The sequence below is a fragment of the Rhinolophus sinicus genome, chromosome 4 (genome assembly GCF_057876585.1).
Source record: "Rhinolophus sinicus isolate RSI-liver-muscle chromosome 4, RSI-T2T, whole genome shotgun sequence".
NCBI classification, from domain to species: Eukaryota; Metazoa; Chordata; class Mammalia; order Chiroptera; family Rhinolophidae; genus Rhinolophus; species Rhinolophus sinicus.
In genome coordinates this window covers 102,463,446-102,535,534 of record NC_142504.1, presented here as the reverse complement: position 1 = coordinate 102,535,534, position 72,089 = coordinate 102,463,446, and the positions used below count along the sequence as shown (strand labels likewise).

The 72,089-nt window shown below is 36.3% G+C and overlaps 2 protein-coding genes, 1 non-coding gene and 1 pseudogene across 3 annotated transcripts in view; all 4 read right to left on the bottom strand.

The window, feature by feature from the left end:
• Positions 1-29,425: 29,425 nt before the first annotated feature.
• On the bottom strand, positions 29,426-35,250 carry LOC109440943 (uncharacterized). The gene is made up of 3 exons (XM_019721115.3): positions 34,852-35,250; positions 32,559-32,636; positions 29,426-31,719 (listed from the first exon to the last, which is right to left on the bottom strand). The coding sequence occupies exons 1-3, from the start codon at positions 34,906-34,908 to the stop codon at positions 31,366-31,368; spliced, it is 489 nt and encodes a 162-aa protein (XP_019576674.3). The 5' UTR covers positions 34,909-35,250; the 3' UTR covers positions 29,426-31,365.
• A 6,167-nt stretch (positions 35,251-41,417) lies between these two features.
• TRNAI-UAU (transfer RNA isoleucine (anticodon UAU)) lies at positions 41,418-41,491 on the bottom strand. Its single transcript has one exon. It is a non-coding gene; the product is annotated as a tRNA-Ile (tRNA).
• A 5,428-nt stretch (positions 41,492-46,919) lies between these two features.
• On the bottom strand, positions 46,920-50,197 carry LOC141573115 (proteasome subunit alpha type-2 pseudogene; annotated as a pseudogene).
• Positions 50,198-68,461: 18,264 nt separating this feature from the next.
• The window catches only part of DYNAP (dynactin associated protein), a 10,901-nt gene continuing 7,273 nt past the window's right edge, over positions 68,462-72,089 (bottom strand). Inside the window, exons 3-5 of the mRNA XM_088797618.1 lie at positions 71,838-72,089; positions 70,906-71,319; positions 68,462-70,862 (exon numbers count right to left, since the gene is read on the bottom strand). The exon at positions 71,838-72,089 is cut by the window's right edge and continues 240 nt beyond it. Coding sequence (XP_088653744.1) covers positions 70,338-70,862; positions 70,906-71,319; positions 71,838-72,089 — 1,191 coding nt within the window. The 3' untranslated portion in view covers positions 68,462-70,337. The remainder of the gene's footprint in view (positions 70,863-70,905; positions 71,320-71,837) is intronic.

Below are 72,089 nucleotides of genomic sequence, written 5' to 3'. Positions count from 1 at the left end.
AGTTTTCTTCATGAGTTTCTCTTTCTATCCTTTTCTCATGTTTCCTAATCTCAAGACCTTGTCATTCTTTTCTTATACGTTCAAAAATTATTTCTGAGTGCCTATTTTACATAAGACACTATGACCTGGACTACTAGACTAGAACACCATTGAATCAAACATGAGTTTTGCTCTAAAATGAAGCTCATAGATTAAATAGAGAGATAAAGCTAATAAAAAGCAATGTTAATTGGGAAATTATTCTGTGCCGGATGCTTAATTCTCATTTAATTTTCACAGCTACCCTAAAGGTTACATGTTCTCTTTACCCCCATTTTACAGATGAATAAACAACAGTCAGGAAACATGTTCAAAGTAACATATCCTATAAGTGTCTGAGGAAAGATTCAAACTCAGATGTCTATAAATTCAGAGCCCAAGTTTTTAATCAGGCTTAAGCACAATGTCATATTAAAAGGAAATAATAATATAGTATAATATATCTTGAATGTTATAAGTGAAATGAGAAGTACAGACAGATTTGCAGGGACATTTAGAGGAAGGGCTGACCACATCTGCATACAAGAAAAAGGGAAGGCGCCTTATAGAAGATGTTAGAGATACATCTTTAAAAGCAGTAATGTATTAGTCTATGCTTTGCCAAGGTTATGTTTTTCCTTTCTGTGGAAATGATTTCAAGTGGGGGCCTATGCAATGACAAACCAACATGAGTAAACCACAGCCTTAAAAGTTAAGTGCCCACTGCTGTGAAATAAATGTTCTTGTCTTAGGCCTCCAAATGCCAAGCCTGGGAAGTGGAAATTTTCCACAGAGGAGCAAATGCTATTTCATCCTTGACTAACCATGGGTGGGGGCCAATCTGTGATCTCTCTCAACATTTTTGCTAGTAAGATGGACTATGTATGTGCTGGTAGTGATGTGACAGCCTAGCGACTGTGGGAACAAATACAAGTGTTGCTCTTGGAATCATACAAATAATCTCTTTGAAAGCAGGGTTTCCTATAGAGCATGGAATTATATTATCTATTCCAGAAGATGGAGAAAAACAAGGATTTCTCTAACCACTTATAGACTAATATTTTTGTGAATGAAATGTATCATAAGACTTTATCAACACCATTAAAAACAAACTACTGGCTGTTATTGTTTTTAATGTAATACATTTCAAAGACTAAGTCTTATCAGGCAACTGGTGAGGGAACAACTGGGAAGGGAACTCATTCCAATTCAATCTCTGCCCCTCCCTGAGCTGTGGACTTTCAACAACCAGAAGCCATGCCAGGGCATTCACAGGAAACTGTTTCCACCCATGGTTGCGTCTTGTAGATGTCTCAGCTAGACTTGCTAAAACCTGACTCTTAATAGGCTCCAAGGTGAAAAATAGATAAAACTCTTCTCTATTTGCCTTCCCTCCCATGCCAGAGGCCCTCAATCTTGCTGATTTGAAGCCGACATGTGTAGCTGACCATCTCCCACTTGCCCTATCATCTGACTTCCCTGAAGACCACACATAGGTGTTGGTCTTGCTCAGCCCTGCATCATCATCTTCTGTTTGTTGAATTTTTTTTATTATCTTGGACTCCCACGCTACTGTGGCTGCAGGTCTCAGGAGCATAGATTTCCTGCCCCTGCTTCTGTTTGTCCCTTCGCTCTGCACTGGGGGACAGTTATGAGTGGAGGATCATCTGCTCGCCTATCTGATGTTGAAATCAAAGTGGACTTCAGTACAAATGATGTTATTTCCGACTTCAATGCTTATAACTTCTACTCGTATGTTGTGGCATACAGTACTCATGCAATGGGCATCATTTTGCAAATATAGACTCAGGTGAGCAAGAAGTGTCTTATTATTTTAATTTGCATAAAATAAAATACAATACATAAAATTTTATCGTAGGTCCTTTTAGCACTTCGCTGGTGGGGAATTTAATCACATCACTACTTGCATTTCCCTTATGTTTCTGCAGTCAAAATCTGAAGGGAATTGTGAGAAAACTGTTATTTGTGGTTGAAATAAAACATGTTTGAGCATAGGATATGGTCAATAATATGCAAAAAATCCAAGACCAATATTTTCAGTCTATTGAGAACAATGGACACGAAGACAGGCCCACTGGGAGTGAGAACACAGAACAGAGGGTAAGGGTCTTAGAGGTCAAGCGTGCATATTCAAACTGATCCTGGAGGTCCTACAAGTTAGACCGAGTGTGCTTTTTGGAATGCAGATACCTGAGACCAATGTCCAGGGGTTCTCATTCTGCAGGTCTGAGGTTCCATTCAAGAATCTGCATTATTTACAGGCATCCAGGTGATTTGTTTATGGGCTACAGAGAAATGCTGAAACAATGACAATATTTGAGCACTCCTGCTCTAAAGACATAAGAAAGCTGTATCCTAGGCTATCAATCAAAAGTGTGTTGCAACGACGACCCAAAATCTATGGGATGCTGCGAAAGCAGTCCTAAGAGGGAAATTCATAGCATTGCAGGCCTACCTAAAGAAACTAGAAACATCACTAATCAAGTTTATTTTCACACTTAAGGGATCTGGAAAAACAACAGCAAAATAAGCCCAAAGGGAGTACAAGGAAGGAGATAATAAAGATCAGAGCAGAAAGAAATGAAATAGAAACCAGAAAAACAATACAAAAGATCAATGAATCCAAGAGTTGCTTCTTAGAGAAGATAAACAAAATTGACAAACCTTTAGCCAGACTCATTAAAAAAAAGGGAGAGAGGACCCAAATTAATAAAATCAGAAATGAAAGAGGAGAAGGACAACAGACACTGCAGAAATACAAACAATTTTAAGAAATTACTATGAGCAACTATATGCCAACAAATTTGACCATCTGGAAGAAATGGACAATTTTCTAGACGCGTACAACCTTCCAAGGCTAACTCAAGAAGAAAGAGAAAACCTGAATAGACTGATTACCACCAGGGAAATTGAATCAGTAATCAACAATCTCCCAACAAACAAAAGCCCTGGACCAGATGGCTTTACAAGTGAATTTTACAAAACGTTCAAAAAAAGAATTATCACCTATTCTCCTCAAGCTCTTGCAAAAAATCCAGAAGGCGGGAAGGCTCCCAAACACTTTTTATGAAGCCACTATCACCGTGATCACAAAATCAGACAAAGACACCACAAAAAAAGAAAACTACAGGCCGATATCTCTAATGAACATAGATGCAAAAATCCTCAACAAAATATTAGCGAACAGAATTCAGCAATACAGTAAAAAGATCATATACCATGATCAAGTGGGATTCATCCCTAGTATGCAAGGGTGGTTCAACATCCGCAAATCAATTAATGTGATACACCACATTAACAAAATGAAAAATAAAAATCACATGATCATATCAATAGATGCAGAAAAAGCATTTGATAAAATACAGCAGCCATTTATGATAAAAACCCTTAAGAAAGTGGGAATAGAGGGATCATATCTCAACATAATAAAGACTATATATGATAAACCCACAGCTAACATCATACTCAATGGGGAAAAGCTAAAATCATTTCCCTTAAGATCAGGAACAAGACAAGGTTGCCCACTTTCTCCACTTCTATTCAACATAGTGCTGGAAGTTCTAGCCACAGCAATCAGACAAGAAAAAGAAATAAAAGGCATCTAAATCGGTAAGGAGGAAGTAAAATTGTCATTATATGCACATGACGTGATACTACATATAGAGAACCCTAAAGACTCCACCAAGAAACTATTAGAGCTGATAGATGAATTTAGTAAAGTATCAGGATACAAAATTAATATTCAGAAATCAGTTGCATTTGTATATACCAATAATAAAACATCAGAAGGAGAAATATAAAAAAAAATCCCATTTACAATTGCTCCAAAGACTATAAAATACCTGAGAATAAATTTAACCAAAGAAGTAAAAGATCTGTACTCAGAAAATTATAAGACACTGAAGAAAGAAATGAAAGAAGATACAAATAGATGGAAACACATACCATGTTCATGGATAGGAAGAATTAATATAGTTAAAATGTCCATACTGCCTAAGGCAATATACATATTCAATGCAATTCCTATCCAACTACCAACGACATTTTTCACAGAAATAGAACATATAATTCTAAAATTTATATGGGACCATAAAAGACCCCAGATAGCCTCAGCAATCTTGAGAAATAAGAACAAAGTGGGAGGTATAACAATACCTGACATCAAATTATACTACAAGGCCACAGTAATCAAAACAGCATGGTACTGGCATAAAAACAGACACATAGATAAATGGAACAGAATAGAGTCCAGAAATAAATACATACCTATATGGACATTTAATCTACGACAATGGAAGCAAGAATGTAAGGTGGGGTAAAGACAGTCTATTCAATAAATGGTGCTGGGAAACCTGTACAGACACATGCAAAAAAATGAAGCTGGACCACCTCCTTAAACCATATACAAAATAAATTCAAAATGGCTTAAAGACTTAAATGTAAGATCTGAAACCATAAAATTCCTAGAAGAAAATATAGGAAGAAACTTCACAGACATTACCCAGAGTAAGATTTTTACTGATATATCCCCTCGGGCAAGGGAAGTAAGAGAAAAAATAAACATGTGGGATTACATCAAACTAAAAAGTTTTTTCACAGCAAAGGAAACCATCAATAAAACAAAAATGGATCCTACTGAATGGGAAAAGATATTTGCCAATGATATATCTGATAAGGGGTTAATATCACAAATTTATTTAAAAAACTCACTCAACTCAACTCCAAAAAAACAAACAACCCAATTAAAAAATGGGCAGAGGACATGAAGAGACATTTTTCTAAAAAGGACATACAGATGGCAAACAGACTTATGAAGAAATGTTCAACCTCACTAACCATCAGAGAAATGCAAATAAAAACCACAATGAGATACCACCTCACCCCAGTCAAAATGGCTATCATCAATAAATCAACAAACAACAAGTGCTGGCATGGATGTGGAGAAAAGGGAACCCTTGTGCACTGTTGGTGGGATTGCAGATTGGTGCAGCCACTATGGAAAACAGTATGGAGGTATCTCAAAAATCTGAAAATGGAACTACCTTACGATCCAGCAATTCCACTCCTAGGTATCTATCCGGAGAAATCCAAAACTCTAATTCAAAAATCGTTATGCACTCCTATATTTATTGCAGCACTATACACAATAGCCAAGACATGGAAACAACCGAAATGCCCATCGGTAGATGACTGGATTAAGGAACTGTGGTACATTTATACTATGGAGTATTACGCAGCCATAATGAAGAAAGAAATCTTATCTGCAACATCATGGATGGACCTAGAGAACATTATGTTAAGTGAAATAAGTCAGACAGAGAAAGACAAATACCATATGATCTCACTTATATGTGGACTCTAAAGAAAAGAATAAGTGAATGAACTAACCAGAAACAGTTTTGGAGACATAGAGGAAAAACTGAGGGTTGCTAGATGGGGGGGGGGGGGATAAGGGGGAAGGTGAGGGGATTAGAAAACAGTCAGTAACCACAAGATGGCCATGGGGTTTTGAAAATTAATTTGGGGAATGTAACCAATAATGTTGTAAAGATTTTGTAGGGTATCTGATGGACACTTGTCCCATTTGGGCGACCACCTCAGGGATGATGTAGATGCCTGAACACTGCACTGTACACCTGAAGCTGAAGCTGAACAATAATCAATGCCAACTATAACTATATATATATATATATATATATATATATATATATATATATATATATATATATATATGTATGTATGCATATACTTACAAGAAGCAGAGTACAGCATTAGGAATAGAGACAGTGGAAATATAATAGCTCTGTGCGATGTCAGAGGGATAGTTGATAGGAGTAGGGGTGTTCACACAGTGTGAGTGATATAAATTATAAACGTCTAAGTATTACTTTGTCTTGTGCACCTGAAACTAATAAAAGAAAAATGCATCCCTCCCCCCCCAAAAAAAAAGTGTGTTGCAAGAAGAGTCAGAGCTAGAAATAGAAGAGACCAACTAAACACAATAAAAAGAATTTAGATTAAAGGTAATGGTGGGAAGGTCTGGATGAGGATGGCAGCAAAAGTTTAAAATTATGTTTTAGACTAACATGATCTAGATCCTGTGTTTCCCCAAAAATAAGATCTAGCTGGACCATCAGCTCTAATGAGTCTTTTGGAGCAAAAATTAATATAAGACCCAATCTTATTTTGCTATAAGACCAGGTCTAATATAATATAATATAATGCCCAGTCTCATAAAATAATATAATAAGACCTGGTATTATATAGTATAATGTAATATAATAGAATACCAGGTCTTATATTAATTTTTGCTCCAAAAGACGCATTAGAGCTGATGGTCCAGCTAGCTCTTATTTTCAGGAAAACACGATCTTTCTACCTGTCACCATTCTGCTACTGCTCTATTGTCAAATATGTGGTAAACCCTTCATTCAGTGTTTATGGGCAGACGAACTTCAGAGTTTTTATACTAAAATTTTATGGAAAATTTTATGTAAAAATCTTTTACATCTTTTTATTCCAAGTCGTCACTTTTTTCAGCAAGTTTCTTTAAAGGGAAAAATAAAGCATTACAGGTATTTTTACTCTTCTAAACTTTTAGTCTTTTTTTGTACTTAAAAATGACTTTTTATTCTGAACTAATTCTAGACTTATAGGAAAGTTGCATAAAATAGTACAGAGAACCTCCCTTAACCAGCTTGGGGAAAAACTGGTGAAGTTCCAATAAGGTCTTTACTTAAGAATATCATACTAATATTAAATCTGGTTTGACACTTGTACACTTTCAGTCTATCTTACACTAATTACTGTAAACAAATGCTATTGAGAGGCTATAGAGATAAATTTATGAAGTTTACTCCTTCCTTAACAGAAACAAATAATTATTTCAATGCATTAGGTTTACGCCTTAAGTGTATGCATTCATTGTTTCTGTATCCCAGGTGTTGATGGAAAATTATGAGAATTTTGACTCCTTAAATTACTTAGATATAAGATCATTAAAATAATCTCTGTGATTATCACCATTTTAAAATTAGAGAAATGGAGGCATAGAGAAGTTAAAGTAACTTGCCTAAGATTACACATGATAATTCGAGCAGAGATTCATTAAAACCCAAGATGTCTGACTCCAGATACTACAATTTATGCTGTAATACCATCATATTTTACTGCCTCCCATACCTATATAAAAATCCATAAAATATAGCAATGAAAATTATTGTATTCTCTTAAATCCACAGTCTAATATCACAGGGAGAAGAAAAACATCTTGGATTTCACTTGTATATCTGAATCTCACACTGTAATAGAGAAAACAATTATAATCATCCTGCAATGAAGGAAAATTATAATATCTATTCAAAGTTGCATTGAACAATTATAGCATAGTTATGATAACATCTCTAGTCTGAAATGTCAGGTCAGAACATTTCTCATGAAAGTTCTTTCTATTACACTAGAAAGTCATAATCAATTGTACTTATATTTTTTTAACATGATTTATTGGAGACAGCACCAAACTAATCTCTGATGTCAGAAAATACCAGTAGTTTAGCAATCTCTGTCTTGGTGTTCGAAGTGGGATTAGAAGTCAAGGTTTTAGCTGCAAGCAACAAAACTAACTGATTATCTTAGGCAGAAACAGGATTTATTGGAAGCATGTTAGGGGCTCACAGAATTGATATCAGGCTGCTGAACCAGGCTGGTAAAGTATAAGAGGGCCAAGGAGCAGAAAGGATATCAACTTTTAGCAGAACTAGTCTGCACAGACCTCCTTCTCTGGCAACTGCCTCTAGGCATCACCACCTTTGTGGATGGTTAGTTGTCTCTTCCTCCTTTTATCATTTTTCCATGATTCAGAGTCCCAGGTGAGAGTATCTAATTGACTGAGCTTTGGTTAGTTGCCCAGTGCCTGTTTGAGTAATGGAGCCCAGACTTACAAAAAGGGGTCTCCAGGATTAGGAACAGTGTTTAGTTTCCTAGAAACCCAGATGATAACGGTGTCAACTATAATATGTGATAGTCAAGTTTTATGCCATTTCTAATCTGTATGTGGAATTCTATATTGATTTCTTAAAGATTAAAAGAATGAACAGATGCAATATTTCTTTTGTCAAATATGAAAAAATCTTTTCGTGGAAACATACAATTTTAGAATTTCGAGAGTATTTTGGGGGCCTTCTAATTCAAACACACACATAACATCAGAAATTCATTTATAATCGAATGCAATGAAATAAATGAATAAAATTGAAACTCATGTGTAATTGTTGCAATTAGCAATAGAGCAAAACTAAAAGTGTGGGTTCTGGATATCGACAGACCTGGGTTCAAATCCTTCCAACACCCCTTCCTAATTGTATGACCTCCAACAGGTTACTTAACCACACTGTACCTTTTTTCACTATTTTAATATAATTCATGAAAATCAATGAGAACACTTCTTGGTACATAAGAAGCTTTCAATGATAGTTTCTTTACAGTGTTATAATATGTCATCACCATCACCATCATCATCATCATCACTCAGCTACTGTTTGAGTATACCTAGTGAAGAATACATATCTCATAAGGCAATGCCTTCCATTGTTGCATAGCTCTCATTATTATGAAGCTCTTGTCAGTTAAGAGAAAACTTCACATTTACAATACATATGAACTCTCGTTCTCTGCATCCTTCCATATTTTCAAGTGAGCTCATGCACTAACATCCTTGACAAAAATATATTTTCCATCTACGGCAGCTGCTATTTAATAAATGATGCTGAAATGACGCTGAACAATATGTACACACATATATTCTATGTTGAGCTACACAACGTGATCATTTAAAAAGGAATTTTGCTTAATAATGACAGAATATACATTAGTATACTGTTTGTGAAACTACTGAAGAGCAAAATTTTACGTAATTAACATCATGAATGTTATGCTAAAATATGCTTATTTCACTAAAATATTTATTTGTAGTAAATCATATGCTCTCCAAACGAAGCAATTTTGTAAGAAATTACATTTTTGTTATTAACACTTGTACACTTAATAGCACTATCAACTCACTTCTGAATAACATAATTAAAATTTTTTGAAAAGAAATACGTGTTGTGGAGTTTTAAATTAGGTTTGAGAACTTTAATTTTTATTTTATTTATTTTAACTTTAATTTTAATTTCAATAAAAGGGAATGACTGTAAACTCTTTAGACAATCTTAAGTCTATTTCCTAGTGAATCAGAAAACTAATTATTTAATGCAATAGTAAACAATTTTAAAATTTGATGGCTATATCCTAATTTATCCTAATTTATAAAACTTGAAATTAAAATTATGTACATCCAATGGTGTTATAAAAAATTAATAAAACACAAGCATGTTTGTTGAACACGGTTCTTACAGTTTTTGTTCGCAACAAACTTCCCACTAGATGGCGCTAAACAACTGCCAAAATTTTCCTAACTATGACATACCAGGTCAAGAAAATAAACCAAGAATCCCAACAGTTGTTTTAGACAGACAGACTTGGTATCAGTCTCTAAACTTCATGTAAGGTGGTATTTAAAACACAATTGGGAGCTATTTACTCAAGAAATATTGCTTATGTGAGTCATTTCTTATAGACAGTGGGATACATTCCAAAACCCCCACTGGATACCTGAAAACGTGGCTAATACCAAACCCATGTTTTTTTCTATATTATATTCACACCTATAATAAAGCTTAATTTACCAATTAGGCGCAGTAACATTAACAACTAACTAATAATAAAATAGCACAATACGCTGTAATAAAAGTTATGTGACTGTGGTCTCTCGAAATACTTTGTTGTATTGTACTCACTCTTCTTGTGGTGATGTGAGATGATAAAATGCCTATTTGATGAGATTTATTTGCAGGTTGAGATGCAAAAGCAAAACTAGCACAAATTTCTTTTTCCTTCTCCATAATTTCAAGGATAGAAGATTTGTTCTTACCGTAGATCTTAGCAACCTCAGCATAGGATGTTTTTCTTTCCTTAAGTCGAGAACTTCCATTTTCTCACTTAAAGAAAGCACTTTACTGCTTCTCCTTAGCATATCCAAATTGCTAGCATCACTGTTCTTTCACTTTGGGGTCATTATGAAGTAAAATAAGGGTTACTCAAACACAAGCGCTGTGATACCACGACAGCTGGTCTAATAACCAAGAGGGCTACTGAGTAGTTACCAGGTGGGGAGCATCTACAATGTGGAGACGCTGAGCAAAGGGATGAGTCACATTCGGTGCCTCGCGAGATTTCATCATGCTACTTAGCACAGTATGCAATTTAAAACTTATGAATTGTTTGTTTCTGGAATTTTCCATTTAAAATTTTTGAACCCTGGTTGACTGTGAGTATCTAAAACTGAGGAAAGTGAAACAACAGAGGAGGAGGGACTACTGTGCAGGGCAAATAACTAGATACTAACAATTCAATGCGCATGGTAACATGCGATTCTTATGATTAAATTGCACTCACTTGAATTCTACCACATAACATCCCACTAACTTTCTAACTGGATTTCCTCAGTGATATGAGGAAATAGAGTTCACTAAACAACAATAACAAAAGAATAATGTAAAGAATTCCATGAGCAACAATTTGAACTGTTAATTATAATTCCTTTAGACCAAGGTCTGGTGGGTGAATACAGAACATTGCACTTCTTTAGGATATCCTATCCTATTTTCCCATTCATCGGTTGATGGACATTTGGGCTGATTCCATTTGGGGTCTATTATGAAAAATACTGCTTTGAATGACATGTGCAGGTTTTTGTGTAGACGTGTGTTTTCCTTTCTCTTGGGTATACACCTAAGAGAAAAAATTCAAGTCATATGGTTACCTCTTTGTTTAACCTTTTCAGGAACTTCCAGACTGTTTTTCAGAGCATCTGCATCATTTCACATTCCCGCTAGCAGTGTAAAAGTGCTCCAATTTCAACATTGTCTTTTAATGAAGAAAAGAAATGGAGATGCTGCAGGTGTATTTATTAACTGCTGTAAATGAGGGAAGCCTTTTCTATTTGCAATGAGAAAAATACTGGAATTCTCTCAGTTCATCAGGAAAAAGACTGCACCATCCTAAACTTCCTAAATTGCTATGAGGGAACAGTTTAGGTCCTAAAACAATCTGGCTCAGATGCAGGGGAAAAAAATGAACACTTTCACCTGTCTTCATTTGTAATTTAATTTTAACTTTTATGCAGCAGTTTTGGTTAAATAAGGACAGGCAAACTATTTTTATGTGGCTACAATTATCATTTAATTTTGCAGGATGGAGAAGATAGCAGACTATCAGAAGATGTGCCTTTCATTTGAAGATTGGAGGACAATATTTGAGTCTTAAAGTATCAGTATCCATTGGGTCTAATTCCGAACGGGTCCTTATGCCACTGAAAATGAGCTTCATCTTGTGTTGGTAATGATTCTACATTCTTTAAAAGGGGAAATCAAATATGGCATCCTTTGTGCCAGGACATTAGAAATCAATATAAAAGAAGATATCTGTGTATTGTATAAATGGATAAGAAAATGATAAGTTCATTTATCAAAAAAGATTACCTGTTCTCGCGTCTTAACGAGAGACCCCATTTGGTAAGCATTTGGCTAATAACTCAGCAGCTGCAGAGCGTTATTACTTAATCTAATTATGTTCAAGGAGATGTGATCTATGTGTTTGAAACAAAAATGCATGCAGAGCAAAGAAATAGGTCTCTGTGTTTCTAACTATTCCAAATGAACCATCGAATGTAGAAAAACAATATTTACCTATGGGCCACCTGTATTCCCAATATAATACTCAGTCCACATCATCAGTGGCAACGCATCTTGGAGAATTAAAGCAATCATGCAGAAAATGAAAGGGAAAGCAATCATTTGCCCTCCCTTTTTCCTCTTTATCCCTCCAATTATCAGAAAATTAGCAGGAAATACTTTTTCTTTTAAAAAGGGAACTATATGAGTGATTGTTTTAATATTGTGCTTGATTTTTCTAGAAAGTCCTATCAAATAAGAATTCAATTATGAGGATTTGTTACCCAAAACGGTTAATTTAAGGATTGATGAAGCACCTATCATTCCATGCGGAGAAAATTATATCAAGAGTTTTTACCATCCTGGGAATCAAATGGAACTGGAGATACAATTCTGCTAACAACCAAATGTTTATTTATTGATTGCTTCCTGAACCAAAAATAAAAGCTATGAACACCAGTTTTGTGACAATTAAGAAAATTTGAATCTGAATTATGTACTACATGATATTATAGCAATATTTTTAAATATTCTTGGGTAAAATAATGACATTGTAATTATCTCTTTGGATACGCATGCTGAAATACCAAGGGGGAAGCGTCAGATGTCTACATTTTATTTTCAAATGGTTCAGCCCAAAAAAATCTGACGATAAAGCAAATGTAATAAAAACGATCACAATGGGGGAATCTAGGGCAAGAATAAATAGGTGTTGCTTTTGTCTGTGTTTTTGCAGGTTTATAATTTTTTACAATAAAATGTAATTTGGGGGAAGGGATGAGAAGGAGACACACTTGCTTTCCATGGGAAATATTCTTAAAATCTTGGCTTAAAGGCTAAGTGTGTGTTTGTGTGTATGTGTGTGTGAAATCTTAATATCTACCCCACTGTGAACTATCCCTTCCTAAGTTACTGTAATACTTTCTGGTTATCCACTGAATTAGCAATTATCATGTCCTGCTTTCAGTATATATTGCTTAATTTGATTGATTGACCTAAGTTTGAAGTTCACGTACTCAGTCTCTGACAAAGATTTTGTAAGAGCTGATAATAATAACAAGATGACAACGTCAGCTGCCATTTATCACATGTTCATTGTGTGCCTGCATAGTGATAAATATGTCACATAAAGCGCATCATATTATTTCATTTACTTTTGATGTAGCATCCTGGATTTTCTGACAATTCATAAAACAAAACCCTGGTGTGGGGACAGAGCCAGGAGTGCAGTTTCCAGGCTCTCGGCCTCACATGGAAAGGTGCTGGCTCAGGTAGTAAATGGCCATCAACTGTGATTGGATGGCCATCAGCTGTGGCCAGTTGGCCATCAGCTCTAACCAGTGAGGCATTGCCCACTAATATAACTGCTGTGGCTACGCTAGCAGAAAATGGGGGGGTTGCAAGAAGATGGTGGCTGAGTTGGCAAGAGCAGATTGCAGTTAGCACAGAGGAGTGCGGGTTGTGGATTGCAGAGAAGTGGACGACAGGTTGCAGACAGTGTGGCTTCTGCTTCCTTTGTCTCCAACCCAGCTGCCAGCGAGAATATAGACTCCCCTATCTATACCTCCGTGGGTGTTCCTTTTTGGCCTCACCATATCCTGCATTCTTTTGTGGGGAGCGGGACCAGAGACCCTGCAGGCCATCCCGCGTGACACCTGGTTTACTTCAGTACAGCAGTTCTCTGCAAGCCATGATATTAAAAATAAATGAAATCCAGGATGCTTCTTTTCCTGTGGTGTCACACAAATGGGAGGTGTTTAATGGAGTTTGTGTAACTCTAAAACCCAAGGAATAAGTCACTGCCAGAGCAAAATGAGTGAGAAACTATTTGTGGAGCCCAAAGCGGTGGTTCTCTGTGTATGTGGTGATTTCATCTTCAGGGCAAGCTGCAATGAAATAACCCTAAAGCAGTGAACACATCAGTCCATCATGGGGCTGGGCCCAAAGCTCTGTGTTTGCTCAGCAACCTGCTGAAGGCTTTTTCAAACTATCCCTGTCATTGGGTAACATCAATTAAGAGAAAGAAGCCCAGGGTCTATTTCCAAGACTGAAGATTGTCTTTTCCATTTACATAAAGCTGGTTAAATGATATCTCATGGCTTTTGTATTAGGGGTCCTTAACTTATGCCATTCGATGAAGAATCCTTTAAGCAAAACATTGTGCATAAAACTGTGAGTAATCTATGGAGATAGTTACATATGTAGCTACTGGCAAGATAATTCGTCGCAGCAGAAGTGAGATGAACCTGAGGTTGGACATGGTTGTTACAAAAATCACTGACATGGATGCTGTAAAAATGGGAAGTTATTGGTGCATTTAAGAGAAGTATAAAGCCTCAATATCTCAGCTGTATGATGTTATCTTTGGTAATTAAATAATAGGAACAGTAAAGTAATTAAAAATGAGTAATAATTTTCTATCAATAGATTATAATGATGTACTGTTGAGTGAGCTAACTCACGAGACAATGTTTATTCATATCTTTAAATGACCAACTTGAATCAGTAAAGTTTATGCGTATGATTATGCATAAAACAGAGTAAAAAATAGTTTTCAGAGAATTTCTTGTCTGTTTTATAAAATTCATTTAGTAACCCAAGTGGCCCTTGATTTTTTAAAAATGTAGAATCAAAAACATTGGGCCACTTTGACTTTTGGCCCTGTGTTTGCCCCTCAGTGACACCTGTCTACATAGGACAAAATAATCGGGTAAAGCAAACAGAAGATGTGAATATCCTTGTCGCCAGCTAGTCCAACAGATTTATGGATGAGGAGCCATAATGTTGCGTGCGTTTACCTGGATGGAAACTACTCTGGAATTTAGCTTTGCTTCAGTCAACGTCATCTCTCACTTCACGTGCCACGCTGGCCCTTTTCAGTGCTCAAACTTGCTAAGTTATTTCCCACGCTACCACCTCTGCCCGGAATGATTATAACTCATCTCCACATAGATGGATCCTTCTCATCCTTCAGGTCTTGGCTTCAATGTCATCTTCTCAGAGAGGTCTTTCCTGAACCTCCACCCACAGAAAATCCTCCATGTGCAACATCTTTTATTTTCTATCTTCATAGGCTGTTTGTTTCTTTCATGGCACTTACCATAGCTTAAAAATATTTGAGTTTGATTTGCTTATGGTTTGCTTATTTGTTGATTGTCTGCTTTGCCACTACTCTGTATGGGCCAAGGAGGCAGGATGCACGCGCTTCTTGTTCACTGCTGTACCTTCAGCATACAGCAGACAATGTGGCAGATGGTGAGTACTCAGCTGATACTGACTCATTGAATGAATGGATGGATGGATCCCTGGACATTCATCTCTAATTTGGCCTGAATTAGGAAAGAGGACAAGATCATCTAGACTAGGTCAATTCCCTCTTTGACCGGTATAATAGGGCAGTAAAAAATAGATGCAAGCATATTTTGGCTCAATACAAGTTTATTTCTCAGTCATGAAGCAGCAGATGATTCTAAGTCAATGGGGGTGGGGGCAGAGTAGCTGCACTTGGCAGCCAGCAGCTCTGCCACCACACATGGCTTTCAAGCCCACAGTGGGAGATGACAGCTTAATTAGCCAGAAGGGAAACGAGCACCAAAGAACACACATGGGAGGTTTCTAGGGGCTTAACCTGCCATGGGTACACATCATTCCTGCTTGCTCAGTCACATGTCTACTCCAGTTGCAAAGGATGCTGGGAAACACAGTGTAGTTGTGTTTTTATTAAAAGATTTTGGATCAGCATAAGGAAAAATTTTTATTCTTTTATTCATCCACCTAATAAGTGCCTGTTAGAGGTCTGGGTTTATAAACATTAATAGACCCTCCCCCAGAAGACCTTACAGACCAACAGGAAATGTATACGTAGATAACTAATAGTATACGATGACCCATGTCATAATAAAGATATCTATGAATGCCATGTTAGCACGTTAAAATAGGTGAAAGTCTAAAGAAGAGTCTAAATTTGAGTCAGGCCATGAAACATGAACATAGCTTGCTAGATGGAATAAATGATGAGAACAATGTTGAATTACAAACTGAAATGTTACTGGACTGAATAATATTGATTATATTTCAAATAAATACAATTAATATCAACATTAAAACTTTGTATACTGATCACTGTAAATATAATTCTCCATTAACGTATTTGCATAGGTTGTGTTGTCCATTATAAAGTTGGAAATTTGGAAAGCATGAGCTAAAGTGTTTCAAACAAATTAAGCCCAATGGGCAAGGCCAAAACCTATAACCAGAATAATTAAAATTAAGTTTTTGAATAATATTTATTCTACATTACAGGTTCTTTTTAGCATCATTGCGTATGAAATATGTACCAGTTAGATACATTTGTTTTGTTCTCAAATATTTATTACATCAATACTAATTTCTAAGTACTAGGGAAAAATAAAACGGAAGCCAGATAAAAATGGTCCTTGCTGATGGAGAAAAATGTAAATTTTTGTTGTTTTTAGAAATGTATCTGTAAATTCAGCGGTCTAATTACCAATGAGCCTGTTGGGTAAAAACCAAGATAAAATGTCTTTGTACTTTCTGAATAATAAGGACTAATGAGCAACATCACAACACTTAGATGCTACTGAAGCTAAAGAATAAAACCAGCAAAGTCATAGAAAGATAATGAATATAATACGATTGTTGAGTAAAATTAAATTATATGACAAATACATGCTGTTCAGAATTTTGTGGTTTCTATACTGCCAGCAGACTGGAAGAAGTTATAGGTAATTAAATAGAAAAAAACAATACAGATGATAAATGCTCTAAATGAAGGGAGGTACACATGCCAGAGGAGAAAAAGGAGAAAGAAAATGCCAATTTGGCAGGTGAAATAAGACTTCCTAAGGAGAATTACAAGTAACTTTTCTAAAGTTTCCTGTGTCCTGAAGGATAAGCCGGAACTAGGAAGATAAAGGATTGGGGAGAGGGGACATCAGAGTGGAAGAGTGCTTGGGTGAAGGTGCTGTGCAAGCACTTGCAGAGAGTTTGTCATGCTACATCCGAAGAACTGAGATGATTAGTAAGTACCTGTGTTAGTTCGCTGGGGCTGTCACAACAAAGTACCACAGAGTAGGTGGCTCAAACCCCAGACACAGAGGTCTGACAATTAAGTTCTCAAACTTATCCTAGAAAAAGTGCTATATACCTCATTGCTTAATATCACTATGGTCACCTTCAAAGTACTCCCCGTGGGAAGCTATGCACTGACACCAGTGCCTAGTCCACCCTTCAAAGCAATTTTGGAACTCTTTTGCTGGAATGGCCATCAGAGCTGTCATCGTATTACCCTTGATGTCCTGAATGTCATCAAAATGTCTTCCTTTCAATATTTCCTTTCTTTTCAGGTAAAGACAGAAGTCATTGGGGCCAGATCAGATGAGTAGGGAAAGTATTCCAATACAGTTATTTGTTTACTGGCTAAAAACTCCCTCACAGACAGTGTCGTGTGAGCTGGTGCATCGTCGTGATGCAAGAGCCATGAATTGTGGGCGAAAAGTTCAGGTTGTCTAACTTTTTCATGTAGCCTTTTCAGCACTTCCAAATAGTAAACTTGGTTAACTGTTTATCCAAATGGTACAAATTCATAATAAATAATCCCTCTGATATCAAAAAAGGTTAGCCACATCATTGCAACAAGTTCGCGAACTTAATTGTCAGACCTCAGATAGCATAGTACCCATATTATTATTTGTACAACAGTGTATGCATTATCATTGATCACAATGTATACATACTCTTTATGGATACATTTTAATTTTCAGCTATTTAATTCGAATTAGACTATAAGTCTTTCAAGAAAAATTTCTATGTGTGAATACTTCACATCTTTTGGGGAATGAATTAAAAGAAATATGTCAATTTTGCTACTTCAAAATTTCATGGTGATAAAAACACCAAAATCATGAACCTCACACTAATGAATCATCTTCAATCAAAACATAATAAAAGATACCAAAAAGTCTAAAGAAAAATAATCCAAAAATTATAGAGAAAAATGAGAAATCCAAAACCTTTAATTTTTTCTTACTCTTCAAATTTCAAACCAACATTTTGATGAAAAATGTTTTAAGAAAATTCCTTATAGTTTTGAGTCTATTGCACCTAAAATTTTTGCAAAAATTTTGTCAAAAGAATTACTATAGACTTTTAGTTATAAACCCAGATACAATGTTCCATCCAAAGAATGGATTAATTAACTTGTTTTATCCTGAATTAAACTCTGCTGTACAGAAGTTAAATGAGGTGATAAAATGTGTCACTTGGAAATAACCAGTTCTTCAGTATCACAAGTGTGCAGTAAACTGACCGTAAGAGCAACTTAGTTGTGTCAATGATGAGAACTTATTTCACCTCTACAATATTAAACTTCTAATATGCTCCTACTAAAATTTTAATAATAAAAACTTTAGTCATTATTACATTTAATAAAATATCTTTTTTTTTTTATCCCAGAAGTTCATTGTCTTAATGGTGATGTTTGGATTTGGCCTCAGCATTAGCTGGATGTGGATTTTAACACTTGATCATTCATCACTCATTCAATATACGTATTGTGTGAACTTCTAAATAAATATTTGCATATGCACATATCTTTTTTTACATAAATGATTTAATACTATAATACATTCAGGAAATAGCTTAATGATAACATAGATCTATCTCATTCATTGTAACAGTTATGTTTCATTTATTTACATCATCTAATTTATTTAATCACGCCTTTGGAATGGAAATCCAAGTTGTTTCTAGGTTTTTGTTTTTTTGCAAACAATGCTTAATGAATATGGCTTTACATGTATTTTTGTGTACTTTTGTCAGTATATGAGTGGTATATTTTCATAGAAGTAGAATTGCTTTTTCTCTGTGTGCATTTTAAGCTTTGATAGATTGCCATAGCAATACAAAAAAAAAATGGATTGTGAGAAAACTTCTCCCTCATATTCTTGGATAGCTCATAATTATTTTCATTTTCCAAAAAAAAGCAATACTACTTGTATCAGGGTTAAACATGGTATGTTAAAAATTTAGAGGAGCTCACTAGCTAAAGAAAAAATATATATATCTAATTCTTAAAAAATTGAATCTCATTTAAAATAATTTTAACTGTTGCTAACAAAGACAAATTAGAAAGCATTAAGATCTTTAACATACCTTCCTTCTGTCATTTTTTATATATTCATTATTGTCTTATGAAGATGTATTTAAAAACAAACAAACAAACAAAAAAACCCTCTCTAGGGCCTGGTATCTGGTGACACTTGTATTCTGTCCAACTGGCATCCACTAGATGTCTCCCCTTCTCCACTCCACTAAGGTGTACTTTTCAGAAAGCCTGTTGCTTTCAGAAGCATCTATTGGTACAATAAAACTTAAAATATTTCCTCATAGAATTGGTTTTGTATTTTTCAGGATACAACTCATCTCTTTAAAAATAAACATGAAAATTTTCTTTCAGAATTAGCACCCAACATTAGTAAAAATGGCTTGATACTAACAATATTTCCTCCATTTTGGGGGGAAAAAAGGACTGTATCCATAAAAGAAAAATATTTTTTAAAGAAAAACATCATTATACATGTGGGTAGTATGTACTTTAATAACATAAAACTGATTTAATTAAAAAATCTACCAACTGAGCCAATTTGTTCTGCTGTTACAAGGACAAATTCCCTTCTCACTGAAATAGGTTTAACCCTACCTATATTTTTATGAGAGCCCTGATTACTACTTCCAAAGTTTGTCAACGGTGAGCCCTTTCCAATATAGGTAAATTATTTAAATATTAACTATTAAGTATATCTTTTTAAAACTTCATATATCACTTGGAACAGGCTGGTGATTTATTAAAAAAAAAAAAAAAAACACAACAAACCAACATTTATGAAGGAGCTGTGCAAGCAGGAGATGGAATAGAAAAGAGAGAGGAGAGTCTTAAATAGTATAAGAGAATGCTCAATTATTCAATTTGGTGTGATATTTATTGATACTAACAACATTTCCTCGATTTTCCTCCAAAAGAATATATATCTAAATCTTAAAATATTCAGTTTTATTTTCTTTAATCCTCATGGCAACTCTGCAGGCATTATTGCAACTTAGTGAGAGCAGTTCACTTGGGGATTCCTGACATGAGACTAGAACACAGATCTCACAGATCTTTCCACCATTTAGGCCATCTGTTCTATATATGGCATCTTTGCCTTTTACTATCTCCAAGTTCTTAAACTTCTAGCCCTTCAAAAACAAAGATAATTGAGCCTTATCCTATAAAATCCATCAAAATAAATTCTAATAGATTGCAGGTTAAAATTTTTTAAAAGCACATTTAAAGAAGTAGAAACTGTATCCGAATATTTAAATAATCTTCAGTTTTGGCGAAAGAAACTTTAGAGGCATAGTACTAACAGAAGAAAGATTAAGGAATGTATGAGAGATCTGCAAAAAGAACAATTTTATACTTCTGAAATTAAAGAACCACAACAAAATCAAAATATAAATTATAATGTGAGGAATTATTTACAACATTTGTGACAGGCAAAAGATTTATCTTTTCAATGTTTAAAAATCATTTACAAATCAGTAAGACAAGATGACCTGATTAAAATGGAGAAAAGACATGAACATACATGTGATACATAAACATTGAAATAGTGCAAACAAGCATGTCCAATCTCACTAGTAATGAAATAAAGACACTTAGAAAATTGAGGTTTAACTAATCTTCTTGTATCAATTTGGGCAAGATTTAAAAAACAGTACTCTTTAAACTGGCAATTGTGTGAAGAAACAAGACACTCGTAGTTTTGGTGGGGAAGAAAATTTGTATAACTTTTCTGAAGAACAATTGCGTGAAATGTTTTAAAATTCTTAAAAATGTACATACTTTAACCCAGAAATTTTAGCTACAAGGATTAATGTTAAAAATTATTCATGTATTCAAAAATGTTTATTGCAGTATATATTTTAAAGATCATAACAGTTGAAATCAACCTAAACGTCCAACTACAGAGAATTAGTTAAACTACAGTGCATCCTTACAATAGAACATTTTAAAGCTATTTAAAAATATCATGTTGAAGAGATCCAAGATGGTGGCATAGATAAACACTGTGCTTGCTTCCTTCCATAAACACATTAAAATTACATCTAAATAATAGATCGACCTGGAGAATCATCTGAAGTCTAGCTTAACAGTTACAAATAACTAAGAATATAAAGAAAAAGCTATATTCAGACTGGCAGAAGGGGCAGGGCTGGCCCCAAACCTCTGTGCGCTGGTTGAGAATCAGGAAGGATATCTCAGCCATAGAGGTTCTCCTCTACACACCCCCCCCCCCCGGAGGAATGAGGGACCCCAGCCCCACAGCGGGCTCTGCAGCCCAGAGTCCTGGTGCCAAGAAGAGGAGCCTCTACAATATCTGGCTGTAAAAAACAGTGGGGATTCCAACTCTCTGGGTGGGACAGAAGGCTGGGGGAAACCCAGATGTCCACTTAAGGGGCCCATACACAGTCACTCACTTGTTGGCACTCACGCTGGGCTCCATTGGAGGGACAGTGACTCGAGGAAAGGGATATCAAAGGCATATGGGGACAGACTGAAGTGTGTGGCTTTGGGATAGGACTGGAGGACAATCGCCATTTTCCCTGTGAGGGAAAGCTGGCAGGTAGGCACCATCTTTCCTGTGTTGAGCCCTCCCCAACATGGCCAAATCTGAATCTGATTGCTCTGGTGAGCTCCAGTGTTTCACCCTGCTGACTCATTGGGAACCCACCCGACCCAACTTACCCAACACTGGAAGTACTTTCTCCTCAAGCAGCCAGCCCCATCCACATTACACTCTTTCTTGGAAAACTATCAGAGTGCATGGACCCCAGGTAGGTGGCAACTGGTCTTGGTGTGCTCTGAGCTTTTTGCTGAGTAACTCCAGGCTCGGCACTGGCACCAAACCAGAGTCTACATTAACTTGATGACCACAACCCTTCCCACTCTAGTGACTCCCTAAAGCCCTGCCTCACCCAACTTGCATAACCACTCCAGGCTTTATCAGTGGCTGAACTTTAAGCGAGTTGGCAGGTGGCAGCAGGCCTTGGGGTATCCTGTCTTTTTGCAGAGCTACCGCAGGCCCAGTACTGGTAGCAGACAGTTTGCAGCGTGGCCTCTCCCATGCACCTCTAAGTTTAGCACAAACAGTGAACCACTATGAATTGCTTTTAGCACCTACCAGGTAGCCCTGGCCAGTCACAGGCAGTGGATGACCTGGGCCTGCACCAGAGCCCTTCTCAAGAAGTCCCAGAACCAACGTACTTGGAGGTTGGCTTTAGATCACAGCAAAGCAACACCCAATTACACCCTCACAAAGGGCGGTCTCAACAGGCATCAGAGCCTGCTGGGGTGAGTCCCACTTGGTGTAGGGTAAGCCCCTCACACAGCAGCCTGTACGCTGTGGACATGGCCAAACCCTACAGCCAATCAGCCTGAGGGTCAATCCCACCCACTGATGTGCCAATAGCAATCAAGGCTCATCTATAGCAGGAGGGGACACACAACCAGGGAGATTGTGCCTTGGTGCCACTGGGCACCTACTACATAAGGCCTCCCAGCCAAGACTGGGAGACATAGCAGATCTACCAAATACATAGAAACAAACACAGAGAGGCAGCCCAAATAAGAAATACGTCCCAAATAAAAGAATAAGAGAAAACCCCAGAAAAAGAACTAAAGGAAATTGAGTCAAGCAATCTACCAGATACAGAGTTCAAAACTATAGTTACAAGAATTATCAGGAACTTAGCAAAAACTTCAACAAAAAGATTGCAAGCATGAAAAAAAGAGATAGAAATCATTAAAAAAGAACCAGTCATAAGTGAAGAATACAATAACTGAAATGAAGAGTGCACTAGAAGGAATCACCAGCAGACTAGATGAAGCAGAGGATCAAATCAGCAATTTGGGAGACAAGGTAGCAGAAAACATCCAATCGGAACAACAAAAAAGAAAGAAGAATTCATAAAAATGAGGACAGTTTAAGAGACCTCTGGGATAACATCAAGCATAACAATATTTGCATCATAAGAGTACCAGAAGGAGAGGGCAGAAAGCAAGGGATTGAGAACTTATTTGAAGAAATAATGACTGAAAAATTTCCTATCCTGGCAAAAGAAATAGACATACAACTCCAGGAAGCGCAGAGTCCCAAACAAGATGAACCCAAACAAGCCCACACCAAGACACATTATAGTTAGAATGGCAAAGCTTAAAGACAAAGAGAGACTCCTAAAAGCAGCAAGAGAAAGGCAACTAGTAATTTAGAAGGGAGCTCCCATAAGACTGTCAGCTGATTTCTCAACAGAAACTTTGCAGGCCAGAGGGATGAAAAATAAAGACCTACAACCAAGACTACTCTACCCAGCAAAGCTATCATTTAAAATGAAAGGACAGATAAAAAGCTTCCCAGACAAGAGACAGCTGTGTACTGGTGGCCTTTAGAAGTTGGAAACAGCAAACAATAGATTCTCCTCTTTCCTTAGAGACTGTATGTCGCGTCCTGCGCGACGAGAGTTGTGGGGAGCGAGGAGGGCGGTGCAGGGTTAAGAAAAGACAGTAGTCATGAATAGAGTTTAAGCAGACCAAGGGACCCCCAATCTCAAGGACTGGAAGCCCTGAATCGGGCCTGCATCAGCTTTTATTAGTTCGGTGGGGAAGTAAAGGAGATAAAGCTTGTCAATCGCAAGATCTGTGAATCCTATACATCATAATAGGAAACTGATTTAAGTCAATCACCCTTGGCTGCAGGCAGCTGGACCATAAGTCTCAACTTCCCCAAGGGACAAAAACCTATATGCATATGAATAGATGGAGAACACCTCATTGAATTACTCCCCTTGCAGGTTTTGGGAAGGAAGGCAGCCACAGAGGCTGAGGCTTTCCTTAGCCTGAGGAAGGTGGGGGGCTGTGCCCACCTCTGTGAACCCCGTGGGTTCTCCTGTTGGTCTTCACTCGACTGCACCTGGCTTGAGTTGTTCCTTCCATGAAGAATCTTACTCATCATTGACTGTCCAGTCATCTTTCTGGGACCAAACAGAGGCATAAGGTGCAAACACAAAGGTTTAGCAAAGTCCCTGAAAGCATCCGTCTTACAGACTCTCCTTTCTTTGGGGGCAGGTACAAGGGGACAGATGGGTAGGCTGCTGCGTGGCGACACCTATAGAGGCAGACATATAGGCAGATATAGGCCTCCATTCTAACTCCACACAAAAGGACTATATATAAGGACCTCCCTTACGTTATATATAAGGGAGGTCCTTATATACAACAGGCATTTAATAAATATTGAATGTATGTGTGTGTTTAATACTATACTATATCTCTTCATTTATTCTACTTGGAGGAAAGATGTAATATGTTTAAGAAGACACAGAAAGAGAAAATGGCTGCCTAGAGAAAGGAATCTAAAGGTAGTCACATTGGCACAAGACTTTGTATTCAGCTCTACTCCCCCCCCCAAAAAAAAAAAAAATTTAAGTTGGAAGTAACAGAATCTGGGTCTTCCATGGACAAAGGGACAGCATTAACCCACATGTCTTTGCAATATCATTCTCTCCTTTAGTCCCCATTAATATGAAAGACTTCTGAGGAATGTGTCCATCTATCCATTTATGGAGAGAAGGTCACATGGTAGAGTGGTTAAGAGCATTGTTCCTGCTTATTGGACAACATCAAGCAAACCATTATTTACTTTAAAGGAGTCCCAGAAGGAGAGAAACAGAGAGACAGAGAAAGAGCGAGAGAGAGAGTGAGAGAGAGAGAGAGAGAGAGAGAGAGAGAGAGAGAGAGAGAGAGAGAGAGAAAGCTTATTCAAATAAATAATGGCTGAAAACTTCTCTAACCTGGGGAAAGAGACAGGCATGCAGAGCCAGGAAACCTAGACAGTTCCAAATAAGTCAAATCTAAAGAACCGTACTGAGATGCATTATAATTAAATTGTCAAAAAAAAAAAAAAAAAAAAAAAAAGAGAGAGAATTTTAAAAGCAGCAAAACAACTTGTTATATACAAGGGGACACCCATTAAACAATCAGTGGATTTTTTAGCAGAAAATTTGCAAACTATGGGAAGTGCCATGATATGTTCAAAATACTGAGATGGAAAAACTGCCAAATAAGAATAATCTACCCAGCAAAGCTGTCCTTCAGAATTTAAGAAAAGATAGTTTTCCAGGCAAACAAAAACTGGAGGAGTGTATCGCCACTAGACTGACCTTATAAGGAATGTTAAGGGTACTTCTTCAAGTTAAAAATGAAAAGATGCTAATTAGAAACAGGAAAGAAAGCATATGAAAGTATGTTTCACTGATAAAGGTAAATGTATAGTTAAATTCAGAATACTTTCATGTCATAACAACGGTGCATAAATCACTTATAAAACTAGTCTGAGGTTAAATGACAAAAATATTTTAAAAAGTATAATAATTTGTCAATGAATACACATGGTGAAAAGATGTAAATTGTGACATCAAACTTGTAGAGCCAGAGCATTAAAAAGTGGTTTCCAGGAGCTGAGGGGAGTGAAGGAATTAGGGAGAAGGTTGTAAAAGGATTCAAACTTCCAGCTATAAAATGAATAAGCTCTGAGGATACAATGTAAAATATGGTGACTATAGTTGAAATGCTGTACTGTATCACTAAAATTTGCTAAGAGGGTAGAACTAAAATCTTCACATAAAAGAAGAGAAATAAGTGAGTGATGGATGTGTTAATTAACAATGAAATAAAGGAGTCTAAGTCTCTGACAGCCATGTAATTACTTTTTCCAACTCTGGACCAGTTACCTTCAGTCTCTTAATGCGTGTGTGAAAAAAACAAAAAAACTTCTATATATTATTTTTCTATAACTTTCTATAACCTGAGTTTGTTTAGTGATGAGTATATATGTAAAACATCTTCTTTACCCATTCATCCATTGACAGACACTTAGTTGCTTTAATATGTTGGCTATTGTGAATAACACTGCAATGAACACGGTAGTGCAGACATCTCTTCCAGATTCTGTTTTCATTTCCTTCCACTATATACCTAAAAGTGTGATTGCTGGATCATATGATAGTCCTATTTCTAATTTTTTGAGGAACCTCTATAATGCTTTCCACAATGGCTGCACCAATTCCCATTCCCACCAACAGTGCCAAGGGTTTCCTTTTCTTCACATCTTCACCAACATTTGTTATCTCTTGTCTTTTTGATGATAGTCATTCTAACAGCTGTGAGGTGATAGCTCATGGTTTTGATTTGCATTTCCCTGATGATTAGTGATGTTGAGTACCTTTCATGTGCCTGTTAGCATTTTACATGTCTTCTTTGGGAAAATGTTTATTCAGTTCTTCTGGCCATGTTTTAATCAGACTGTTGTTTTTCTGTTTTTTGTTTTTTTCCTATTGAGTTGTATGAATTCTTTATATATTTTGAACATTAATCTCTTATCAGATATATGATTTGCAAATTTATTTTTCCCATTCTGTAGGTTGCCTTTTAATTTTGCTGATGGTTTTTTGCCATACAGCAAATTTTCAGTTTGCTCATGGTCTATGATCCTTTTAATATACTGTTGAATTCAGTTTGTTAATATTTTGTTGAGAATTTTTGTACCAATGGTAATTAAAGATATTGGCCTGTGGTTTTGTTGTCTTGTAATGTCCTTGTCTAGCTTGTAGGAGGAGAGATAAAGATGTCCCCAGACAAACAAAAGCCCAGCAAATTCATCACCACTAGACCTGCCTTACAAGAAATGCCAAAAGGAGTTATTCAAGCAGAAATGAAAAGATTAAGACTCTTTCTTTGTCTTTGATTTTTGACAGATTTATTGTAATGTGTCTTGGAGAGGATCTTTTTAGTTGAGTTTGTTTAGTGACCTATGAGTTTCATGAGCTTTGTTATCTAACTATCTCCTCAGATTTGGGAAGTTCTCAGCCTTTATTTCTTTAAATATACTTTCTGTCATCTATTTCTTCTCTTTTTTTTTTTTTCTGGAGCTCTAATAATTTGCAAACTGGTTATTTTGATGGTATCCCATAAATCACAAAGATTTTCTTCACTCTTCCATTTATTTTTTTCTTTTTTCCTCTGATTGGATAATATCAATTGATCTGTCTTAAAACCTACCAATCCTTTTCTTGTTTGGTCAAGTCTGTTGTTGAAGATCACTATTGAATTCTTTAGTTCAATCATTGCATTCTTCAGTTTCAAAATTTCTGTTTGGTTCTCTTTCATGTTTTCTGCCTCTTTGTTGAGCTGCTCATTTTGTTCTTGTATTGTTTTCCTGGTATTGTTAAATTATTTATCTGTGTTCTCTTGTAGTTCTCTGAGCATCTTCAGAATAGCTATTTGGAATTTATTTGTTGGGTAATCCTTAGAAATCCATTTCTTTCTCAGCTACTGAGAGTTTACGGTATTCCTTTGGTGGACTGACATTTCCCTGATTCTGTATGATCTCTGTAGCCTTGTATAGGTGTCTGTGTATTTAAAGAAGCAGTCACCTCTCCAGACTTTATGGACTGACTTCAGTATGGGAAGACTGTCAACTGTGGGTGGGAGCATATTGCAGCATGTTATGACTGCGGGTCTAGTTGTGTAGGGTGCCAAGCGTGGAAATATATGGCAGCACTGGGTCCACCAGGGCATGCTGTTTGGTTCAGGCCACTGGGACCCACAACATTGACAACCATGTGGTCCTTGACAAGCATTGTGAGGCGTTTGCAGTGGCTGCACGGGATATTGGGGTCTTCAGCATCACCTCTAGGTCCAGTGACTAGGAACCAAGGCAGGCAACAGTGATGGCCAAAATTAGTGGACACCACTGCTGGCTGCCAGTGCAGTTCCCAGGCTCCAGTTGAGGCAGAGATGGAAGGGAGTGGGGAAGGAATCAGATGGCTGGCATCAGCAAACAAATACCTGGGGAGCAAAAGCTGGTGAATTCTGCAGGTGGTTTGCTGCAGTTGGGCTGGCTGATTAATTCCTTCTTTGGTGGCATAAACTGCTGGATTTATCTGTAGAGAAGGTTGCTGTGAACCACAACGACTCTTGCTGCATGGCTGCTATTAGAAGGCCCTGCTTTTTCTTCCTTGTTCTTAGCCATCTTTATATGTCTCAGCTTTGCCAATCTTGGTGGGGCAAAATCAATGAGGGATCTTTGGGCCAAAGGTCTGAGGAAGCTGGTTACTCACCCTGCTCATCTTTTCTTGGCACAGGGAATGATTTCTAGCTGGGAAGTTCCCACTTAGTGTTGAACAATGCCTGCTTGGGAGATGGGGTGAGGCAGGCAAAATGAAGCTGCCTTCCTTCTTTTTTTTATTATTAGATATTTTGTTCTGCTATGTTGGTGAAGTTTCGTAAGTGGACTCCAGTGCTCTCCCAGAGCTCTTCTTGTTCATGGATAGCTGTATAATTGTTGATCTTTGTGGGAGGACAAAGGCTGCTGTCTGGTAAGCCACCATCTTGGTGACAAGATGCACAATTAGTTTCATCTTTTTATTGTTAATCTACCCTGTGTTTGTTTTATTTGTGCTTTGCCTTGGGGTACATAATGGACATTTTTAAACATCCTGTCCGATAAGTGCAAAAGCAATATGAGAAGGAAGCCTCCTCTGAAGTCAATGTAAATGGAGAAAATAATTTAAAAAATCGAAACTGGTGAGAAAAATGATGACTGTTGCTTGTGATTGTTTAGGAAGAAATTGTTTCATGGTAGGGAGCATTTTGAAAGACAAAAAAAAAAAAAAAAAACTTCTACAAAACTTAGAAAATGCTCTCATGATACCTTGACAAAAGTCAGCTGGAGACATGACAAACTAGAAACATGTTTGACTTGATCATAGCACTGATATTATATGCCTATCACAATAATGGCAATTAATAAGAAGCTTAGGAAGTTATTGAAGACTAAGCAGGGGAAAATTCACAAATACTTTGTTACAAAGTTGAGATGCTTCCAAAGTTCAAAAAGCTTTTGAAACTGCACAGTATCAAGGTGAGTGGCTTAAACAGTGTAATTTCTGAAAATGTTCCCTAAAATATTTGTGGACACCATCATGGGGCAGGGCCACCTATTATGGCAGATTTTCATAGATAAACAAAACGCCCAATGGAAATGTTTTTTGTTTGTTTGTTTGTTTTTTAGTAAAGCATCCAAAAAAAGTGAATTATACTCTTATTTGGTGAAATGTATTGAAAACATCATTTTAATCCCACACGAGTTACTTTAAATTTAAGAACAAATGATGGATTCAGATGCTTTAAATAGAGAAGATTCCTGACTGATTTAAAATATATTACTGTCATTCAAGTATGGTGAATAAAATTTTTAAATAATAAATATTAGAACAATGTATGGTTTTGATATTTGCTGAATAAATCATTAAAACTGGGTGATTACTTATTGATTAACTATGCAAATTTCACTTAGTATTTTCATAGTGTTTTCTAAAATTTTTGTTCAAGTTACGTATTTTAACTTGTGAAGATACTTGCCACAACTTTGTTTACTAATTTAACATTTTATTAAACCATAAAAGTCTAAAGCAAAAAAAGAATCCAAGAGCTCATTCACTTCTCTATTTTACAAAGCACAGAACCCTCATGATCTCATATAACCTTAATCACAATATCCTCCAACCAAATATTTGACGTTAGGAAATTCATTGTTAATAGAAGGTGCTTCTTAAACACAAAGAAATTATCCTTTTGGTATTACCATACTGTATTCTGTATTATGTCTAAGAGTAAAGGAGGTAAATAGTAGCTTTTATCACAACATTAAGTCACTTAGGATAGCTTCTAGAATACCAAACTTCAAAAAAAAAATTTTATTAGCAGTAAATTTATTTTAGCTCTTTGTATTAAAAACTCTTCTTTTTTATCACAAAGTTAAATTTAAATCCTATAAAGAAGCACATTTTAACCTAGTGAATTTAATCTTTCTTCTTCACAAGCATTTAAGTCAAAAGTATAGAAATAAATTGATTTAAAACTATACTGGGGAAAAATGCACGCACACTTACACCGTTTTGTTTATTAATCTTATCTAGAGCTTCATGAAATTTGTTTTCTAAAATTTACATAATACGTTTCATCACTCTTAAAGTCTATTGTCAAATAATGTTTGTAGTATAAAAAATTACTCTTCAAAGACACAAATTTTTACATTCCCCAGTGTCTGAGAAATAATACTAGCTGCCCCAAAATAACAATTATCTAAAGAATGACCACATTTCTAATATTTTGTTTGCAGAGCTAAATATTCAGTTAGGCCTCAAGGTCTATGCTAATTTACATGGCTTATTATTGACTGCAGCAAATTAATGTACAATTATACAAAACAAAAATCTTTTGCTTTAGGAAATCTTGAAAAACAAAACAACATATTTAGAACATTTAATGGTATGCAAAATAGAAGCAGAAGTTGTAAGCTGGAGATCCAGGCTCTAGTGACAACTCTTAGGGTCTGAGTCTTTGACTAGAAGCCCCTCTCCCTTCTCTGGGACAGTCTTACCCTTTTGCAGAGTTCAGAAATTGGGTGTAGAGTGGACAGTTTGCTTTAACCCTAAAGGTTTTTCCAGATTGAAATGTGTATGCTTATATTAAGTATCAAACACTCAAAACAAAGTAATATTGAACAACAGTCTTTGTTTCATAGTAAATTATAAGCAATGTGCCCTCAAAGTTACAATACAAAGTATAAAACAGTTCAAAAGTTCAAATTTTATTAGTAGTTTAGAGATTAAGCAAACTATCACATATGGAAAATATTCAGTGAAAAAGTGCAGTTATATAAAATACATCACTTGTTACATTTGAAGTATTTCTCAATGTATTTTTAATTTTAATCTATTAAACCCCCTTAGCCCTCCCATTTTCTACTTTAATTTTCTCTACTTAAATCCAAACATTCACCCTTTTTCAACTTTCAGCTCTTCTCTGAAATCTTCCTTAATCATTCCCAGCCTCCCTGATCTCCCTTCTTTTCTGAATTCACCAATAGGAGAAATACTTTTGTAATGATCAATAGGTATTTAATAATTTGTGCACATCAACCACTTTGAACATTTCCTTTTTCCCTTCTGGGATACAAATGCTGAAAATAGATTGGGAAATAATCAACAATGGATGGTAAATACTGTCTTAAGAACCAGCATGCAGGAAGGGAGGTAAGTAGAGTAGGGTACACGTGGCTACCTGTTCCGCAGTTGGAATCTTCATCAGTGATAACTGAGGTTATTGGTACAGGAAGAGTGAAGAGAAAACTCTGGGCCCCAGCCTAGATGAGTTAATCAGGTTCAGCTGAAATTTTTCTTTTCTAATCATTTGAACATTGACGGGCCCAAGACTGAATCATCACCATATGGCAATCCAGCAAATGATTGAGCAAGAGAGGCAAGATCTCATGAAGTCAAATATTTTGGAACCTCTTGGCAGGGAGGACAGAACAGCTTGGACATGGCTCCTTCAGGGTAAGAGTGTTGATCTGGCTTGAGGAGGGCTGAGGGCTCAAAAATATCCTTCTCCGTCTTCAATGATAACTTCGTGGTCCACTGAGGTGGGTTTAGTTGTCTCCATGGCAGATGGAGGCACTGTGGTAGGGGAGCTTTGGTTGGCCACAGGGATAGAAGGCAAGGTGTTCTGAGACCCAGGTAGGAGTGATGAAGCAGGAGATGGGGCAGAACCAGTGATGCAGGTGACATGACTGGACTTTCCATCTGTCTGAATAATGACGGTGGTACCAATGGTAGGCTTGCCGAAGTGGACAAAATATAAGACCAGAACAACAAGGGCCATAGCAATTAGACAGGCCAAAAGACACACTAGAAATGTTTTCCAGAGTGACCATGGTTTTGCTGTAACCTGCAAAGGATTACAATAAGTGGATATTTCAGCAAATTACATAGTAGCAACTTAGGTAAACGCTTGCAATCAGAATAAGGCTAACCTTCTTCATTACTCCAAATGCTGTAATTCAAAAAACAATGTATCACCTCTCTCTCTCTCTCTCTCTCTCTCTCTCTCTCTCTCTCTCTCTCTCACACACACACACACACACACACACACACACACACACACACACCTTGTCTACAAGTCCATTAGGACAAGTTACCCCTTTGAACTAAATCCATAAGGTGGCATCCCAAATGCAAATGGATTGCCTCAGGGATATATTATGTTTAGTTATTATCAGCTACTAACTTTGCAGTATAAATTAAATTATCTAATTAGTCCCCATGGGTAGAAAATTAATGAATAGATATATCAAAACATTTAGATAGTTATCTTTGGGTGATGGAAAATTGCAGGTATTCTGTTGCTCATCATTATTTCCTGTTTTCACATTACATATTGAGATATTACAATTATAAAATTATTTATTCAATACATTTTAAACTATTAAACATAAATAAAAGGACTTCCGTTGACTTTGGAAAGACATCAAAATAGAAAATCTCTGGTATGGAGGGGATCTTAAAGGAATAGAATATAGCACTAATAAACTGTTGGTGGCTGTAGGTTTAGGTGTTACCTACAGATTGTGGAATAGTAGCTCAGAAGTGTAGAGTATCCAAAGTGCACCGCCAGTGAGGGGTTAAAGGAAAGCAGAGCCCTGCAGAGTGGGGCCTTCCTGTCTCATTTCTCCATTGTTCCAAAGGACTACTGAAGACTCCCCACCTCCCCCAGCCCCCAGACCTTACCCACTGCGGCTGGAAGGTCACAGGCAATCTACAACCACAGTGTGTTCCTTCATTTGAACAGTATGGATTTCTGGGTAACTGCAGAAAAAGAATTTAAAAACAAACAAGCAACCTTGGTTTTTAAAGATGAGGAAAATTTATTTTATCCAGGGATGTAAATATATAAAATATATAAAACTTACATAAACCTAACATGTGTTAAATGAAGAGCTAACCAATTCTAGGAGAATCTGAAACTCTAATTACGCTTTAGGGATATGAATTATATGAATATACTTTTCATATCAAATGATCAGAGAAGAAAAATGAAACGATCATCTCAGTAGATGCTCAAGGATCATTTAACAAATTTCAGCATTTAGTCCGGACAAAAGCAGACAACCAATACAAATCTCAAAGAAATAATAATGAAAGAATAATTCCCAAATGTGACAAGGAATGTTTACCTCAAAATAACAACCAACATCATATTTAACAATGAAACATCAGTCACCTTCCTTTAAAGTCAGAAGTGAAGAATGTCTCCTACTATCAATATTAGGTAATTTTTTAGAGGTTCTCATTAATATGTATGAATAATGGAAATGTGAAATTAAAACTTACATTATTTGCATGTGATATGATTGTGTACAAACAGAATTTCATGTAATCTATCAAAATAATAAGAACTCATTGGCTGATTATAAAAATATGAAAAATATTTATAACACTTGTTTTATGTATATTTGTATATACTAGCAACTGCTATTCACAGTAGTGATAAAGCATATAAAATGCTTACCCATATAAAATGCTGTAGAACTTATATAAAGAAAACCATGCAACTTTACTAAGGAACAAAAAGACAACTTGAATAAAGGTCCTCTTATAAAAAGTTTCAGTAGTATAAGCTCTCAATTCTCTGAATTTTAATGAAGAGCTCTATGGAACTTTCTGGAGGAAATAAATAGGCACATTGACAAAAATTTCATGTGGCAAAATAAATCAACCCAAACAATAAAATGACATTAAATTGGAGTGGGAGAAGACAGGAAGCAAAATATTAGCAGCGATCTTCTCTGGGAGGGATCATGGGTGACCATTTTTTCTTTGTAATTTTCTACATTTTCCAAATGTAAAAAACAAATCTATATAATAAGTGCAAAACGAAAAAACATCTTCTATCCCCTGTTTGAGGGCAGCTAAGAGGTTGTCTGTCAGATTACTAAAAGATGGTAAATTCTAACCATTCCTTTTCATAGTCTCAGAAGTTGGTTTTACTGTTTGGGGATTTTTTTGTTTGTTTTGTTTTGTTTTAGTGTAATTAATTAATTATTTGATTTAATGAAACAAATTGCATAAATGTTTTTGGCATATGGGGACACCGTAACTCATATTTAATATATTATGAAATGGAGGAAATAAAATATGTATGTAAGATATTAAAGCAGTGACATTTTTCAGCTTCCTTGATATATGAAGCACCTATAAATTAAGATTATGGTGTTATAGTTATTGAATCCCCAAACTGATCACAGATACAACTTTCAAGCTGTAAGGCAATTTTTAAGTCAAATCCCATCTTTGTATTTATTTTGTTTGACTTGTCTCTTGGTTCTAAAACCTCAAGTTAATTATAAAATATATTTTTCTTTGTTAAGAAAATAGTAGGCAAGGTTTTTTGAAAAGTAGTTTCTTATAATGAAAAGATTCTATGTGAGAAACTTGAGTTCAATTTCTGGCTTGGTCACTGTCTAGGTAGACTCCTAATGTTTCAATGTCTGTATTTGGAAAATGAAGGGATTTGTTTGAATGGTGAGTGAGACCCTTCATATGGTCTACGAAATAGAATTTTCACATTACGAGAGTAATACATTTCAAACATAATTTCTCAACCATAATATGTTTTTCATGTTATGATTTGAAATACAAGTAAGCCAAGGAAACTAAATATTTTCATTGGATTAAAATATGTAGAAGTATAAATAATATTGTTAATATTTGCTATAAACACATTTCAAATCATCTACTCAAATGTTGTCACCGCTACCTTATTATAGGTTTTTGATATAAATATCAAAATTTAGGCAAAAGTCTAATGCAAAATTCCCAATGATGTGAAAGCACTATTTGGCATACTAAATAACTCCTTCAAGACTTAACGATTACTTATAATAACATACCAGATTGCATTCATCCTGTAATAGCAAACATCAGAAAAAAATGCAATTAAATTTTCTTGAAGAATTAAATGTTAAATGTTGCAAGTAAGGCTCTTAGTCATGAAAGGATTAAAGATATTTACAATACTCACCAGCTCAGCTGCATTTTGTTCAATATCCACAGCATTTTGCCGTTGTTTTCCATTCATTCTGAGGGTGCTGGTTTCTCAAATGCAGCTCCAAAGATGTCTGTACTCACTCTGTGGATTAGAAGTTAGGAAACACTGGGTTTATAGTAAATTAATAACTGTGAATTTATTTAGTCTTGATTACGTAAGCTAGTAGTCATCTATTTTCTGAAAAAATAATGTCCATATTAAATCCCAAAGTACACAATTTATGCTAGTTGTGGAAAAATAAACAGAAAAAGTTGCTCCCTTCAAAAACGACATGTAAAAAATTAACTGTAAGAATGACTCTAGGATTCTGAGCAGATGTAAACACTTGCCCTCATTTCACAAAAATTATTTAAAATCACTGAAACTTGATTTCTCACAGGTTAGGAATTTAGTTTTTGCTTCTAAAAAAGCGCACAAAGCCACGCCTTGATTATAAATATTGCAGAATTCTGTGGCTAAACAAACAGAGGGATTATGGTGATGACTAATGTCAAAACTGTCCAAAAATAAGACAATACTGAGATTACTGGATAGCGATAAATTTAGGTGAATCGTGACTAAAATCTACCACACTAAATGAGTGGCTATAATGAAATGGACAAAGGAAAAAAAAAAACGTATTAAAGTGGCTTCAGCTAAAGTTAAAAACAAAAATAAGAGATAAGTACACTTCAGTGGCTCTTGATTATAAAGCAAGGATTATCCACAGGAACTTTTGTCTGCTTCTTAGGACGTATCTTGCTTTAGGCTATTTAACAATTGTCACTGTTTCAGATGATTCCTAATCTTTTGGATGCGCGAGAACTGGAAAAGAAAGAATGTCTCAGTACTTTTCCACTTCTCCCAAAAAGTGTACTTGATACAGCATGAAAATTGAAGTGGTGTTTCACATCAGTATGAGAGCTGATGCTCTCTGACCCTTTGACAAGGTGGCATGCAGTATAGAATACAGAAAAAATGACTTTAAAGATTCTTTTAAATCACACATTTCCTGTAAGCCAAACAACTTTGGGTAGGGGGTGGTTAGTGACATGAATTTCCAAAATATTAATAGACTTACACATAATTGTTCAGAATCCTTACAAGAACTGAAGAGATTGTGTTTTTGAGTTCCTTTGTAAATATCTCTGATATGAAAATTTTATCCATATGTCACAGTAATGGAGCCAATTGTAAATTCCAGAAATGTCAACTCTTCAAAGCAGTTGATAATGGTATACAAATAAATGAAATATGTTGTCCAGAGAGCATGAATATTGGGACCATTTGCACTTTTTCTTGGCTCTAAAATTCAGTCAGAAATCAAAAGAAAACAAGATCAATTTCTGATTCTCTCCCATTACTATGGTGACTTGCTTATGGAATCCAAAACAGGGAAATGTAGAATTTTGAGAAAGTTATCCAGGAGCTCAATAGAGTAAGAAAATAAATTTTGATGAACTACAATAATAGAAGTTAAAACATCCTAGATAAATGAAGTTTTATTACATACATTTATACTAATATATATATATGCTATGTATATATATGTAAGTATATATATACACTAAAATATTAACAATAATATGTAAACAAATATGTATATATATTAACTACGTATTTTATATATAAACATATAATGCATATGCATGTAAATATCCATATATACAAAACATTAATAATTCTGGCATTAAGTGGAATACCCACACTATAATATTAGTAAGTATGGGTATTCTACTCAATGCCAGAATTAGTATATACTAATATACTTATATATAATACCAGTAAAAATATATTAATAATTCTATATGTAATTAAATGCTTCTTTGTGAAAACACTTATCTCATACTTATAAAAACAAACAATTGTCAGGGACTATAATAGATAAATAAACTACTTTAATGTTTAAAAATGCCCTATGAAAAAATATTATGCCCATTTTACATGTGAGGAAACCAAGATTCAAAGAGTTTAAGAAATGTTCTTCAGGTTGCAAAGTCAATAGTTGCTGCAGAGCAGAAATTCAATCCCTACTCTAAGTCAAAACACATGTAAGAACTAGAAAATTGATTCTTCAGAGAGGTATCTAATAGATAAATCACTTAGCCAGATACTATGATGTAAATAAGATGTGAGGTAACATATGTGAATTGGATTTACCTATGATGTTTTGGATATATTTTGTACCTCAGCTTTAAAACAATATTCTATGACCTCAATTTGAAAATTAAAAGAAAAGCTAGCATAGCATCCACGCAAGAGGCCAGACTCATCATTCGACTTTAAATCCATTAACTTTAGTTTCCACTACTCAATGTCCCCAATTTACTGTCTTGCTTCTCTTATTTTTTCATTGTTATGAAACATTTGACTTCATATACTTTTTTCCAATAGAAAAGTAATTGTATGCATAGTAAGAGCCTATTTTAATGAAAATTCAGAAATTTAAGGAAAATAACTACCTATACACTATTGCAATTTTGCAGATTTCTTCCAGACATTTTTCAACGCATATCTAAGGATATTTACTACTTTTTGTTCATTTTAGAGTATTTTATTGGTTACTACTGTCCTTACATAAAATTAATATAGTTTACTTAACCACACTTCCATGCTTAAGTATTTAGATTGTTCCTATTTTACTGACGTAATATTCAATATGATAATCATTTTTTAAAAACTTTTTATCAGACTTTCTGTTTGCTTCCTTAGGTTGCAATATAAAAGTGGAATTAATTAAATAAAAAAACGAAAATTGCTAAATTGACAAAGAAAATTGTACTAGCCTACACTGTCACTAACAATGCAACAAGACTGTCCTACTCACAGCATTTTCCTTATTTTGACCTTTTTTTTTTTCAGCCTTTGCTAATTGGGCCAGGAAAAAATGTCTGCCTGTGTGTGCGCACGCACACCTGCGCATGTGTTTAATAATTTCCTTTTTTTTACAACTCTGAACTTAAACAATTTAATAACAATTTACATGTTATTCAATATTCATATTTATAAAGTATTTATATATGTGTTTTTTCATGTTCATGCTCATATTTATTCATAATCATATTTATATTTTTGGCAGTTTAATTATTGTGGTTCAGTATTCTTTTTTCTAGCAAACATTTTATGTTTCAAGATACCAATGACTTTTTTCTCTACATGTTACAAATGTTTTTCAGCAGTTTTTTCCTGTGTCTTTTTTTTTTTTTTTAAGAGATTGTTTTGACTTACAGAAGTTTTAAAACTTAGCAGTTTAAACTAATTATCTCTGGTTTTTATGTTTTTATTTTCAACAACTAAATCTTTCGTGGATTTGAAATCAATTTGTTTTACCCCAAATATTTAACCAGTTTTTCCCAGAACATTTATTGTATATTTCCTTCCATTCCAATTTATGAGTTTTTCCATTGTAGATCACTTTGCTCAATTCTTATAAACACTTTAACCTAATTATAAACTTAATTATTGAATCAAAAGCCAAGGACAATTAAAGGTTGTTTGTTGGGCATTTTGGTTACCACATACAGAGCATAAATATTTTGAAAAATATGACAAGAACGTCCAAATTTTGTGCTTTTTTGGGCTTTAGGAAATTGGTCTATGTATGTTATATCTTATGAAGCTTATTAATAATTGGTCATACATTTAGCTGACATTCAGATGACAGCCTGTCATCTATTCTCCACAATCATTCTCCTGATTCTCATCAACTAATATGGACACTACATTTGATGCGTGTCCTTTCTTTTGACACCGCCTTTTTCTGAAAACATTTCCTTCCTTCAATTACCTTACATATTTCTGCATTTTTATCCTGTGACTATAATTCTCTCTTTGCATATATTATAGTCTCAGGTGAGCTCTGCTATGGGACTGAGCACAAGCTATTGTAATTAAATATATTATAATGTTAGTTTCTGGGGGGCAGGGACCAGGCCTAGTTTTTTAAATGAATTTCCTGAGGAGTTAGTACCTACAGCACAATTTACAAGAACTTAATCAATGTTGGGTGGCTGATAAATCACTGGTTCATGCTACAAAATTCTGCAAATAAGTAGTTTATAATAATCACTAAAGAGTCTCTTGCTTGTGAATACATGATGTGCAAGAGACTTTAAAGGTGTGAGTTAATCAGTGCACACAGGCGTTGGGTATCATTTCTTGACTGAGAAGACTATCTACTCTACAAAATGTTTCATTATAATGAAGATTTCCAAGTTCTCATTTCAACCAACCGTATAGAACCTTTCAATCCTGTACCCTCTTGGATGGCTATACCTGAGTTTATCCCCCGATTTGTGTTGATCAGAAGAAAATGGAGACTAAATCCCCATGAAAATGAAACTTAGAACCTTTGTAACAATTGTTACGACTTACCTCCTAAAGCCACTCCCTCCAGAGCGATACAAGCAGCCCATTTTGACACAGTGACAGGAGCTGGGGGAAGTAGAAGAGTGATTGCATTTGTTAACATTTGTTAACATTATGAGATATTTGCAGACATTCACCAAATATATATATATATATATATATATACATATATATAATGACAAAACAGACACTTACCTATATATCTACTGCCTGTCATAACACATAGACATCACTAATATAATTGAAACCCCGTATACACTTCCCAGGTAATATCCTCTGTCTCCAGAAAGAGCCAACACCCTAAATTACATGGCTATCACGCCCTTGTTTTTCTTTGTAGTTAGATTCTATGTCTCCATAGCTTTAGAAACATGAGTGGTAAAGGTATTAAACTCTATGCTCCTGGACTTGCATTTTTTTATTTATGTATGTATGTATGTATGTATTTATTTATTTATATCTTGAAATTTCTACTTCAAACAATGCTGCTATGAATATCTCATCCATGTATCCTGGCATTTCTCTAGTATATATACAGTTGACCCTCGAACAACACAGGAGTTAGGGATGTCAATCTCCCCCATGCAGTCAAAAATTTGAGTATACCTTTTGACTCCCCAAAAACTTAACTACTAATAGCCCACAGTTGGCCAGAAGCAGACCAATAACAGTCAATTAACACATATTTTGTATGTTACATGTCTTACATACTGTATTTTTACAATGAAGTAAGCTTAAGAAAATGTTATTAAGCAAATCATAAGGAAGAGAAAATAGATTTACAATATTTATTGGAAAAAAATCCACATATAAATGACCCATGCAATTCTAATCTGTGTTGTTCAAGGGTCAACCAGATAGATAGATAGATAGATAGATAGATAGATAGATAGATAGATAGATAGATAGATAGATAGATAGATAGAGACAGACAGACAGACAGACAGACAGACAGACAGACAGACAGAATGGAGTTGCTGTATTATAGGGCATGCACATTTCAAATTTACTGGAAAATGCCAAATAATTTTCCTGAGCATTCGTACTAGTCTGCATTCCTCCAAACCATGTATGAGAGTGAGCATTTTTCCAGATTCTTTTCAATGCTTGAGATTTTCAGGCTTTTAAAAAATATTTTCCAATCTAGTGGCTATAAACTATCTCAGTGTGACTTTAATCTGGACTTCTCTGGTAATTAATGAAACTGAACACGTTAGGATGGGATACTTATCGGCCATTTATATTTCTTTAGAACACGAGACAGGAGATGCACAATGGGCAGGAGACCTAGTAGAGGTGGTACTGTTCACTAAGGAGAGGAAAGCAGTGGAAGAATAAATATAGTGAAGAATATAACTCTAAAATATTACCTCCTTCCCAGACCTTTCTCTGAAGGCTGCACATCTGATCCCCACTAGATGCCTTTTCCTGTATATCCCAGACACTTCAACATGCACTGGGTGGATCTGCACTGCACTGGGTCTCATGAACTTAATAACCATGATACGCATGGTCATGTGCTTTTCTCCAAGAACACTTACTGTGGGGGAGGAGAGAAGACATATTATTTGACCAAACCTGAACTGTGGCTTTCTATTAGAACAATGCAAGAGAAGGCAGGGATTCAGTTATGCTTAAAGTGAGGGTGCTGGTCTAAAATAGATAGACAGGGAAGTGATGGTACCTGGAGGAAGATGAGTCATAGGGGAAAACCTGGGCATTAGTGGTCCCAAGCAAGTCCAAGCACAGATATAATGGAAATCAGAAAATGGCACATACAGAAAAGGAGGGGTTTGTGGTCAGAATATGAAATTGAAGTTGAAACTTTTAGTGGGGAGTTGTCCTTGCAGATGACAGGGTTTAGGGCATGGCTATGGGTTAGTGGAGGCTGAATGACCACTAACTACATAAAGCTATGGTCACTGACTGGTATTAAAGCAGTTAAAGGAACCTGCCAGAACTGAGCACAGGAAAGGACTGAACGGGTTTCTTTCTTTCTTCCTTTCTTTCTTTCTTTCTTTCTTTCTTTCTTTCTTTCTTTCTTTCTTTCTTTCTTTCTTTCTTTCTTTCTTTCTTTCTTTCTTTCTTTCTTTCTTTCTTTCTTCTTTTTTAAGTTATTTATTTATTTATTTATTTATTTATTTATTTATTTATTTATTTATTTATATTTTTAAGGAGGGCACAGCTCACAGTGGCCCATGTGGGGATTGAACCGGCAACCTTGGTGTTATAAGCACCACGCTCTAACCAACTGAGCTAACCGGCCACCCCTGAACAGGTTTCAAATGAGAGTGACCAACAGCTGACAAATGACTGCCACAGGGGAAGGTAGGCGGTAGAATAGCCAAATGGCAAGAGCCTCAGATAATATGTTTTAAGTAGTGGTTTGCCAGCAATGATGGAAAATTAGCATGTTCACCTTCTCCTCACCCACCAAGGCCACACTTAACTTCCCCAAACCTGCTACAAACCGAATAATGAAGACAAAGGGAAGCATCAATCCTATGGAAAAAGGCAGCATTCATTAAGGCAAAAAGACAGTAGGATCACTCTTGAAAGAGACTGAAAAGTTAGGAGAGTGTGTTTACTTTGTGATGGGGATTCCATAGGACATGATAGGACAATTTAGGAGGAAGGGAAAGAAATGAAGAGTGAGCTAGGAGAGAGAAAGTAGAGAGCAAGATGGGGGTAAAAGTCAGGTCAAGGATTGGTGACGAGAAGGGTTTACTTCCACTTGAGTCACAGGCCAGATAAAATTTGGAGATCTTTTTGTTCCAAGGAGCACTTTAGTTAAAGCGGTTTAGGTACAACACAAGCCAACGCCTGATGTGTCAGGGTTCCAAATTGTGAGGCATTGACAGAATAAGCCAAGTCTCATTCAACACTTTCAGCAAACATTTCTTAACCATGTACTGTGAGCTTGGCACGAGACTAAGCCCTGGGGATTAAACATTTGTACAGCTGGGCTTTAGAACCGTAGGAGCAACAGCTTGTAGTCCCAACATGCTCAGTGAACACAATTGCTGGCCTCCCTACATTTCATTTTACTCCCAATCTTTAGAAGTTATTCAATTTGCCCAGGGGTGTAATATCTGAAAAACAAATTATAAGTATCTCATTTAAAAAAAAACAAAAGAAAAACCCTCAGACGGTCTCAGCCTGCCTGTTTTGCAGATTGTCTCTGCCCTGTTGGAAATCTAGTTCTCATAAACAGACTGTAGACAAAGGTCCAGGAAAAGAAAAGTTATGGAGCATCCACTGATAAAACATTGAGTGAACTGCTTTTCTCACATCACATTATTTCAGCTGTTAGAGAATAAGACTACTTCAACCTCCACTACAGGATTTTTCTGAAGTGATTTATGTGGGAATTGTAAGTACAAATCCATTCTGCTACTTCTGCAGAGGAAAACCTAGAAAAAGCAGTGGTCTTTTAGCGTATATATTGCATGTGGCACTATTTGTAATAAACTGGTAATAAACCCATTGTTTAACAAGTTTTTTTATTTAGGCTACAAAAACTATGTTCAATTTGAGGCTGGGGTCTAAAAACTTAGCTAAATCCTAAAGAACCGTCTAGAAATTGTTCTCTGAAATCATGTAGTCTATCTTCTATATGGCTGTGTTTGCGCTGTTAACATTGTAGGAAAGTGACATTGAATCTGTATCTGCAGAAATTGCTGTCTCAAATGGTTGAAATGGAAAAACAACTGAATCAACTATCTAAATGATTACCACTTAGTTATACAATGAGAGGTCTGTACATAAAGATGGCTTTTCCTATAAAATTGTTCCTATTTTAATCTTGGCATATGTGAAATAAAAACTGTTGCAAAACATATTAATTTGCCAATCGAAAACTGGATAATTCATGACAGGTAGAAAGCTCAAGTATGAGTTAAATGGAAGAGTTCAAAATAACAATTTCTGCTACTCACTGGATTTGAAGTTGTTCAACATCTGTAGAATGTGTCTTGTGTTTTTCTTCTATTCCATGGCAACCAATTTCACAATCCCAGCTCTAGAAATATTTGCCCTTTATAGTTGAAGATTTCTGGAAATACTGGACTTAATTAACACTAAGTTTAACTATGATACATCTACCTCAGGGGGGATTCAGTTCAATAATTATGATTTCATATTAAAGTCTTCACCTGTGAGGATAGGACATTTGAAACATATACATTCTGTAAAACAATATTGTAACCATGTCACCATTTGGCTGAAAATATATATATAACTGGTTTTTATGAGCCTTCCCAGCAAGACTCTGAAATCCAGTACAAAATTTCTTTCAACATACCAGTATATTAATATCAACATATTAAAATATCCAAAAAGAAATAGATAGACCATTTGTTTTAACAGAAGTCCCAACCCCTTTGTATAAATTATTAGGAAACTCTGTTGGCAACCTCCCAAACCACTTTAAGTTCCAGACTTTAACTCCAAAACATTGCTTGGGTGAAGGTGTCAATTATCTCCTACTGAAAAAAAAAAAGAAAGCAAACTTTTATCTTTTCTGTCATCTCCTACTTAAAACCTATTGTCTTGATTTATGTAATTACTCAAGTGTTTTCTTAACTGAAACACGAAACTTAAGGGACCACAGAACTGATCTAGGCCCATTTCCTCATTTAACAGACTTTTGGCGTTGTGGCAAAGTAGAGGTTGCCTGACAAACAAGTTCACCATTCACGATTTCTCTCCTTTCAGTTTTATTTTAAATGTTCACTAAGGCAGAAATTACAGTTTCTGTGAGAAGTCATAGATAAGTTAACAAGCTGGAAAAAACACACGATCAGAGTGAACTGAGAAGCCAGCTTAGTAAAATGAGGAGAAAGATGGAGCAAGAAGCTCCTCTTCCTAATTGGAAGTAGGCTGGCTTGGAAAGTTCTACCATGTATACTGTATAAATAAACTCTGCAAGGCAAGTTACATTACTGTTTACCTCTTTGTCTGGAAAATCTGAGTTGTTCTTTGAATTGGATATCCTCCTCAAGACCTGCGTTCTCCACTACACTTTGCCTGGTGAGCTGATAAAGAACCTGTAATCAGGACATCATTCCCTGATGACTTCACCTTCCAGTTCATGTTTATAATAGTTGGACTATGAAGAGCTCTGTTTTAACTTGACAACTTGGCATAATACGTTTAGCTTGCTTAACACTTTGTTCTAACACACCTTTCACCAGAGGTGACTTAGTTGACAAAACTTGGTTCATTACTAAAGAATAATCATTCATTCATTCATTCATTCATTCAACCAACACCTATTGACATCAATTTTATGCCAAGTAGAGACCTAAGTTAAGTGCTGTGGGTTCAGAGATAAAGACAGTGAGTTTAGCCAGATAGGGAGACTGATACTCAAGCAGGTGATTATAGTATAACATGGCTTACACTTAGTAAAGGTATTTACTTACCTCTTCGAGCACTCAAAGGATGGTGCCAAACCACAAAACCCAGTTGGTGATATTAGGAAAGTCATGCTGTAGGGTTCAGCAACTAAGCTGAGTATTAAGGGATGGGTAAGAAGTAAGCCAGGCAAAGAAAGAAGAGTGAGAGTTCCAGGAAAAGCCAGCAGCCTAGAAAGAGACTAGAACCAAGGGAAATTAATTGGGGACAGGCTAGGAAGGAAAGAAGGAGGCAGATCTCCCATAGGAAACTAGATTTTATTCGGAAAGCTATTTGAAATCACAGGATTCACTTAAGTATGAGAGCGACGAAATAGAATTTGTATATTTGAAAACTTCTTCTACTTCAGGTAGGGAGAATGAGTTGAAGGGCAAGAAGAGAGAGGGAGCCCAGGCTGGAAGTCGAGAGAAAAGACTGATTTTAATGCACAGCTGAGTGCATTTTATTCCCAGTGCCATTAAGAGGGGCAAAAAGGGTATTTGTTATTTTATTTTGAATTATTTATGTTGAAGACTTTTGATTACTGAATTATCATTCAGCTTCTTCATAGTATTTCTTAATATGCTTTGTACTGTAATTAAAAAGACCTCAGTGATTTTCTGAGAGTGTAATTATCTTTAAGTTTCTTTTTTTAAGTTTTATAATTAGTTTCTCCTCAGGGAAAAGAATGTACCTCAGCCTACTTCAAAGATTATGGGTTGTCCCTCAAATTCCAAAGAATCACAACTCCAGAAAGACAACTCTTTGGAGAATGTCTTATGAATCTTGAAGAAAATGAGGGTAGCAAAGAGGAAATTTTTCTAAAAGGCATAGATAGGGCTTTAAGTGATGGAAGCTCGGAGGTAAGCCCCAATGCTGCTATTATTGCAGGAATAGGTAAATTATTTAAAAATCTAGTTTCCCCAAAAGGAAAATCAGAGTCGCAAGGGACTTCCCTGGTCCTCTTAAAGTCACTTAATCCTAACACAATGGTGAACTGATGAAAATATATCCCCCCAAAGTCTTAAGAGTTGTCATAGTTTTTACTGGGGTGAAATCTGAGCCTGTTGAAAAGAATCTCTTGGCTGTCTTGAGCTGTCTGTATCAAAGCATCTGAAATTCAGCCAGCCTTGGCCATGGCCCAGTAAGTGATTGTTCTTATTTTTACTTGAAACCATTTTCAACATCAACTTTCTGAAAGTCAGCTTTCAATATTAGCTTTGAGACAGAAAGTAGTTCCTGAGCAACCTTTTGTCCTGATATAGATGAAGTCGCTATGACTCAAGTAATGACAACCATAAATAAATTGTATTATATTATTAGCTTCACTGAAAGAGGCCCCACCTTTTCCCTAAAGAGGGAACAGAAGTGCTGATTGAAACAGAATCCTACATTGTCAAGTTTTGAGAGCATTATCCTGCTTCTTCTCAGTCAAATGGCTGAGAAATCATCTTAAATCAGTAAATTTAAGCCATCTTAATTAAGACTTAAGTGGGATTAAGTCTTCTAAATGATGAGGGGGCTTATAACTGAATAAAAATGACGTGGCCCCTGCTTGCGTAAGACGGAGGCCCTGTCATGCATCCCCCGCTGCACCCTCCCCTTTAGATAGCTTTAAGAATGATAAAATGATAAACCAAGGTGATCATTTCCAAATAGTTAAGTAGAGAGAAAATTTCCAAATCATGTTTGTTAAACATATTAATGCTGAGAAGAAAAACAAATGGAAGTGCTGCACACAGAATATTCTGTAGTTGTGGATATTTTTCTGAATAAGGGAGGTACTGTGGTAGATGGCGGATTATAAATTTACCATATGGTAAAAATAACATTATGGGAAACATAAATATGAATCAAATGTATAAAAATCCTATGTAATCTTTGCCGGGAATATAGTAGTTGATTAAAAATTAATGTGGTCCCCCTACCTGCCATCACCATAGTTCCTCTTGCAATGATCAACAGTACCTCCACTCAGTTCTATGAGAACTTAGAAATTCCAAATTTATGGAAACTGTGAGCATCCATAAAATAATCAAGTACATATTAAAAGGTGGAAAATAAGTCTTAAAAGAATTAAAAGAATTCAATCTAAACAAAAATGTGCTAAAGTATTTTATTAATACTAACATTAAGAGTTAAATATTTGAATCATGCCTGAAAAATTATCCTTCAAAGACAAATATTTGAAATTTGAAATAATACTTATTTGGGTCTACTATATGTCAGATGGCTATAGTAACAGGTAATACCAAGGGTCTATTCTCATAGATCTTACATACGTAGTACAAGTCAGCTATCATTTATTCATTTATTCAGTATGTATTTTATAAGAACCATTTATGTTACAGGCTGAGAACATTTTATCATTCTTTATAAAATAAAATGTACATGAATTTATTTACAAGTATAGGTAAACTTCCAATCATTTATCATTCTGATGATTAGCAGAGCTGTGAAAGAATTAGAAAGAGGCAACTCTAAATCAGAAATTGGTCTAATCAGTGATGTTTTAAATCTCTCGTATTTAGTTTTATTAAAATCTTAATCAAAATATCAAGGAGGAAAGTGAAGGCCAATGTGAATTATTAGAAATCTAAATTAATGTATTTACTAAAATGTCATTACTTCTAAGCACATTTAATTAAAATAACTCCACTAGTAAAAATTAACAATGAGTATCCTTTTAGGTCCAACTTTAAGAGATTTTAAGTGCTTTAAAATTTGCCCAGAGGCTTTAATTTTAAAGCTTTTCTTGAAAATATTTTTTTTTACTATTTGGTAAATGAAGCATTTCCCTCTTGATCATATATAATCAGTTAATTAAGTAGTTTTTGTACATAGCTGGTCTATAATTTTTTTTCTTGCATACCTAGAACATGATTCTGATTTTTAATAGCTTAAATCAGAATTTATATCACTCTAATTATTGTTATTCTTAAGCTATGACCTTTGAATCACTGATTCTCAAACCTTCCAGGACATTACAAACATCTGTGAAGATTTTAAAATTATAGATCATTAATTGAAATCCAAAGATCCTGATTTAGTAAGTCTGGGGTATCGTCAATGGTCATTTAAATCTGCGAGAATTATTAAGAATTCAAAATAACAGCCTGAATGAATGAATTTACTGCTTAATTTGCACTGCTATTTTCTTCATCTGTGTCTTCCATACTTTTAGCACATAGTTGGGATTTAAGACATGTCACTTAATTGATTGGTTTACAAGACTGCAGGAAATTAATTATGTAATTTCAAAATAGAGATTAAAATGCACTTTCAGTAATATTAATGCAGGTAGAATATGATTGCTTAAAAGGTAATTGCAATCTAAAGAGAAATTGAAGAAACATAGCTTCACTTTTAAGGAAACAATTATTAATTCTAAAATTTTCTCTACATAAATTTGTTTAAATCTCATCCATATAAAATTTCTGTTTATTATGTGTATAATTTGTGTACAGAGGAATGCAGTGTTCTGAACTGAAACCAATACATATTAACATCTAAACGGCTAATTTTTAAAACAAATTTTACTAACTCCTAAAAAGCTAGAAATGGGATTTAACAGTTTACTATGATTTAGAACTGTCATTTTAAAAACATCAATCCATTAAATCATGTAGAAATAAGTATGCAAAAAGTCTGCAAAACAAAAAACATACTTTAAACATGTTTAAGGATAGAGATTATCTGAAATTCTGGATTTTCCAGTCACTTCATTATTATGCGATGGCAGCCAAGTAATCCTTCACTTCAGTAGGAGTAAGCCTCCTAAATCCAGCTTCATTGCAGATTCCAACTTCTATGTTATCTTCTGTCATTTGCCCTTCAAAGCTTTGCTGTAGGGTTAACATGGCTGTATGACTGGCATCTTCAAGTTCTAGATGTGTGTTATGCCTTTTCTCAAGGAAAGTTTTCCCATTCACATAATTTGTTCCCTTTGCTGTGGCTTTCCAAGCAAAGTAATCTCCAGATAGAGCTCACTGGAATAAATATGCTTGTTTCTCTTTCCAACCACCAATTAGTAAAGAAACTCCAAATGGACAAATACCACCTGACTGGGTATATTCTTGCATGACAGAAGCTACTCTGTGCACCAGCTGAGCTGTGGGAATGGGTTCCTGGTAAATACGACAGTTCTGCTGAGCTAGTTTCCCAGCTCTGTGCACGAGCTCTGTGTAATCTGAGTTCATGCTACTACACACCAAGCCTGTGTGTTTGGTAATTTGTTCCACTTTGTGTACATTTTGCTCATTATACAGAATGAATCTCTGTTTCCTCTCAGTTGCTACTACCACACTATTTGAAGATTTGATTCCCACTGAAGGGGCCCCTCCAGCTACAGCAACCAAAGCATATTCAATCTGGACAAGTCTACCAGACGGGCTGAATGTCGTCAGCGAAAAGCTATAACCACCCTCCGCCATCTTTACCTGGTGGGCTAAACGGCTAATTTTATTATAAGATTTTATATAAAACTTCTTAAAATTTTCCTAAATGAAAAAATTGGGTTACTTTTTCTATACAAAATTGTTATTTGAAACTATAGAACCAAGAGCAGATTCTTTATAGCTTAAACGTTCAGTTTTTTAAAAACGTTTAGAAGTTCTCAGTGTTGATTTAATGAAAATTCAAGTAATTATTCCATTATTCATTGTCTAAATTATTGTTCTTCAAGTGGCATTGTGGTAGCTGCTGTAGGTAGAATATAGTAATAGCAGTAGATATAGACTCAGCTATTCTAGGAGAGGTAGCTAAAGTTATGGGGAAGAACTAGTGGGGAAGGATAGCTGTAGGTTAATTTGTAGTGATAATAACTAAAGACTAACTTGCCATAGAAGAGACCATTTTGATGACCGATGGTATTTCTATCAGCGAAATCACTAATGGTGACATTTGTGTAGTTGCAGGTTCAGACGAGTAGATGTGGATTACAGATCGTTAAAGAAGACTGATGACCATTGTTATTGTAGGCTAAGTAGAAGTGTAGAAGTGACAATAGTTGTAGGTTGAATGGAAGTGGTATGGTTGTAGATTCAGTTGAAGGGAATATAGCGGTGCGTTCAAAGAGATGGCGGAAGTGGTCATTGTTTTGGTTGTCAGCTAAAATAAAGTTGGATTAGGATGTTCTGTTGTTGGTGTTGTAGCAGTTGCAGGTCCTGTGGAAGTGGGAATAGCTGTGGTTTTATTTGAAGGAGGCATACTGGCTGTTGTGGTTGTAAATTCAGTTAAAGGTGTGGAGACTATAGATTTACTTGAAGTGATGGTTGTGGATGTTGTGGTGGGAGGTTCAGTGGATATTGCAACAGTTGTAGATTCTGTTAAAGTGGCTATAGTTGTAGATTCAGTTAATGTGGTGGTCGCTGTAAGTTGAGAAGTGGTAGAGGTTGTTCCACCATCTTTGACTGCATGCTTTTCATTATTCGGGGTAAGCGTGATAACAATGGAAGAGTTGTTATTTCCTCTATCATTCAGCAGGTGTATTATGAGTACTCCAATTGCTGTTGTTATCACACAGGCTAGGAGACAAGCCAAAAAGACTTTCCACAGAGACCAGGTACTGCAGCAATTTCCTTTCACCTAAGAGTGTCAATAAAAATATCAGTAATGAAAAACAAAAATGCTTGTGACTTATCATCTTTTGTGTAATTTATAACTTAGTGCATTAACATCATTTGAATCCCCATATGTCTCTGAAGAAACTTGGGCTTAAAGTCCGTTTTTATCCAGGTGGAGGTAATTGCATGCTTTCTCTAACCTTCGAAGAAGTCAAAATCTGCCAATATCTCATCTTCTCTTATTCTATTTTCCAATGATGGATAGAGGTTTTTTCATCTCTTCATGTGAGCAGAAAAGCACTTCAATGGTAAATTCTCTGTCATATACCTGGTCCTCCACCAGATGTTGTCATTACCCCAACTGATCCACTTCAAAAGTCTCTTTCCCAAGAATCCTGTGCTCTAACCACTATCTCATCTCCTTCCATCTTGTGTGTTCAATTATTCCCATAACAACCTTTCTTTAGTTTTATTAAAATATTTAACCCAGCAGCCCTTGTTTTACTCATATCCCTCCTATCCACCCTTTGTTCTATGGTGCATTATTTCAATAACACTTACTAATTCCCTTAAGTCTCTTGTTCCCTCATCTCATTTCCTCCAACTGGCAAATAAATGATGATCTGCTTTCTCTAGACTTGCCCTTGAGCGGCCACACTGTTAGGGAAAGTTAGGCACCTGGACTGATGAAAGTCAGTATAAATGTATGAGCACCATCCTTGAATGGATTTTTTTGTTCTGCTCTACTGTCCCACTGTATCTCTGATTATATTTATCAATCTTCTTCTTTCTCCTCAAACCTGTAACACCCACACACCAACCCTCACACACAAATTGTCTTTCCTTATTCCCATCAAAGACTTCATCTCCTTCCTACTTCCTTCGGAAACTTGAAACCGCCAAACGGAAACTCTTTCAACCCCCCACTAGGTACCAAACCTGCAAATGGAAACATACCTGGACTCCACCTTTCTGCCTTCCCTGACAGACACAAGAGGAGCTAGCCCGTCTTCTGCCTGAAGCTGATCTGCCAATCTGTCCTTTGCATGCCATCCCTTCTGCCTTTCTGAGCAACATTTTTCTTTTGATTATCCTTTCTCTTAGACTGAATACTTAACCACTTTCCTCTTAAATGCCTTTTTCTTTTTAATATTTAAACCCACTCAAATCTATTGCTATCTTAAACAAAAAAAGTCTCCTTTGATTCTACGTCCCCCTCCAGCTACTTATCTTTCTTTGGAAAATGAAATTTCCTGAGAGTTGTCTATATGCAATGTCTCCGCTTACACACTCTTCAATCCAACCCAATCTGGCTTCTGCTTCTGTCATGCCATGAAACACCTCTTAATAAAGTCATCAGGGACGTTCACTCATTAAGATATAAGTGACATATTTTAGCCCTCATCTTATTTAAATCCTCAGTAGTATTAGCCCCTGGAGACCATTCCTCTTTCTTTCTTTTGAACAATCTCTTCTCTTTGCTTCTGTGATATTCCATTCTCATCTATTTCTTCCTAAACCCCAGACTCTTCTCAATTTCTTTTGAAGGCTCACTATCCACTTTCAGAATGTATTGACATTCTCAGGACCTTGTTTCTTTTCACTCTTGGTCTAGGATCAGCAAATTTTTCTGTAAAGGGTCAAATAGTAAATATTTTCAGCTTTGTGAGCCCTACGGTTTCTGTCACAACTACTCCAGTTTGCCACTATTGTGTGAAAGAAGCCATAGACAGTAAGTAAACAAGAGAACATGACTGTATTCCAATAAAACTTTACTTACAAAACCGGTGGTGGGCAAGAATTGATCACCATGCTTTCTCCCTAGTCTTTTTCATTTATAGCTATGATTTTTATTACCATCCACGTCAAGAGTGACTTTCAAGTTATCTGCAGTCCAGATCTCCTATATAACCTTAAAATGCTTTCGTGGTACCACATCTTGGATCTCAAAAATGCCTCAGACTCACTGTATCCAAACCCAAAGTCATGATCTTCCCAGTGAACCCTGGACAGCTCACACATTTTATTAAATAGTACCAACATCCTTTCCATTCAGTTCCAAAAGCTGGAATAAAGGAATCATCCTTGAAATCTCCCAATCCATTACCAAGCCCTGTTAACTTTATCTGCTAAATATATCCTAATGTTGACTTCTCTGACTCTGTTGATACCCTTCTAGCCCACGCTTCCATTATCTCTGCCTTGTACTAGTTCAATAGCCTTGGGCCACACTGGCCTCCACTCAGTTTCTTCAATGCACCATGCTTACATCTACAGTGGGGCGCTGGCACAAAGTGTTCTGTTCGTCAGGAATGCCTTGGCCACCATCAGTCCAGCACCCAGAAGGCCACACAATTCGCCTTCAATACAGCATGGTCTCCTCAGGCATCTATTTTCACACCAATACCTGAGCATTGGTTAGTGATTGTCTTATCAGGAGAGGAATCATACACTATGAAGTGTTTTCATAATTGTTCTTAGAATATTCCCAGTTTTTAAAGTAACATTGATAGACTGGTGACGAATCAACTCCTAAAAATAACCCTTTATAAAGTCCTATCATTCCTCATGTAGGTTGCTGCCTAGGACCTCGTATGAACAGAGGGACCCAGAGAATCCACCTGAGTGCACTGGCTCCTTCCCAGGTGTGTTACCTTGGAATACACAATGCAAAGAGCTCCCTAGAAGCTTTCCAGTGATGTGCACTTAACATGCTAAGACAAAGCCCTGCTTACATTCTCACTAATCCTTACCCTAGATTAGTCTATTTACTAGCAAGGTATAAAAGAAAGAGAAAAAGAAAAGAAACCCATAGAATTTGGGATTAGAAACCCTGTGTTGGAATGTCTGCTTTCTGCCTAAGCAAATTGCTTAACTTCTCTGAGTTCCTATTTCATCCTTTATGAATGGGTGACAAAATGGCTTGTGACTTACAGCATTACCTTAAGAACTAACAAAACTGAATTGCTTTGTTAATTCTAAAGTGTTTTTGCAAATATTCATTGCTAATACTCTTAGACACCAAAGCAGAAGAGTGGAGTCTTTTTAATTGGAGAGATGTGTTAAAATTTCAGAGCTATGAAATCACACAATTTCTTACCTTCTCTGAGTCTCAAATCTCCTTATCTTGAGGTACAGGGTTAAAAATATCTATCTTATATTATTGTTGGAAGACTAGAAATAACATACATAAGTCACTAGTTCTCAACAATGTTTTTATTTTGGATGCAGTAATCATATAGGCATTAAGATCAAGAGCTTTGGAGTCCAACAGATTTGGAGTTGAATTTTAGCTCTGCTACTTATTAGCTGTGTAGCGTTTGGCAACTTTACCTTTCTAAGCTTCAATTCCTCGTTAAGACAATGACAAGACAAGAAGGTAAAATAAGCTAATGTTTGTAAAGTGCCTGGCATAGTGTCAGGTATGTCAATTTTCAATTCTCCAACATGCTCAATTATTTTATTATCACCTGGATGGAAGCAAGACCCTCAAGGAATGGGACACAACACTCATGTCTTACAGACAGACTAGATCTTAAATATTACAAAATATGGGCCACAGTATTCATTGGAAGGCCAGGATTTCGTGCAAAGGGTGGAAGCCCTAAAAAGGCAGTAGAATGAAGGCACAGGTCACCAAGGCCAAGAAATTAGGGCCACTAAGTTCAAGTTAGCTCTAGAAAAAAATAAAAAAATACCTTCTTTACCCTGACCGAAAGCACTACAAAGCTGTCTGAAGAAAAGAAAGTGGGAAAAGGTTTATGCACATCTGGGAAAAGTCTATAATACTGCTTTTAAAAGAAATTATAAAAGAGCAGCTTAGTGAAATAAAGTGCACGTAACCAGAAAATAGGACACCTAAGTTTTCCTGTCTTAGTCACTTCAGACAAAACTATGCGAGTTCTGGCAAATCTCTTAGATTTCCCAGGCCATATTCCCTGATTGTTAAATGACAAAATGGGACTAGATCAGTCATTCTCATCACTGGTTGCACATTAGAGTCACCGGAGGCATTGAAAAAATATTGATGCATGGGGCTCACCCCCAGAGTTTCTGATTTTCTTGGTCTGGGGTGGGGCTCAGACATTGTGCTTCATAAACAATCCCCAGGTGATTCTAAAATGAAGCTTGGAGTAAGAACTACCAGATTAGATGTCATCTAAGACCTCTTTCACCTCTCTGATTGAAATGAATTACTGTATCTCTGCAAATAAGAAGAAACATTTTCTAACTCCACCCTATGGAACTAATTCAATCTTTCACGTTGCCACAGCAACAGTGTAAACAGTTTATATTTTAAAATCCAGAATCAAGAAACAAGGCTCAGACTCTTTCTTCTGAACCTCAGCAGCAAGATTAAGCAACGGAGAGTAGGAATTCCAGAGTCAGGGGAACCCAATAAAACTTCCAAGCACAATAAATAATTTATAGTCAAGGTCAAGTTCCTGTTCCAGGGCTGAAAATTTAGAGATACAGTCCAGAGGTAAAGTTAATCCAGCCAACAGTTAAGTTCAGGAACCAAGGAGAGCTGGGTCTAGTCTCCAAAACTAGTGGAAAAATCTGGAGAAGAGAAGCAAATTCCTGTATCAAGGTCATATGTACCAGAGGTCAGAACCAAGAGAGCTAAAGAAAGTGCCACACACAGGTTCAGAGGTTTGAAACAGTGCAAGAAAAGAAAACAAAGTGATCACCAATACAGTAGGACCCTTAAAGCTTTAAACGTGACTCAGTCTCCCATTGGAGTCTAATTAGTGAATTAAACCCTGCATTGCCAACATATTTGCTCCCCTGCCCCTTCCCAACCTTGCATTTGTATTTTACATTTATTCCTTTTATTTTCATATCTGTTCTCTATCTATGTGAATATTTGAGCCCCCAACTAGAACATTAGCCCTCTGAAATCAGAGACTACCAAATATTCCTCTTCTTGTGAATTGCCTCACAGTGTCTTATAATTATACTGAGAATACAGCAAATACTTAACATGAATGTAGGTGAATTAAATGATTAAATACATTTCCTGGGCAAGAACAGAACAAATACATCCCCATATAGAACACATCCCAACTTGCATCAAAGCTTCTATACCAACATTACCTGTGGATGGGATAATTCTCTGTGTCTGCATCCTGAGTGTGCAAGGACTTCTGGGCTCACACAGACCCCGACTAAGTGGGAAGAGACATCACTGGTCATGTCTTTTGAAGGTGGCTGCCAACATGCAGAGCTGTGAGCCTCTTGGTCATCTGAACCCATGACTGTCTATAGAGATAAAGCCTAGGTGAGTAGGAAGCCATGGTGTTGAATTTCTACAATTAAACTCTGTCAAAAACAAACAAGAGTGTGACGTTTAAAAGGAATCAAGACAAAACTTTTAAAAGGAATAAATATTTTCTTATCCTCTGAAGATAAAAAAATCTAGACAGATTATTCTATATCACATTTTAACTAATTTTTATGTTACTGATGTTGCAGATCAGGAATGTGTATCATCTCATTTTCTCCATCATATTACATGCACGTGTTAAATACCTTCATGTTGCAAGCTGCGGTAGATGGAGCATATATTAGGAAGCTTCTATTCATATAAGGAAAAGAATGTTAGAGCTGAAAATGTCCTTGCAGCTTATCAGGTAAAACCTGTTCAGGTCATTTTGGAAATGAGAATATTGAAGCAAAAACCGTTGAAGTTATTATTATTATTATTATCATACCATAATGATACAATAGCAAGAACTGGAGGCCAGACTTTCCACAGTTAAGGCCAGAGGACTTTTCTTTCCACTATACTCTATATACTATATTGCTGTACTAAGCTATGGTAATCTACTAACATAGTGTATACTACACTATACTATACCAACAAAAGGTTCTCATACAAAGAGACTCCGCATAATCCATACCATGCTCTATGCAATGCCACTTGCAAGCCCATGACTGAAACACAGAAGACAAATCGTTTGTCCAGTTTGTGATGTATCTTTGCTGGGTTTCCCTTGGGCATTGTAAAAATGATTCTCAACAACAACAGCAAAGGCCTATACTCTTAGAAAGTTTATATGCTAAGTCAACAGGGAGGCAAAACAGATTTGTGCATAATTAACAACACAATAATTGCAAAATGTTGTTGAGAAAAAGGCTGATAAGGATCGAACATGGGTGAGTTCGCTGGGAAGGATTTTGGGGATGAGGTGTGTTAAAAGAAGGGAAAGAACAAGAGAAAGTAAAAATGAGAGAGGAATAGGTCCAGAAATTTATGGATCTTGGTCAAAAGTTTTGTTACATCTCAAAACTAACGGAGAATTGTCTGGGGCTGTTTCACTCATGGAATGATAATTTTTACTTTTCGGCTGTGAGTTAAGGACGTCTTTGTCAGCTCATCTCCAAAAGGAGGACACTGAAACTACCCACTCATAGGTTTGCTGTGAAGATTTATGAGCAAATAGCTGTAAAAGGATTAGAGCAATGTCTGGCATAGACCGTGCAATAGATAAGCATTAACTAGTGTTATTGTTAGTATTAGTATTCACGTTTTTATTTCTGCTGCTCTGACTACAAGTTGTCTTTGATCATGTTGATTTAATAACCCATTACTAAATAGCTATAGGAATTGCTAGTCTATCAACCACTGAGTTTCATAAAAGTTTCAAACTAGAATTATATGTGGTCATTGGTCCATTAGGAACTATCATTAGCAATACAAAAAATAAATTTGATTGTTATTAAATATAGATAAGATGGAATACTCTTGTCAGTAAAGAGTTTGTAAAGTTAGATTTTTTTTCTATAAGTTGTATTCAAAAGAGATATGAAAAAACACAGCTCTATGTTTTATTGAATTAGGTTAAATGAAGCCCATGTTATTCACGAGGTAAATTTGAGCAAAGTTGGACTTACCCTTAATAATAACCTTGCTTATTTAACTAGGTGCTGATTCTCTTGCTTTAGTTATTACCCAGTTTGCCTGCGGCTAATGATATTGTAATGCACTTTATAAACAAAGTCAAACTCACTCACCAGGCCAGTGTTCCAGAATTTCTTAGGCCCTTTTGGAATCCCAACCCTTTCAAAGAAGGAAGATGATGGGTGGTACACTAAGGGTGGAGAACGTATGATCTAGGCTCAGCTTCTGAGTAATATTGCAGCCCAAGTAATAACATTTACTGTTAGGTGTCTCTGACTCTTACTACAGGCAGAGTCTCTACATAAAATTAGAATAGCTGGAGAGTTGTGAAAAATGTTTAATCTGATATTCAGCCTTAGCTAATAATGGCCATAGGCAAGTTCGTTAGCTGTAGTTGCCAAAGAAAGTTCTATAGGATTTTCCCCTAACTTTATAAGGATTAACTGAAGATCTCATATATCCCAACAGAAAAACAAAACACCAAAATTTATTTTCTTTTTGTTTATGATCTTCAAATAATTCTAAAATTTCACTGTTGAATTTGGTCTTAAGATAAAAATATTTTTATAACTATGCCCTAAGTGTCCATAATAAAGTGAAATATTCAGTTATCCAGATGCATGGTGTAAAAACAACTTAGAATAACATCTGCAAATGTCTTCAAGCTTGTTGTTATCTAGAGAAACTATAAAGATGGCGAATACTTGGCTAGAGGGAATTTTTTTCCCATCTGCGTGTCCTGGCATCCTGAAGATCCAATTTTAGTGTCTCAAACTCAGAAGTGACAAAGAGAACATCTTGAGGAGGGTCCTTTGTTCAATGACTCAAACAGACAAACCCCACTGTCTTTTGGTGAACCAGGAATCATCAATGGGATTCTTTTATTTAACTAACACTTACTGACCAATGGGACATTCGTCTTTGGCATATCTTGCAGGCAATTACCGTGTTTCCCCCAAAATAAGATCTATCTGGACCATCAGCTCTAATGCATCTTTTGGAGCAAAAATTAATATAAGACCCAGATCTTATATTAATTTTTGCTCCAAAAGATGCATTAGAGCTGATGGTCCAGCTAGGTCTTATTTTCAGGGAAACACGGTAATACAGGCTGATTGTCACAGCTCCAAATTGCGAAGGCAAAATATTTCATTTATTCTTCAGGCAGTGGATTTTAACTTACCATTTTACTTTTTAACACATTTCCATCCTTAGTTCTAATATCAAAAACTACTTGTTCAAACATAAAACCAGATACATAGCTATATAACTATAACTATAGAGTGATGGCCTGATTCTTGGCAGGAAATATTTTTAAGTAGACAAAAGATCATGTTTTTATACAAAGTAGGAATTTTTAGAGGGTTTCTTTCTTAGGCTTAAAGACAATATCCAGGATTAATATCAGAATTTCCAGTACATTTAGAAATCTGAGTTCTGACAGGTTTAGAAATTATATATATAATCTAAGAAACAAATTGTAAAAATATAACTTGAAGACTAAACCAAATATTGTGAATGAGTATGGTAAATACAGAAAGTGAAATGAATTTATTCGTACTTCATGTGGTAAAGAAATATTTCTAATGTTTTATATCAATAACTATATAAGGTATAATACAGTAAGTAGAATATAGCATGAAAAGTTGCAGTAAAAACAATAATGCATGGCTACTCTTCCTTTTAGAGAAGAATGTAAAATTATGTCATTAACTACATAGTAGTAAAGAGATTAGGTTGTTTTCAAATGCTGAAAATAAGACTGCAATATAGGCAAAGTATTAAACTAGAGCAACAATACTCACTGGCTTGTTTTCAGAGTGTTCAAAATTCACTACATATTTTCCAAGCTTCGTGTCCATTTTTGAGCTTGCAATTCTACAAGTTTAACTCCAAGAAGATTTTTCAGTTCACGTGTTGCATTTTATATCTGCAACCCGGAAAAATAATTTAGAAAATGAGCTGGTAGAAAATGAGCTCTGATGCACAGGTGCAGGTGTGGATTAAACGAAATAATCAGTAATTACTCATTAAAGTGGGATCCACCTTAAAGAAGAAAATGAGGTATTAATTACAAAAAGACACAAGAAAACCTATACCGCCTCTGAGCGATATTGTGACAAGCCCCTTTAACAGCCCCTGCCAGAAAGGAACTCTGAAATGCTTACATAAGTCTTCCTTTTCATCCTTCCGGCAAGGCTGGGTGGTGCTGTCACCTGGAATTAGACCTACACACAAGGACAGAGACTACTGAAAATCAGGCTCCATATAATAGCAAGGACCTGTCAACACCCAGGGTGGAGACAGGGCTCATTATCCATGCTGACTCTGCACCTTCTGTTCAAGTACCAAATGGTGAGCCCACATCATCTAAGAAGGTCACAGAGCGGCGAGCGGCAACCAGCCGCGCAGACCCCATATCTCTCTGTGAGGAGAGCAGGGACCTAGATGGGGTGCTGAGGTTCACTGAAGGGACTCCAGTCTGCAGGGATTGGCTCAAAAAGATAAGGGCTCCAGGTCTCATTAAGCAATCGCAGCAAATAGACTGGTTATTAGAATGGGAACTCAGAATGGAAATTGAAGAAAACCTCAGGTCTCCAAAGCAGGGCAAAGACAGAAATTGAGGCTTGTAAGGTCCATAACCATAACCAGGTTATCAGAAATGACGCCCTATGGACACTGGGGTCAACCCTAAACCTGGGATTAGAATAAGGTTCAAGGGCTCAGCAGTGGGACATCATAGTCCTGCTCAGGGTACAGTGGACAGTGCAGGACCCAGCAGCCCGAAAGACCAAAGGTGGGGCTTTGCTTATTTCATCAACTTCACTTGAGGTGGAGGGTGGGGTGTACAAGATGAGCACTATATGGGGCGGAAGCAGCTCATAGAGTTTCCATCTGAGTCAGGTTTGCATCTTGTACAATGATGGCAACTGAGGCAGAACTGCAAGAGGCTGCAGTGAATTCAGGTTTGAGGGGCATGTGGTGGTGGGGAGAAGGCAGCCAGGCAGGGTAGTGAGGCGAAGCTGAGAGTAAACCCATTGGGGGTAATAGCTGAAATATCAGGAAAGCCACAGCAGCAATCTTTGAGGGATGAAGTGGGCCACAGTTTGCGAGAGACAACATCTGATTCAGATCTTAAAGGTCCTCACACACTTGGATGCATAGAGAGAAGGAGAAATTGCAAAAGACGGCAGCTGAAACACACAGAGAAGCAGAAAGAGGTAAGACATTGGGGGGAAATGATGACATCTGGGTGAGGCTATAATGGAAATAAAGAGATATTCGATTGAATAGACAAAGAGGAAAGGGAAATGTCAGGATGTGAACTTTAAAATGTGAATTGACAGTGAACAAAACAGTAGTAGTTTGTGTAAAAAAAAATAAATGAAAACTATACTTGGAATAACTAGTTTTGTAGCCATTAGTGTCAGTAAAAAAGGAGAGATTATGACTATCCCTGAATTAATTCCAGTTATAACGCTGTAATTCATAATGTTGGCTGCTTTTTATGTCCCCCACTCTGTGCTGTATGCTGCAATATGAATAATGATCCCATCATCCCCCCCAAGAAAGACCACACAGAACCGGTCTCCCAATTTCCGCGTGGGCCCCCTTCCACTTCTTCATAAGGCGGCCAGAATACTCTGTGCAAAATGTCAATCTGCTTATACCACCGTCCCGCTCAAAAGCCCCGAACGTCTCCCCATTCCTCTTAGGGTGAAATCCCAAATCCTTTCCAGGGCCGACAAGTCTCTCCTCTTTCTGACCTCTGCTCACCTCTGAATCTTCAGTCTGCATTATTTCACACATCACATGCCATGCCCCAGCCACACTGTTTAAAAAAATGTTTGAAGTAATATTTTGAACATACAAAAGGTATAAAGTATACTCTGGTGAATAGCCAAAGTCCCATTCTTACCCAGCTTAAGAGATTTAGGGTTGCTTTTAACCATAATACTTCTGAAACAAAATATGTGGGCATTTTCCATATCAACCAGTTCTCCAGCTTTTCGGATACCACTGGGTGTCCTACAATTCAATCAATTCTGACACCGTCTACCCAGAGTTAGCACCAGAGCCCACCAGTTAAGGGGCTCAGCTCCACAAAACTGTCCTGCCTTCAGACACCAATCTCAAGTCCCATGCCACCTGTACTTCTGACCAACTGGCTATAAATCACACGTTCCCCTCCTCAGGTTTGCTGATTTGCTAGAATGGCTCACACCACTCAGGAATACACCTAACTTACATTTACCAATTTATTATAAAGGAGATCTAAAAGACACAGATGCAGAGCCAGGTGATGAGGTACACAGGGCGCAGTCTAGACGTGTCCCAAGTGCGGGAGCTTCTGTCCCCACGGAGCTGGGGTGTGCCACTCTCCCAGCATGTAGGACATGTTTGCCAACTCAGCTTTCTAAACCCCATTGTTGAGGGGGTTTTATGGAGGTTTCATCACATAGGCGTGATCGGTTAACTCAATCTCCAGCTCCCCTCATCTCTCCTGAGTTTGCGGAGTGGGGCTGAAAGTTCCAGGTGTCTAATCACGGTTTGGTCTCTCTGATAACCAGCCTCTATCCTGAAGTTATGTAGGGACCTGCCACCAGTCTACTTATTAAAGCAAAAGCCAGTCTCGTCACCTCTATCACTCAGGAAACCACTAGGGACGTAGGAGCTGGAGACGAAGACCAAAACAAATCTTTCTGTGGTATCACAGAGATGAATTTTTGTTGCATATATAATTACAGCCACCCCTCCCAACCGTCCTACCAGAGGTAATCACTCGCCTTAATTTGATGTTTATATTTCCCAAGTTTTTTTGTTTTAATACATTCCAAAAATATACAATATTGTTTGCATGTTTTAAAATTTATATGAAACCTATTCTCTTACACGGTTTTTCTCACAGTATAGGCTTCTGGAAGCTCAGATTACATTTATAAACTTCAACTACCCTGACAGCTGTAACTCGTCTAATTCATTGTCCCTGTTTTATAGTGTTTCATTGTTTGAATACATCGCAATTATTCCTCTATTCTCGTGTTGATAGAAATTGAGATTGGTTCCATTATTTTCACTATTATAAATAATGGTGTTATGAACATCCTAGTATACGCCTTCTTGGGAACATTTATTAATATGTTTCTAGGTGTATAGTTAAGAGTGAAATTCCTGGATTATCAAGTGTTTTTTCAGCTTCGCCATATATGCTCAAAATTGTTTCCAAGGTTGTTTGGTTATTCACTCCCATAACAGTATTCCCATTTTTCATAATACTTAGTAGTAGTCAATTTTTAAAAAACTTTTCTAGCCTATATGGTACAAAAAACATTCGGCTGGTTCCATCATTTCTACATCTTGCTTACATGTAAGTTGGAGTTTATAGGCTTCTTTGTTTTCTGCATTTACACAATAGATGTTTCTTGTGGGAATTTTTGTTTTGTTTACTGTTTTTTTCCTTTGTGTGAATTTCAGAAATAAATGTAGAGAGATTCAGAACTAAGGGGCTGTTTTCATGCTACAGAAATTAGAAAGCTACTGTCTTCTTGCCCTACATTCTTTTGAATTGTGATCCTATTACATACATATGCACATATAGGATTTTCTTTTTCACTTAACATTTTAGCGTATGCATTTGCCCCAGTAATTTAAAATCTTTTCAAAAACAACACATGCAATGTCAATGTCAGGTGTGACATCATGTCGGTTGTGAATGAGTTGAGCTAACCTGTTAGGTTGTTGTGTGTCTTCAATTGTAATACCGGAAGGTATTATTATTTATATGTCAAGCTGTTTTCCAGTGACCTATTCACAGAGAGTGGGATTACACAGCTAAATAATATTAACAGAAGGATAGGAAATGTGTGTGCAAATATATTCTGAGGGTGATGCTCCAGAGAGAGAGGGTAATAACACTGGATTGGGCCAAATGTAATGATACGGGTACACCTACTTAAGGTTCTGGATTCAACGTGCCAGCCTGAGAGGCTTGGAGCAGCACTAACACTCCATTTGGTAAAAGCAGAACAGTGGTGGATTCTGTTTAATGGAGCTGAAATGACATTTCTTTGATATAATATAAAAAATAAATGAAAAATCCAAAGGCTAAGGAATAGTTGCATTGAATTTGTCACCTGTGTTTCTCACCCATTCCATGACAGGATCCAGAGGAAAAGCCCTTCATCCTGCAGTGAAAAATATGATCAGTGAGAGCAGCTCTGTGGATGTTGTCTTCTGCAGGCTGGGGAAATGCACAAAAGAGAACATTTTGAAGTGAAAGACAAGTTGTTTTATCGCTTATGTCCACTATGTCAGTGGCATATTGCTTGGTGAGACTTTAAAATTTTGGAGGCAACATATACTATTTTTTAATCTGTTTCCTGTTAGTAACCCACGAGGCTGTCCGGAGGAGTGGGTGTCACGTGATCCACCAAGTCACTGAAGATCGGCAAGTGAAGCAGTGAATGTACCCTTTCAAGAGAAGTGATTGCAGCTGTCCCAAATGAAGAATGGTTTTTGCATAATAGGACATGCTATTACCTAAAAGCCTGGGTTCTCTGACTGGGACACAGCTCACAGACACAATGCTGAATTAAAGAAGTCAGACACAAAATAATACACACCATATGATTCCATTTCCATGAAGTTTAAAAGTAAGCAAATTGAAGCTATTGGTGGAATACACTTAGGGAAGGCAGAAGACAACCTGTCTAGTCTCATTGTTTGATGTTCTAGGTCTTGATCTGGTTGACGTTTATGTGGATGTATAAACAGGAAAAACAATTCATTGAGCCCACACTTAAGGTCTGTATATTTTATTGAACAAAAGTTATATTTCAATTTTTAAAAAAATAAGAAAATAATAATTGCTGTTAATTTTGCGGGATATAATCATAGCATTTTAGTTATATAAGAAAAATGTCCTTTTAACATTTTCAGATACATACTGAAGTATTCACAGTTAAATGATTACTGCTTCCATTTCATTGTTAGTAATCAGTCTGTTCTCTGTATCTGTGGGTCTGTTTCTGTTTTGTTTGTTCATTTATTTTGTTCTTTAGATTCCACATCTCTGCACTTTCTCTGGATGGGGCAGTCCTATGGGCAGGTGTCACAGAATTTTGCTGACTCCACACTTGCTCCAGGTTGGGGAGCCCCATGTGCATGAGCAACCATGGCTGTGCAAAGCATCATCCTGCCATACCTGCTAAATCAATCTCTGGCTGTAGGGGCCTCTTGGACTCTGCTATGGTACCCTCCTGTTCCTGCTAGTTCTTGCTCCACAGCAGCCCTACAGGTTGGCCATAGAACCTAAATGGATCTCCCTCCTGCTATCTACATGCAGGAGAAATGTAAACAACGGTGCTTGTTGGTTGCTGGAGTTCTGGATTGTTCCCTCAGCTTCCAGAGAGCTACGGTGGTTTCCCAACCTTTTGTTTGCAGTCTCTCTTTCTTGCTTGTTGTACAGGTGTCCAGTTGGCTCTGAATTGTTTCTCAGGAGGAACTGCTCTAAATATAAGTGTACATTTGATGTGTTCTTGGGGAGGCGGTGAGCTCAGTGTCCACCTACACCACCATCTTAGACCTGCCTCAAATTGCTTTATTTCCTCCCCCAACACACACACACACACACACACACACACACACACACACACACACACACACACACTCCTTGCCTTAAATTTTACTATAGTCTGATGACAATTAAAACACTCAGTTGTTTGAGACCAGTATAATAGTTCCCCTTCTCTGGTTTTTGGCAATTCTTAGCAAAGGGATTATTTTAGTTCATCATTTTTATTGTTTGATTGACATAGTAACAAGCCAGACAAGAGATTTAAAAACATAGTGCAGTTAGTGATAATTAAATCTCTAGTATTAGTCAATTAATGGAAATGTATGAAAAAAATCATTACAAAAATACACAGAAGGTGCAAAAAAATTTAAAGTCCTATCAGAACTGGTATTAATTCATTGAGAGTTTTGCATAAAATCATTAAATGTAGAAGTTTTAAAAAAAGGAAAAGTTTACACATTCTCTTATGTGTTTATCATAAAAGGGTGGTTCTTTTTTTTTGCTCAATTCAATTCCCAGTATCTATGACAAGATGTCATTTCAACAAATTAATATTAAGGATTATTAAAATTGAAGAATTATTAGAATTAATGAAGGATTATTGAAATAACATTTTGGACCAACAGTAATCACTCAAAATGAGAAAAAGCAACTGTTGGATCTACACTGGTGATTTTTTCCCTAATTCCACATTACGCTAGATTACATTCTGAGTCCATTTAAAAATGTCAGATGAGTTTTTGATAGAATATTGTTGTTGTTTTTTAATTCAGTGAGCAAATGTTTATGGAGAACATAGTATACACCAGACATTTTTCTGGGCGATGGGGATTTATACAGCAATATATAAAACAGACAAGCACTTTATTGGAGGTTACATTTTAGTCTTATTACAGTTTGTAATACATGTAATATTTGACTTTTGATTATAAATTTTAAAGTTCAATTAAATAATAGTGGCTGTGTTTTATTGTGGATAATACTCTGCTTTTATAAATGGATATAATTATATTTGAGTTAAAAGGACGCTAGACATTTAGGTCAAACTCCAATAAATGAAAGTAAACTTTTCTTACTCCATCTCTGTGTGCCACTTGCAGTGCCTAAGAGTTCATCCATTTTCTAGGGTTCAATATTCCTTTCTGCTACATCATTCTTCTTTATGGTGAGTCAACATCTTCCTCCCAGTAACTTCAACCTGTTTACCCTGATTTTGTTTTATAGACAGATACACAAAATAAATTGAATTCTCCCAAATAGTAAGTCTTAATTATTTTGGCACCACAATCATGTTCCTCATTATTTAAGATTTTGTAAAAAGCCACTCCTTAAAAGACAAAAGTTAGTCATTTGACTTTTGGACCAAAAGTTAGTAATTGTAATTGGACCTAAGTCCAATTACAGCGGTACCTAGGTTTTTTAACGTAATCTAGTCCAGAAGACCTTTCCAGTTCTGAAATGTTCGAAAATCGAGGCGCGTTTTCCCCATAGAAAGTATTGCAAAATGGATTAATCCATTCCAGACCTTTAAAATCAACCCCCAAAACTGCAAATTTAGCATGAATTTTATTATCTAATGATACCATAGATCCATAAAATTTATGGCGTTCATAAACCTAAATGTTCGTCAACGGAGACATTCGAAAATCGAGCTGCCACTGTATTTTTAATGGGTGAAGTTAAAAAAAAAAAAAATAGCACCATAGCACCATCTGTTGTTAAAAAATGTCACTGCAGTCTCCTCAGTGGGTGTTAACACCTGAATACACGCTACTTACACATCCACTACAATGACTAAAGTTAAAAAGTCTCCAAAATCATGGTGAGAATGTGTTGTAAACAGAACTCATATAATGCTGGTGAGAGTGTACTCTTTGACTCAGCTATTATTAATATTTTCCAGTAAAAGCTTGAAGTGTAATACACTGACAAAAAGATAAATACAATAATGTTGCACAAAGCAACAATTTTAGTAATACATAAAACCAGAAATAGCCTGAATGTCTATCAATAAAATAATAGATAAATAAATCATGGCATGGTAATACAATGGATTAATATACCACAATGATAGTGAAGCAACTATTAATATAAGCAAAAATATGCATGAATCTCACAAATAAAAGGCTGAGCTAAAGAAATCAGGACAGTGTTCACTTTGCAGGACAGAAAAAGGAGCGAGTGATTGTGTGTGGACACAGGGACTTCTGAAGTTCAGGTAATATTCCATTACTTGATTTGGGTATGAGTGTGTACACTTGGTGATAATTCATTGAGCTATAACTTATGATTTGTGCATTTTCTGTACATATGTTATACTCAGAAAATTTTAGAAAAATAATACTAATTAGAGTACGTTAACTTAAAATGTATATTAAAAGATGATTTGATCAAATATATGGTGATGGAAGGAGAACTGACTCTGGGTGGTGAACACACAATGGGATTTATAGATGATGTAATACAGAATTGTACACCTGAAATCTATGTAATTTTACTAACAATTGTCACCCCAATAAATTTTTTAAAAAATGATTTAACAATATAATTCTAATTCTAAAAACTTCATTTAAGAATAAATTCTTATAATTGTTGCTATTTTCATTTACTGAACAAAAATATTTATTATCTACTAGTTGCCAAGTACACATATTGGTTAAATAGTGGCCACGTCTCTGCAGAGATATGGAACTGGAAAATAATAAAAGTTGTGTCTTCTTTAACAAAAAGAAAAGAGTCCAGGTCAGTGATACATTTGATAAATAATACAAAGTGTAACTAATTGGAAAAAAAAAAGTAGAGGAAGGAAATAATAGAATCAAAGAGTTTTAATAAAGTTTTATTACATTAGTTGCACATAATTGCAGAAAGCAGGCTAGCAAAATAGGGGAAAGTACCTCTGTATAACTGACTTGAAAGATTAATTACAAATTATTTCTAATTAGCATAGGGGCTATTAAAATGTTTTAAACTGCTTGAAAATACATTTTTCCTTTTGGATAAGAAAAGCATTTTCTGCCCACTCCAAACCATGCATTCATGTGTCTATACACTATACGGCCATCTTTTGTTTATAGGTAAAATTAACACCAATAAATGACACTGACTTTTGTTAATGCTTAAAAAAATATTTCCTGATTTCTATCAACCTTATTAACACCATCCAAAAGATGTAACAAGTCACAATGTCCTTCTGAGTTTAATGCTTCAACTAGTGATTATCAAGCTTCTCTGAATACTTTTTGAAAAAATATAGATTTATGGCCGATCCATGATGATTCTGATTCAGTGGGACTACAGTGGAATGCAAGTACCATAACACCAATTTAAACCTATCAATTACCAAGAATTTTAAGTAACAGAACCCAAATTTGTAAGTTTCTTACTATCTGTTTTGCTATTTTCTTTTTCTGAATATTCTCCAGTATTCCAGCAGATAGCAGGTACAAGTAAATATTTACTCAGTATTTAATTGAGTGCCTTTATAAGATTACTGCAAAAAAATAGCAGAAAACAAATTTACTAAAATGAAAATAATGATAACACATTTACAAATACAGAGGGCGCCAAAAAAATGTACGCATGTTTTAAGAATGAAAAAAAACTGTATTAAAATTGTAATAGTCTATACTGATAACAAAAGATAAATACAAGTCATGTTTGACTTTTGCAATTACAAGAGATGCTCAAAGTGGTTACCGTCAGTGTCCAGCCACTTCTGATTACGGTGAACTACTGCTTGAGCAACACTGACCAAAGTGGCCACTTGTATCACTGCACATACCATTTAATTTGTTCAGTACCATGCGTCTCAAACATATCACATCACGAATGCGTGCAATTGTTAGGCGTGTTGGAGGTTCTGTTGCATACTCATGCCTCCATTGTTGTACTTCCACAACGTTATTGAATTTCAAATACCACTTCAAAATGGTCTTGCACTCCTCGAACAACAACCGTGCTCCCACCATTTTCTTTGACTGTTCTACCTGTCACATGGTGATGCTAGCATTCACTTGATTAACGCCATCTTTTGAGCAAACATCATACTTTACATTACTATTAATAATTCAATTCAATTTTGAAAAATAATACATAGATGACATCTCTTGTGTATACATTTTTTTGGCACTCCCGGTATCACTTAAAACACAAAATGATTTAAAGAGACAATGAAATGAAACTTTTACACAATCTAAAAAGAAAATGCAGTAATACATAAATGTATTTAACATACCCTTACCATATAGAATGTCCTTCCCCTATTACATATAGAATTTGTGTATTAAAGACTAAAACTTTGGAATAATAAATGACTGTATCTATATTTGATAACATTTTATTAAATAATAACAGGTTTCCCACATAAATGAGTAGTTTGGATTTACTTTGTATTAGTAGAAGTTATGACACTAGCAATGTTTTGTGGATGTAATGTTGCGGCTATACACTCATTTGAAAGAGCAGTGGAAATGTTAATTGCATTATGACAGTAGATTACTTAGAAGATTATGTTAATTTTCTATTAATAGGTAATGGTTATGGAGATTATAAATTCTGCTGAAGTCATTATGGTGTTGTGATTGGAAAGTCAGTTGAATTTGTAGCGTCTGTGTTGAGTTTATTTTTTCTTGAGGTGGTGGTAGTGGAGGTAGAAGATGATGTTTTAGTTGAGTTAGAAACAGACTAGATTCAGTCACTAACATAGATGTACCTATTGTGGAGGACGGATATTCAGTTGAAAAACAAATAGTAGAATCTGGAGGTTCTGTTAAACTGAAGCTAATTGTAGTGTTCATTTGAAATGGGAATTTTTCAGATTTGAGTTGAATGTGTTGGATGATTTATAGTTGTAGCATCAACTGAAGTGAGAGGAGTTGCCATGGTAAATATTGAACTAGTATTGTAATCTCATAATAGTAGTTTCAGTAAAAGTTTCTGTAGTTATACATTCAGTTAATATGCACCTGGTACTCATAGCCACAGGTGCAATAGAAAAGATAATTACAGTTGTAGTGATGTATTCAATTGGAGGGACAATGCTTGAAATTATAGTCATAGGTTAAGATTAAAAGGTGGTGCTCACAGTTGTGCTGGTGGGTTCACAGGAAGTGGCGGCTGCTGTAGTTGTTGTAGATTCAGTAGAAGCAGTTGTGGTAGCCATTGTGGTTGCAGCCATAGTGGAGGGTTGGCAGTTGCTGTGGTAGCCGATTCAGTTATAAGTAGCTGCTGCTGTGGTGGTTGTAGATTTGGTAGAAGTGGTAGTAATGGCCATTGTGGTGGTAGCCTCCATAGTAGTGCTGGTAGTTGTGTGGTAGTTGGATCAGTTGAAGTGTTGGCTACTGTGGTGGTTGTAAGACAGAAGAGGGATTGGTGGTTGAGGCTGTAGCATCAGTGGTAGTGCTGGCTATTATTATGGTAGTTGGTTCAGTTGACATGGTAGCTGTTGTGGTGGTTGCAGGTTCAGTAGAAGCAGTCGTGGTGGCCATTGTGGTTGGAACCTCAGTGATATGGCTGGAAGTTGTGGTAGTTAGTTCAATTGAATTGGTGGCTGCTGTGGTGGTTGTAGGCTCAGTAAAGAATGTTGTGCTGGTCACTGTGGTTGTAGAATTAGTGGTAGTGTGAGCAGTTGTGGTAGGTGGTTCTGTTGAAATGCTGTCTGCAGTTGTGGTTATATGTTCAGTAGAAGATGTAGTGGTGGTTGTGGTTGTAGTCTCAGTGATAGTGGTGCCAGATATGGTGGTTGGTTCTGATGAAGTGGGGGTTCTGCCATGGTAGTAGGTTCTGAAGAAGTGGTAATAGTTCCAGCTGTGGTTGTAGGTTTGATAGAAGTGGTAGTGGAGGCTGTTGTGTTTGTAACCTCAGGGGTAGTGCTGGAAGTTGTTGTGGTAGTTGGTTCTGTTGAGGTTATGGCTGCTGTAGTGGTTGTGGGTTCAATTGTAGTAGTGTCTATAGCTGTGGTTGTAGCTTTGGTAGAAGAGGTAGTAGTGGTCATTGTTGTAGACTCAGAGTTAATGCTGGCAGATGTGGTATGTGGTTCAGTGGAAGTGGTGGCTGCTATGGTGGTCGTGGATTCAGTTAAAGTTGTGTGTTGTGGTTGCAGGTTTGGTAGAAGTGGTGGTAGTGGTGACCTTTGTGGTTGTTGCTTCGGTGGTAGTTCTGGAAGTTGTGGTAGCTGATTCAGTTGAAGTGGTGGCTAAAGTTTTGGTAGAACCAGTAGTGGTGCCCATTGTGGTTGCATCCTCAGTGGTAATGCTGGAAGTTGTCGTAGTAGTTGGTTCAGTTGAAATGGTGGCTGCTGTGGTGGTTGTAGATTCAGTTGAAGTGGTGGCTATAGTGGTTGTCGGTTCAGTAGAAGAGGCAGTAGTGGTCACTGTGGTTGTAGCCTCCATGGTAGTACTACCAGTTGTGGTAGTTGGTTCTGTTGAAGTGGTGGCTAAAGTTTTGGTAGAACCAGTAGTGGTGCCCATTGTGGTTGCAATAGCAGTGATGTCTGTTGCAGCTGTAGCTTCAGTGGAAGTGGTGGGTGAAGTAGTAGCTGTAGGTTCAAGATGTAGTGGTGGATGTTGTGGTTGTGGCCTCAGTGGTAGTGCTGGAAGTTGTTGTGGTTTGGGGTTCAGTTGAAGTGGTGGTTGCTGCCTTCGTAGGAAGTTCTGTAGAAGTGGTAGTGATGCCAGTTATTGTTGTAGATTCTGTAGAAGCAGTAGCGGTGCCATTGTGGTTGAAGCCTTAGTGGTATTACTTATTGTTGTTTTGGTAGTTGGTTCAGTTGAAGTGGTGGCTGCTTTAGTGATTGTAGGTACAGGTGAAGGGGTGGCTGGTGTTGTGGTGGTTGTAGGATTGGTAGAAGCAGTAGTGGTGGCCATTGTGGTTGTAGCCTCAGTGGTAGTGCTAGCAGTTGTTGTGGTAGTCATTTTAGTTGTTGTGGCTGCTGTACTGTGTTTCCCCAAAAATAAGACTGGGTCTTATATTAAGGTTCACTCCAAAAGATGCATTAGGGCTTATGTTCAGGGGATGTCATCCTGAAAAATCATGCTAGGGCTTATTTTCTGGTTAGGTCTTATTTTCAGGGAAACATGGTAGTAATTATAGATTCAGTTGAAGTCATGGCTGCTGCTGTGGTTGTAGGTTTAACAGAGGTGGTAGTGGTGGCTGCTAGTGTTATTGCCTAGGTGGTATTGCTGGGAGGTGTGGTAGTCTGTTCAGCTGAAGTTGTATCTTCTGCTGTGTTTTCAGGTTTGGTATAAGCAGTGGTGTTGGCAGATGTGTTTGTAGCCTCAGTGGTAGTCTCTGCAGTCATTGTTGTAGTTGTTTCAGATAAAGTGGTGCTTTTTGCTATTGTAGTTTCAGTCGAAGCAGTGGTGGTTGTACTGGTAGGTTCTGTTGAAGTGCTACCAGTGGTTGTTGTGATAGTATTTACAGT

Coding starts and splice junctions, on each gene's coding strand:
- LOC109440943 (XM_019721115.3), bottom strand. CDS start 34,908: ATGAATGGAAAACAACGGCAAAATGCTGTGGATATTGAACAAAATGCA. Junction 32,637..34,851: donor AACAAAATGCAGCTGAGCTG/GTGAGTATTGTA, acceptor CTTTTTCTGCAG/TTACCCAGAAATCCATACTG. Junction 31,720..32,558: donor TGACCTTCCAGCCGCAGTGG/GTAAGGTCTGGG, acceptor AATCCTTTGCAG/GTTACAGCAAAACCATGGTC.